Below are 72,089 nucleotides of genomic sequence, written 5' to 3'. Positions count from 1 at the left end.
ATGCAGACATGAAACACATGAAGGGCAGGGGAGACTTAAACACAGGGGGTGAAGACACAAGGGGAATCTAATAAACAATGAACTATAACGGCATCCTAGGCTTAATAGATATGAATTTAGATAACCTAATGAACTTAAACATAAACCATAAACATCACATAAAGTCACAGATGCCTCAAATCATGTCCACAACAGATATACTCCAAATTTTGCTAAGGTAACATACATTCACTTCTGAAATCTGATGACATATTGGCCGGTTTTCAAAATGGTACCAGGAATAAATGACTTTGGAATAGCTCTAACATAGACTAACATGAACTGCACTTGAAGCCAGTGTGGACATGCCTTAAACCTGCATTCTGAAGGCCACCAGATGGTGATAGTTGCAGTTTGCAAAAAGATTTCCAGTGCTGTAGATGTGTCTGGGACTTTCTGCCTTGACACAAAAACTTTGCTGCTTTGACATTCACCGTGGCACTAACAAGGAGATGAAAACTGGGTAAAATTGAGCAGAGACTGGCAGTAATTTATCCTGGGTTTTAAATGGGACCCATAGCGACAGATCAACCAAATTTGCACTGTGTCCACAAGGCTAGTGAGATGAACAATGAATAAACCTCACAACAATACTGCCTGTAACCCAATCAGAGCCACCAATGATTCAATACTGATTCTACAGTGAGATTTCTAGGACCAAACATATAAGAGATCAAACTGTGACAACCTGTGTTGGTGTCGCTACACAAGACAAGCACTGCATTACACATTATTCTCATCATTGTCCTTAACAGTAATATAGTACATTACATCATTAAAGATAAAGATTCCTTTTATTCTTTATCTTTGTGTATGTAGAAATGTGTATGTGCAACATGTTACACCCAACATTGGTGACAATTGATAGCTAACGCTTGTTGAATAACACAACAGGAAAACATTAAAGATGTTGACTCTGATTTATTCACTATTGCTGAAGGGGAGAGAAGAGTGACACCTTGGTGAGTTAGCAGATGATTCACAATCCTCTGTGTGCAGAATATCAAAAAAACAAGTGGGAGGTAAACTAGCATATATCTAGTGAGTCAAAAAGGGCTCTTATACGTATAAACATATTGTTCTGTTTCTGACAGAAATAAACGCACAAGGTTTCAGAGAAAGTCATTTGATTGAAGGGTGTTTTTTATGTTTTGTTTTGAATTGCTTTGTTTGTTAGTTTTTGTAACATTGAGAAATTGTTTAGCATTAGCTCATAAGATTATCTTCAGGATTTAATTTGTTTGATAAGGACTTGTTTTCATTGTCAGCAATGAAATGTTGCTGCTTTGGCATGGAAACACTAATGATAAAGGTGCATAATCATGTGCATTGTTCTAACTGGAGAGGAAATATTGCCCTGTCATAGAGTTATATTTTAATCTCCTTATGGTCTGGCCTTCTAATTTTCATTGTCTATTACCATGCCACTAATGACTTTGACCTTCTCCATTGTTAAACACCAAACCAGCAGTGGAGAAGGCACGATGTGAAGCTCTCGAAAAAGCGAGCAAAAAAAGAGAAGTACAGGATGACAGAGACAAGAAGGAGAACAGATTTTTTTAGGGCGTCTGGCATTCACTAAATCCATAAATCTGGGGTTTATGGTGAAATGATGGCAGATAATGTAAGTAAAGGTCAGTGCAGCATGTCAGCCAACAATAGATCAGCGGGACGGATGATTGTGGTCACACAGTGCTTTCCTGAATCCTGCGCACTTGTATTATGCACATCTTATTCCACTCAGCATGCCTTTTCTTCTTTTTTCTGTCTTATCTTATTTGGGGATTTCAGATCTCACATATTGTAACACAGTACCAGAATGTATTATTGTTTTTGATAACAGTTCAGCAGAATGTGTCAACATTGTATTTCACAGTATCATTTCCACGACTGTGGTAACTCAGCCATGAAAATCCTGTATATATTTTTTCAATTGGTTGTTTATTCCTGTAAATAAGGGTGATGATTGGATAATAATTCAGTAATTACAGATCTTGACATGTTTGCATTACATCTGCTATGCCAGACAATGGAAATTGTCATTCCTGCTGCGTACCTGAACTCTAAATTGATTTTCACACTTTTCTGTGTCTTTTAAAATTCAATACCAACTCTTTTAAATCCTTCAGATTTCTCACATAATCCTTGTATGCCAAAGTGTCCCCGAGAGCTTTTATTATTTTTGTCTTTTATATATCATTTATATATTACTGAATAATATTCTATATTAAAAATATATATATTATATGACTGACATTCAGCTACTGTGGCTCTTGAGGATTTTTTTTAATAAACTGGGCACATCAATTTCTTATTGATTTTCTGGGTTTGAGGCTCATACAATTGCACTGATGTCAAGGCCATCACATAGACAAATGCAGTCATTCTCACATTTATATTGTCAGATCTTAACTGCTGTAATTGAAGTCACAGGATGCAGTGTTAGCACAGTGACTAACTCAGGCTTTGTTTCATATAGTCATTGCACATGCAGCCATAACTGACAATTAGCAAATGTCACAAAGAGAATAAAAAGCAGATTTTGAATGGATGGTGAAAAAGTTCACTTACAATAATGCAAAGCCCTTAGCTATCTCAAGATGCTCTATTTTTTGCCTAAATTATGACAATTGTCGAACAAATAACTGTAATTGACAGTAGTTCATGTTCGGTCTGCTTGTGCTCATTCACTCACCTCCTGATGCAACTGCTTTGTGTTAGACTCGGTGCACCAGAAATAATTGTACCTGTTGAATTGCAAGTGACAATTTCTTCCTTTATTGCGCACTCCACATATTTTTATGAAGCCACAAATTAGCAGGTGGCATTACCTGTCATTGAGAGCAGGTTAAAATGATTGTTATAGTGGAAAAAAAATAAAATAGGAGAGAGGCCGGACCTCTAAAAAGACTTTAATGGTTGTTCTGTTGCTAAGACATTTTAAAAGTTTGAATTTTACCCTCCTCTAGGAGCCAGTATGATTTCATATTGATCTACTGTTACATTGATCCACCTACCCACCTATATCTTGAGCATATCCTGAGGTCCAAATGCAGACGAAATTGAGGTGAAGATGAACTTCAATTATACTATTTGGCTTTACATTCATTACCTTTACCAATAAATCAGGATTAACAGATTTACAAGACATATTTTTTCTTTCTTTCTTTTTTGCCTCTATACACCCAAACCAACCAATTCAATATTAGCTGAGCAAATTGCAAGAGTATAAAACTTGTCTCATTACCAATTCACAGGCTTGTCTTATCATGTATAGCCAGACAAGCTGCTTGTTGACTCAACCTTGGCTTCCTCAGAGGCAACATTTTGAAGGGAAAATTATCATTTTGATGGGAATAATGTCTCGGTATGCTGCCGAAGTCACTCTGTCGTCTCCAGTAGATTAAAAAAAACTTTAGTCAGACGCCATCTCTCCTGAGATTGAAAAGGTATGCAGTGATAAAAACATGAGAGGCCTTCTTTGTGTATCTTAAATAATTAATTTATTTACTGAAGAAAAAAAAGGCTAGATAGAAACTCCTCTGCCAAGGCCAATATCCTACTTCACAATCTTAAAAGTGCAAGCCTCACCAAATTGTTATGAATTCAGACTTTACTCATACTACACCATTATGCCAATCTTATGGTATGGCTCAGTAAATTTGTGTGATCTTGCTGGCAGACAAACTGCTGGTTTAGATTTTAAAACATGGAAATCTTTATTAAAATTGGAATACTTTCATTATCTCAGATGATTCTCAGTTTCAATTCTTGGTGGTTTAAAATTCTGTCTCTTGTTAAAATAGGGTTTTGTTTTGTTTTTCAACTTACATGTAATTATCATTGTTATGATTTATCATTGTTTATCTTGATTGATTCTACTGTATATACAGTACTGTGCAAAAGTTTTAAGAAGGTGACCAAAATGCTGTAAACAAAGAACGCTTTCAGAAATATAAATGATTGTTTTTTGGCCCCAAATGTGTTCTGCACCAGGACAACGACCCCAAACATACAGGCAAAGTCATTAAGAACTATCTTCAGTGTAAAGAAGAACAAGAAGTAATGAAGTGATAGTATGGCCCCCACAGAGCCCTGATCTCGACATCATCAAGTGTGTCTGGGATTACATGAAGAGACAGAAGGATGTGAGGAAGCCTGCATAAAAAGATCTGTGGTTAGTTCTTCAAGATGTTTGGAACAACCTACCAGCCGAGTTTCTTCAAAAACTGTGTGCAAATGAACCTAAAAGAACTGATGCTGTTTTGAAAGCAAAGGGTGGTCACACCAAATATTGATTTGATTTAGATTTCTCCTTTGTTCATTCACTGCATTTTGTTGATTGATGATAATAAATAATTAACACTTCCATTTTTGAAAGCATTCTTTGTTTGCAGCATTTTTTCCTCATCTGCCTAAAACTTTTGCACAGTACTGTACTTCTGTGTACTAAGTCATCTCTTGCTTTGTCTTATTTGCATTAATATCAAAAGGTGTTTTTGTAATTAGTTTTTTTTTTCCTTTTAATTTTTCATCAGAGTTGGTTTGCCTTAAAACAACTGAAGTCATGGTTTTCATTTTCGAAGGTGGTAAGCAGAAGTTTCCAAAACTGCAATAACTATTAGGTATATCTTAATATGTCAAATGTCTAACGGCCCCATTTGGGATTGTGCTGACATTTTTAAAAGTTGTAGAAAACTAATTGATGATCATTTCCTCTAATAATGGCACACAGAACGCTATTGATTGGACTCAAAAGAGAGACAGTATATTGATTTTGTTATCTGCTGAAGGTAAGTGCCTACATTGCTGTTTTCTTATGTTGCCACCAGCAGGAACACTTGAGACTATCCATTACTTGTTTTTCTCCTTCTTCTGTGGTTTTATTTCTTTCATTTCTTTCATTCTCATCTTTTTTTTTTTTCTTTTTTTTTTAAATGACATCAGAAACAGCAGTATGCGACATTACGTGATGGCAGAGCTTCAGTTCATCCTTTGTCATTTTTTTTTTTTTTTTTTTTTTTAATAAATAGGACAGGGGGAATGAATGAGAGAAAGAGGGGGAGAGAAAGAAAGAAAACCAAAGGGGAGAAGAGATGGTGAGAAGGGGGGGGAAGAGAGAGAGAAAAAAAAAAAAAGAACTCCTGGGTCACCTGTATGGAGAAAAAAAAAACAAACAAACAAAAAAAACAAACAGAGGAGACAGCAAACAACAAAGAGTAACATAATAATAGAGAAAACAAAGCACCATCACAATAAACTAGCTAGTCATAGATATCAATATTTACTAAATAATAAACGATATTGTGCAGCACGCAAGATAGACAGCGCACAGTGTGCTTTGAGGCAGCAGCCAAGAAAGCTTTAGTCCGCGTCTGTGAATACCCATGTGTGCATACCTGTGTGGATCAGCATGCTTGCATTCCAAAGGTTTCTCCATGTAATGATCTGCTAGGGAGTGTGGGGGGGCCACAGCCCCGTCCTCCAGGGTGTGAAGCGGGTATGGAGGAGATCAAAACTCCAGACATCCAGAGGCCCCCAGAACACAAGAGACCATGGAAGACCAACAGAGGGGCAGCCGCGCCACTGTTCCAGTAAGAGCTGAGGAGAGTCCCAGATGAGGGCTCGCCCAGCAGCCGCGGAGCAGAAGTCAGGGGGAGTTGCAGTGACACGCCCGTGAGCTCCGCCGGCCCCCAGCTGTGCCTGAGTGACCGAGCCCCAGGCCGAGAGGCCGGGGGCACCCCACCTCCAAAGGGGCCCGAGCGAGCCCCAGGCCCCGACAAGCGGCCGCCAAGGAGTGAGCCGGTGTGTACCCGGACGCCCACCCCCAGACACAAAGAACCACCACCAGGGGAAGTGGTGGTGGGTGGAGATAGGCCTCCAAACCTTGGAGGGCCTGAGGTGTCCCCAGAGAGGTGGCGTCTGATACCCAACCTGACATATAGACACAGACATACAGGCACACACAGACACAAACATCCATTCCCACCCTCATGCTCTCATATGCACTCACTCCACACTCAACCAACGTGGAGACAGACATAAAGAGACGCTGTACACACAATCACACTCCCCAAGCGTACTCTACAAACCGGGTCTAGGTACCCTTGCCCCTGGAGGGGGGAATTGCACCCAGACCCAGGTGGTGTTACCCTTTTCCCTGCAGTGGGGAGAGGCAGACCACCCCGACTCCGCAGCAGCAGGGAGGCCCCACACCCCAGACCGCAGTCGGACGGCCAACTCCTCCTACTAGCCCTCCCGCTCCAGCAGGCCGCAGAGAATGGGGGTGGGAGAAGACTCCAAACCTCCCTCCACCCGCTCATTGTAGTGTTGATGCATATGTGTTCTAAGGTGCAATTAAAACCCAGGAGGGCATGGAGCTACCTGCCAAGGAGCAGCAGGTAAGCGCATAGTCCCTCCTGCTAGCCCTCAATGACTAAGTGTATTTAAAATTGAGAGGTGGGCAACGACGTCAGGGGTGAGGTATACACCCTGATGGTGATTTGGACTCCGTGATTGTGCCCACCCCCAAGATCCTATATGTATGTGTAATGAGAGTGTGAATAATGTGAATGTCTAAGTTGTGGGATAAAATTGAGGCAGAGGCAGCCAGAAGGGGACAGGGTAGCCTCCTCTGCACCCTGGTGACATACCCCCACTCCAAGGCCCTGCATGTGTGGGTGGTTGTGGAGGAGCGGGAAGAGGGAGGCAGCTGGAGATGGGGAGGGAAGGAAGGGAGGGGCAGGTAACCCCTCCCTGGGGCCAGCTCCCCCGCTGACCCCAGTAGGCACTCCCACCCTCCGCGACCCGCCAGGGAAGGGGGGCCCAGGCCCATCAGACCGGGGCCCAGTGCAGTAGCGCCCCCCGGCTCCACAGAGCCCTGGACAGTCCACCCAACCCCACCACAGAGAAAACTGCACCCACCCCACCATCCACACATCTTCCAGACTACATAAGACGGTAAACGCCCAGGTTGAGATCTTCCTCCACCTCTCCTGTATCTCCCCCTCCTGCAGAGAGTTCCTGAAGAGAAGAAAGCTCCTGCAAGATGTGACCATCCCCCCCACCAGTTGAAGAGCCCCCCAGGCGGCTCGACGCACCGGCGGCACCCTGCTCCAGGGCCGGGCCCCCATGCACCCACCCGCCCACAACCCCGGCAACACACCAACCAGGACCCAAGCCCCCGAGGCCCGGCCCGGGCCCCAGCCCAGAGACGGAGCGCCCCCAGAACCTCACGCCCATCCCGGACCCACCCAGGGGCAGCCAGGTTGCCAGGTCAGTAACCCACGTCCGTCAGCACAGACCCTCCCCTAGCCCCGCTGCACGCAGCCGCGAGGAAACAGTCACCTGAGAGCCAACAGAGCCCCCAACCGGACATGACCGCTACCCCGGGTTGAGCTCCCCAAGGAAGATGCCTCCGGGGAACCCCCCGACGCCCTAAGCCTGTCCCTACCCCCTCACCAATCACAACAGTGAAGGCGGGACCAAACTATGACCCCCCACCCCCACTAGGTGATGGAGCTGATAAAAGGGGCCCAGAGCAATTGATCTAATGTGGTGGCAGAGGCTGTGTCAAGACTAATGTAATCTAATAGATAATTTCTATATTGGTTAGAATTAAGATTATTTTTATTTTTCCAGTTCATGAGGACTGTTTTCTTGGCTATGCATAGGGCAGTGAAGATCATATGGGCTATATTCTTTTCTGAAGTGACATTATCTAAGCTGCCCAGTAGACACACTAAGGGGGAAGTTGGGATGTTACATTTCAGACACTTTGATAAGTCTTCACATATCTCGCGCCAAAACTTTTGCACTGGTGGACAGAACCAAAGAGCGTGGATGTAATTGTCTGGTGTATTGCCTTGACAGTGTGAGCAGTTGTTGGAAGATGTAAAGCCCATCTTGAACATCCGATGACCTGTATAGTGCACTCTATGAAGTATTTTGTATTGTATTAATTGCAGACTGGGATTTTTAATTAATTTAAAAGTTTTTAAGCAAATCTGAGACCAGAAGTTTTGGTCTAGGTTGACTGATAAATCTGCTTCCCACTTTGCAGTAGGAAGGGATATTGATTCATCTAATTTAGAAAGTGTTCTGTATATTTTAGATAATAATTTGGGGGATTTAAGAGTAAGGAAATGTGCCGCACTTAGTGGTGTTTGTAATTCAACTTGACTGAGGTTAAATTTCTTTTTTACTATGGATTTAATTTGTTGATATTCTAAAAACCTTGTCTTGTTGATCCCATATTGTTCAACTAGTCTGTCAAATGGAATAAATTCTGTTCCCTCTAATATATGTTCTAAGTATTTAATTCCTTTACAACTCCATTCTGGGAAATTAATCATATTATTGTTTTGTAATATGTCAGGGTTATTCCAGATAGGTGTGCGTTTGCATGGGATTAATGAAGACTCCGTTATTTTTAGAAACTCCCACCATGCTGTTAGAGAAAAGCTGATGTTGATACTTTTAAAGCATTCATGTCTTTTGATGTTTGAGCTAATAAATGGTAGGTCTGAAATCTCTAGATCCTTGCATAGTGCCTGTTCAACATCTAGCCAGGGCTCAACTAAGAAGGTATGTTTTAACCATTCTGAGATGAACTGAAGCCTGTTGGCTAAGAAGTATTGGTGAAAATTAGGCAGATCTAATCCTCCTCTATCCTTGGTTCTTTGTAGCGTTTTTAAGCTAATACGCGGGGATTTATCTTTCCAAAGGAATTTGGAAATATATGAATCCAGAGATCTGAACCAATCTTGTGATGGTTTGTTAGGGATCATCAAAAATAAGTAATTTATTTTTGGCAAGATCATCATTTTTATAGTGGCGACCATGAGTGATATGGGTAAAGATTTCCATCTAGTCAGATCGCCTTCTACTTTCTTTAGAAGTGGGATGTGGTTTAGTTTAGTTAAGTCTGAAAGCTTAGGAGAGACATTAATACCTAAATATTTAATATTTCCGGATTGCAGTGGGGCAGAGGAAGAATTATGGAAGGAGCAGTTAATGGGGAGAACTGTAGATTTTGGCCAGTTAATTGAATAATCTGAAACTCTTGAAAACCAGTTTATTAAAGTAATTACCTCAGAGAGGTTGGTTTGTGTGTTTTGCAGAAAAAGCAACACATCATCCGCATAGAGACTGATTTTATGTTCTATGTTCTTACATTTTATGCCCTTAATTGTTGTAGCCTGTCTAAATGCTGCTGCTAGAGGTTCGATAAAAATTGCAAAAAGTGAAGGGGAGAGTGGGCATCCCTGTCTGGTGCCCCTCAGGAGACAGAAGCTGGAGGATGTCTGGTCATTTGTTCTGATACGAGCCGTTGGGGAATTGTATAATATTCTTATCCAGTTTATGAAAGAGTTTCCAAAACCAAATTTGTGTAAAGTTGCGAATAAAAATTTCCAATTAACTCTGTCAAATGCTTTTTCTGCATCTAGAGATAATATTATGGTTTCGATGTTTTTATCGTATGAGTAGTCTATTAAATTAAGTAATCTACGAGTGTTTGTTGAGGAGTGCCGACCTTTTATGAAACCAGTTTGGTCAGGATGAATTAAGAGGGGGGTCATTTTCTCTAATCTCTTTGAGAGAGCTTTGCAGATTATTTTAAGGTCTACATTTAAAAGAGAAATTGGACGATAGCTTGAGGGAAATAAAGGGTCTTTGCCTGGTTTTAGCAGGAGACTAATGTTGGCAGAATTCATATTTGGTGGTAGTCTGCCCTTTTCCTCGATTTCCTGCAACATGCTGTGGAATACTGGTGCCAAAATTGTCCAGAATTCTTTGTAGAATTCTGCAGGGAAGCCGTCTGGACCTGGAGCCTTATTATTGGGCATACTTATCAGGGCTTCCTGGAGTTCACTTGGCATCAGTGGCGAATCCAGTTCCATTGCTTGACTGTCTAGTAATTTTGGAAGAGTTACGTTGTCAAGAAACAGATCAATTTCATTTTTAGATGGGTTTATTTGTGGTGAGTATAAAGTTTCATAGAAATCCCTAAAAATGTTGTTTATTCTTCCAGGATCATATATTGTGTTCCCCGATAAATCTTTAGCAGCACATATAGTTATTTTTTCTTTATTTATTTTTAGCTGGTTAGCTAGAAATCGACCTGATTTGTTACTGTGTTCAAAATTCTGCAAGCGAAGTCTTTGTATAAGGAATTGTGTTTTTTTATTAATAGTTTCATTTAATTCTAGTTTTGTTTTGCATATTTTGTTCAATGTTTCCTGATCTTGGTGGGACGCGTAGGCTTCTTCTAGTGATTTGATGTTTTTTTCTAATTCCTGAATATTTTTGTTTTCTTCTTTCTTTTTGTGTGATGAGAAAGAAATTATTTTACCTCTCATCACAGCTTTCCCTGCTTCCCATAGAACAGAAGCAGATATTCCGGGAGTGTCATTAAAGTCTAAATATGAAGTCCATTCCTTTTTAAAGTATTTAATAAAGTCTTCATCTTTAAGTAGTGATATATTAAATCTCCAGTTTTTACTTGGCGTAGTATTATTCTTGTGCATTAGTGTTAAAGATACAGGAGCATGATCGCTGACAGCTATAGGGTGAATCTCAGTGTCTGAAATGTCACACAGCAGTGAGCTGCTGACCAAAAAATAATCCAGACGAGAGTAAGAGTGATGAACATGCAAGAAAAAAGTATATTCCTTACTGGTGGGGTGAAGAGAGCGCCATGCATCGCAAAGACCAAAGTCGTTCATATACTGTTTGATTATATTTGTGGACTGCCAATTACGCTGAGTTCCTGTTGTGTTGAGCCTATCCATTTCTTCATTTAGTCCAAGGTTGAGGTCACCGCCAAGAATGAGTGTGCAATCAAGGTGTTCAGAGAGTGCACTAAAAAAACCGTGGAAGAATGAGGGTTCATCAACATTTGGACCATATATACTAACAATACATAGTTTTTTGTTCAATATTGATAGTTTAATAATTAGAAATCTACCCTCTGGATCTATAACTGTATCGAGTACTGTAAAATTAACATTTTTATGTATTAAAATTGCTACTCCCCGTTGTCTAGAATTATAACCGGCTGCAAACACGTTAGGAAACTCAGGTGTTTTAAGTTCATTTAAACCTGTGACAGGTTTGTGAGTTTCTTGTAATAAAACAACATCTGCCTGTAGTTTTTTAAGCTGGTTAAATATTTTTAACCTCTTTCCTCTGGTGCCAGCTCCATTTACATTCCATGTGACAAACCTCAGCATGCCCTTAATTGTGCGTGTATGTCTAATGATGTATGCTGGGTGTTTCGTTTAGACAGGTGGAGAGAATATGGAAACATCCCTTGTTTGTAAATAGAAAGAGAAAAAGAAGTGTGGTGAGAGACTCCATAAGTCTGACTATGTGTGTGAATATTCACTAATATGAACAAGCGTGGCTTGCTTATGTGTCCTGCAAGTCTGTGCGTGCTGTGAGGCTGTTGTGAATGTGCTGCCGTTGAGCTGATGTGTTTGCGTGATCGTGTTGTGAAAATATGGAGAAATAGAGGGTTTCATTCTCATCTTACCATTTTCTCCCTTATGAATTTCACTTCTGTTGCTGAGTTGGTGGACTGAGATGGAACAAGCTCATATCTCCCTAAGTCTCTCTCATACCCTCTGGGTTTATACCCACCTGTCTTATTGTGCTGCTCTGGTTACTTCTGCTGCATATGAAGTTTGTGTCTTTGTGTGCACGTACAATATGAGCACATTTGGAATTTGGCTGAATACGTGTGTGTGAAATCTTTGTGTTTGCTCCTGCATGGACACCTGTACTAATTTGTTATTGTACATACAAACGTGTGATACTGAGTGTGCATTTACATATGTCTACTGAGTATGCCTTGATTACTTTGAGCATGGACGCATACAAGCCTCCATGCGTGCAGCAGTAGGTGCGTGTGCACGTGCATGTGTCTGCATTACCTTGTATCAGCTTCTGTGTTGGAATCTCCCAGAGACTATCTTCCCCCAGGTGTCACGGTATCATGATAAATGAGCTCGGCACCACTGAGACAACCACAATACCCCACAGCAATATATTTCCATAACTTCTCACTGCTTAAAGTAATATATGCAATTTCTTGATAATACAGGGGCACCATTATAAGACATTATGGGATAGACCTTTGGCTTCAAACCTTATAAAGATGGCTAGCTAAGTTTGGAACTACCTTCTGAGATATCAAAAAGCTGCTGATATGAAAAAAGAGCCACCAAAAAAATATTACGGCATAGCTCTGTTCAAATAACTGTTCAAATAGCTACTGTGAGGGCCGAGGGGCCACCTTTGGTTTGCTGTAAAATAATATTCATTGCACCAAAACAAAAACAAAATAAGATGTTCACTATGATACCTTGTTAAGTTAGTAAGTAAGTAATGTCTCTTCTAGTTTTTAGCTTTTTATACTGATATGATTTGAAATGTTATTAATGGTTTTATGATTCAAACCTCAGTGGTAACCTTCGAAAATCAAAACAAACCCATTGTCAGATCCCACAAGGTTGCTTGTGTCAGCTTTTTCATGACATCTATCATTTCCACACTTTTCCTTTGAATGTATTTTGAATGTAATTTATGTAGTCTAAAGCACTGATCATTTAAAAAGCCAACACTTAGCACACAGGCCCCTTTGTTTTAACTGTAAGCAGAATACTTAAAGTCCCTTGCAAGTGCTGATGACATCACATTTCTTAATCTTGGCTGTATTTGTAAAGCGGGAGCAGCTGTAATCAATTGGCAGGTTGATAAAAACGTATAATGAGGACACAGAGAAAGATGCTTCTAGTGCAACCTCATTATCTCCAAGTTTATGTTTATCTGCCAAGGTGGACTTGCCAAGTTTGCTGGATTTTTTCCAAGCCTTTCTCTTGGGAAAGACAAAGTCACAATCCAGTACATTTGTAAATAAAATTAGGAAGTTATGCAACATTCACAGCTGGGAGCTAAGTATAGGAGTGGGCAGTATGCCAAACTGATCTTAACTTGCACATGAAACAAAACCACTTTCCACATCAGCTGATGAGCCATTTGCTCCCACAGGTTACTTACAGCAACTTTTTTGGTAGCCTGTCTGTCAGGTTCAATGAGAGTGGCAATTTCAGATAAAATATCAAATAGAAAGGTGCTTATTCTTTTATTCAGGATGAGTGGAGTATCTGAACCAACCGCAAAGGAACTGGAGAAAAATCTCTGCTGATAGTGGCTTGTATGTTTTGAAATCAAAGGCTAAACATCACCTTTGGTAGCCTAAAATGAAAGTGGGATACTGTATAGACTTCAGAGATTTTACTTACAAAAGTAGTAATGCCAATATTTAGAAGGCTACACAAAATCCCTTTTTGGCTTTTTATTTACAGATATCCCAAATAATGGGACACTTTGATTTTTAAAGTCTAAAATAAAAAAGGAAGAAGAATTATTTTATAGTTGCTCTTTGCAGTTCTTTGATGTAATATCCAAAGCTTAAAAGCTAAAAACTAGAATCTGTCCTGTGCAGATTTTTAAGCAATTTAATAGGTGGGCAACTATGACAAGTGTCACAGATTAAAAATCAATCAAGTGTGAAAAATTGTCACAATCTCCTCTTCTGTCTTCTGAGTAATGGATTTTAATAATGGTCAAAAAAGTGTTTTGCTGAACATTTCAATGAGACATTGGCATTGATATTTGACCTTTTGAGAGCTTAACTCATCAAATGCTTTAGATATTTGATATTTTTGTGAAATTCTGACATAATTAGCACATACTACTTTCTTGAGTTATGGCCAAAATGAGCTCACACTGAGCTTGACCTTTGACCACTAAAATCCAGCCAGTTTCTCCTTGAGTCCACGTGAATCTCTGAGCAGGACTGAACAAATTCTCTCAGAGCATATAAGAGATCCTGTGTTCAAGAAAGATGGATGCACAACCTGAAAATGTCTGCACAAGCATTAAAAATACTACTTTTGCAGACTTTTTAGGTCATTTCATCTACCACTAAGCCATACTGCATGCTCTTTAACATTAAATTCCCTATTTTCCAGTCAAGAAAGAAAAGCACTATAGTTTCAACTGAAATAACTCTTTTTTTCTGCTTCCCTTCCATGTTGAAAAAAGGACATATTACATAACTGCAATGATATTTTAATCTCAAATATGATGGTCTGCTTCAAATCCACCTTAAAAGTCTCCATTTGATAAGTGAAAGTTGAAAAGTGCAAGCACAATAAAATGATTTGATAATGTCTTGGCTTTCAATGTAGTAGTGAGCCATCATGGATGAACTTTCTTGAACTTTCATACACACAAACACAAAACAACACTTGTTTTTAGGCTAAAGCAACAACTACTGAAACATATTGCCTGAAGTCCTGTAAATGTTGCATCACATATAATGTCTCGAAGGAGTCCACAGATGCATATCAAAATTAGTTACAGACCCACTCAAATGTCTCCAAAAAGACAAGGACAATTGCCCCAGAAATCAGAGCACATGAGGATGGTGGGAAACACAGAAGAAGAGATACCTCACCTCAAAGAGAATCAAGAGTTGGCAACAGAATCTGTGTATAACAAAAACCAATACTAATTTCTTAAAGAAGTGAGAAAATATAAGGAAAGTAATGTGTTTTTCATTGTTTCTTCTATACTCAGGTGATTTGAATTTGAAATGAAAAGTTGTCTATGAGCAAACAGTGCTGACTTTCAACTGTAAATATGTTTGCAACTAATCACATCTGTACTAGATAAACAACGCAGTACTCATATCACTTTTTGTGTAGTCCCTTCAAATTCGAGAGAGTGCATCACAATGCTATAAAAACAAGAGCACTCAAAAACTGTGTGTTGGTAAAGCTTTGAAATGTCGTGAAATTACCTTAATGAATTTTTACAGAAAGACTGTGTCTAATTGTGTTTGAGCTGTGAAGGGTTTTCAACTATTGTCACCCAAATATATGTAACACATTTTCTATCTCTTGGATTGTCTCATGAATCTGACAACTCTTCAGTCATTTTAAGGTATGATGATCAAACAGCGTCTTGAAGAAGTTTAACAGTTAAGGTTAACCAAGGTTAGGCTGCTCAGTAAAGAACAGGATGTTTTTCCTGACTGACTGGTGTGTGGTTCCTGGAGTTTGCTGGTAGTATACTGCCTGAGTGAAAACCTCCCTGTGATTGCTTTGGACACTAGAAGACTGCAATGGCTGCCTGTAGTTTGCATGGAAGAGACAAGCTTGTTTGCAAATACTACTCACCAAACTTTAATGAACTTAAGACAATTGCAACACTGGAAACTCTTTTGCTGTGACACTATTCACACTATTAACCAAAGCAATCACAAACAGGTATGTGTGGTTCCAGTACCCTCTGACACAAGTTTCATCTGGCAACAGCCAGCAACCACTGACCAACCTGCTGAGGAGTACATATTTTTCTGTAGTGACCAGACCACCAACCCATCTCTAGGCCTGTGTGACTGAGGTTTAAGACAGTTCATTTGACTAATCTGACCATCTTAAGTCAGGAAATAGAATTATCAGTGTAACCACAACCTATTCCTCTACACTTAATTGTAATCTTGGACAGATTAAAGTGGGAGTTAATCACAAGTTTGTGAATAACAACTACTCAAGGTTGAAAGTGAGCAGGAGCATCTTTATGCTTCCAAACAGACTTTTTAAAAGTGTTTTCCATCACTGCTGACATAAGCTGGAATAAGAACAACCCTGTCTAATTTTTTCTCACTTGGAGAGCAGGTGCTCTAATGACATATCAGTCTTATAACCATGAATACCTGGACTGTAAAATTGAAGAAAGCAAAGTCACATTTATTTCCCACAGTTTCTTATACAGGCTTCAAGCGTCTGTGTCCCACTGTAGTTAATTGCGGCTCTAAGCCGACGCCATGCCCTCCCTGTCTATTACGTCGCGCCTGGCTATGTCTGAATTGTCTGTGTTGATGTGAGTCACTCTAGGAGAGAAATTCAATTACCTCCCCTCTCTACCCAGTCATGGCTCTGCCCAGCCAAGCTGAAGTATGACTGATATCTGAAGGAGAGGAAATAGAGAGAAAAGGGAGGAACAAAAAGAAAGAAGTGTTGAACTGAATGTGTGTGTATTTGAGAGGAAAAAGAGGAAATAAAAAAAGGCAAATCAGAAAGAAATGGGTTAATGAAAATGACACGATAGAGTTAAAGTTTGAGTGAGAGGAGATAAATGAAGCAAAACAGGAGACTCAGAATATAAAGATGCACTTTCATGAAAACATAATCTGACATTCACCATTCGAGCTATTTGTCCTTGATGGAGGTCTGAAATATATTGGCATCACATCCAGGAAACATGATTATTGGAAGCTGTTTGGTTTTATGGGACATCAAATAAAATTCCAAACAAATAGATCTCCTCAGCATATAACACTGTACGATATTAATGTATAATGTTAAAGTGTATTTGACGCACCGTGTGTGTGTGTGTGTGTGTGTGTGTGTGTGTGTGTGTGTGTGTGTGTGTGTGTGTGTGTGTGTGTGTGTGTGTAATAATGGCCACTATCTACTGTCTGCTATAAAACTGTGTAGTGATAACAATGACACAAAGGTCTTGGGTATATGAACTAGTAGAGGAAGATGAGATACCTGAAGATAACAGTGGTGTCAAATACAACCCAGACCACACGGAGTCATTCTGAGATCATGCAGATGTATTTGGGGTGAAAAGAGGACACAGAAATGAAAAGATGATCTGGTCCCTTCACAGTATGGTAGTCAGGGCTACATGACAGCTTATAGTAAGATCAAGATGACCTGAGGGCCTGCAAAATTGGCATTTTCCAATAGTCAGGACATTGTTTTGTTTTTTTGTTTTTCTCTTTTCAGCCCACCACTGTGGAAAGTATGTAAAAGTTATGCCAACAGAATGCTGATACACTTGCGCACAATCAGTGTTTAGTACAGACATCCCATGATGGACTGAGAGCGGCACCCTTCGCCCAACCAGACACTCTATCCTACAATCTGTTAAACCAGACCTTCCCAAAGTGTGGGGCCCGCTCCCTAGGGGAGCGCAGAGCCATTGCAGGGCTCTGCGGGATGAAAAGGGGGGAAAATAAAACAAAACGCTTGGACACTGCTAGCATGGGGCGCCCACACAAACGCAAAGCAGGAGATGAAGCATCGCTGAATATGTTTCCAAACCAACTTCATTCTAAGACTAGAAAATATGGTGAAGCATATCTGCCCTTTGGTTTCACCTGCACAAGTGCCAAGGTAGGTCTCCCCTGCAGAATTGGTTTTCCCTGCGTCAGGAGCAGCGCTGGGCTGTTTAAGTCACGGACAAACAGAATTTTTTAGTTCACAAACACTTGTCGTAATGACTAACTACTCCTGACATTTTGGAGATGTTAGCTCTTTATACAAACTTTATGAAATAAAGGTTTATGAAATAAACCACAATGGAGCAAAATATGGGTGTGTTTGGTTGGAGGATGTGTTTGTGCATGAGCGCGTGCACGCGCCGGGGGGGACACGAACATTTTTCTTGTAAAACAAAGGGGGGCCCAGCAAAAAAAGTTTGGGAACCACTGTGTTAAACAAACCAATGATCCTTTTCATGTCCTAGAGACTAGAGGAGTCCAACTTTCTTTGATCTTCCAACTGTGAGCAGCAAGCAGCCTAAAACAACTCAATTCACAACAACTAATTTTCCCCTGCTATGGGATGTTTCTCTGACAACATACAGTGTTCCACAATAACAAGCTGATATGTTGGACTGTAAAAGACCAATTGAGTCTGCCAAACAGTAAATATGCTATTTTTTTCCTCATCACCCCATGCCCCAGTATGTGCACAGTTTCAGAAAAAGACCTAGAAACATCCTCCTACTCAGCAGAGAAGGGGCAAATGACCCAGGAGAGACAAAATGCAGCCGTATATGACAAGAGGAACTGCGAAATCAGCCATTTGTCTTTACTGTTGCAGCTAACAACAGAGGCAAGGAACATCATGTTACATTCAGTGCCATGCATTTTCATATATACAAACACAATACAATTCATGTTACATACAATTCACAATCCATTATTTCTAAAGCATCAGTAAAGAGCAACGCAAGGACTCTTTCAGTCTAAAGCACCTATTGCTGAAGCACATTGCCTGGAGTACTGTAAGTGAATCATTGCATCACATATGCCTCAACAAAGTTAACAGGCCCTTGTCAGTAATGGTTCAAGTTCCAGTCAGACAAAAGACAAAAATGTGAGTTCACTAAAATGGCAAGAAACTGGAGGAAAGTTAGATAGACCCCACTTCAGAGATCCAAACCAAGGGTTGGCAGTGGGATCTATGTAGAGGAAAGGCCAAGACTAATTTCTTAAAGAAGTCGCAAAATACAAGGAAAGTAATGTTTTTCATTGTTTAGTCTATACCCAGGTGCTTTGGATTTGAAATGAAAAAATGTCTATGAGCTGAAAGTGCTAACTTTCAGTTCTAAATATGTTTGAGGCTAATTGCATCTATAATGGGGGAACAATGTAACACTTACATAAATTCAGGACAGTGCAGCATATGCTTGTGATCAGCAGAGTAGCTTGAAGCCTTCTATTTTTCTGATTTCAAAAATGCAGAAAAAAGACCAGTGACACCCTTGTGAGTCATGATTTTCTATATGTGAAGTGTTTATGTTGATGAGTCAGTGTTTAAAGCCAAAAATAGCATTGGCAGTACTTGATGGCATCTAAAACAATCAAACACTTGTTAAATATTTACAACAAGTGAAGGTTCTGGGCTGTTTTAGAGGCGGTGCAGAGAAAAGCAACAAGCAACATTGCACTGCTTTTTGCAGTCTGATAAAGTGTTAATCTATTTATCTAGAGCTCAAAAATCACAACTTCACACTCACTTCTGTGATAAGGTTTTGATAAGGTCATATTGACAAGAGTGAGAGAAGTCGTTACTGGACAAATGCACAACAGTTACATCTCCTGTGGCTGCCAAAGGGATGTCGCTTGATAGTTTTCATCATATTTCAGAGCTCTTTAGTGGTGAATTTAGATAATCAAAATGGCAGACTGCCAGCTTGTCAAAAGCTTGTCTTGGAGCAGCTTGTCTTTTGCTTTGGCATTTTTATTCATAAGCATTCCCACTAAGTGCTTTTTGTTGTATGACAAAGCTAAGCTGAGGCCTATTTTCACCCTGCTGAGAGAGCAGTTACTGGAATCAAAGCTAGATCACAGTTGTCACAATGCCATTTCATTGTGTATTACCATAGCATACCACCAGCTCCAACAACCACTGCTATGTCAATGAAAAGGGAACAACAGAAGGCACACAATCAACACAAGTGAAGTGATCCATTCGTTTAAGTGGAAGTATGGAAAATCGCCAGGTATGTTTGTATTTTTCTAAAATCTGAGAACGTCCTCTCTTACATAAAAGGGGTTCATAAATTCTGATCGGGTGTGATAATTACACTTTTTATCCCATTCAAATCAGTAGGTTTATACTATCAGGTGTGTTACAGCTGAAGCCTTTGACTTATTAGACTAAGAGCCTCAGTACTCCCTCTAACACATTTCATTAGCATGGAAAATCCACTAGGGATATGAGATTACATTATTAAATGGAAGCTGTGCAAGTGATTGCTGTTGCCATTATGACTATGCAAAGAATCCAATAATTTTTGATATGTCCAGAGTTTGCTGTACAGTAATAGAAAGGGCACAGAGCAGAGAATACAACCTTACAGTCTGGATGTGGTAACCTGCAGTTGTAAGTAATTGCTGGCTACATCACAGGCTACATGTAGATTAAGCTACCACCCCTCTATGGTCATCATTATGAAAATAGTATTAAGAGCTTGTCTGTTATGTAACTCTGTGTGAGTTCAACTCAGCAATAAGCCCCAGAGAATATGGCCTGCTGGATTATTAAAGTCTGGTTCTGTCTATATTGATTGGTCCTGATGCCCTTGAGGGAGGCAGGCTGTTTAGTGGTGTGACGGGCACAGTGAGTCATAAACACAGCGACAGGATGTCAATGAGCCATAAACACTTCTATAAAAACTATCTCTCCCTGGTGCTGCTGAAATTTGTTTCACATCACATAAACATAGAGGTGAATTGACAAGGCGTTTCAGTGCGTGTGTTTTTCCATCATCCCATTTGGCTGTAATAACCCTACTGTATATAGGAAGAGAACAGAAGAATAGAGGATGTTTTTAATGTAACAACATAAATGAGTTGTGAAGTAAAAAATAAAATAATATTAAAATAATAACTACACCATTTTATTTATACTACCCAGCCTTCACAGCAATCAAACATGCTCTGTTACAGTGAAGGACTTCAAGAAAACAAATGTTAAAAAAAGATCTAAAGATGTGCAAATCATGCTTTACCCAGGAGGCCCACTTAGCACAACCAGCTTTTATTCATACAGGTTATCTCATTGCATTTCAGTAATGTAAAAGGGCAATCCATAACGTTACAAATGATTTTACATTATATGGTATAGATGTACATTTCTGAAACTCACAAGTAAAATGCACAAGTAACATATCCCTGTGCACTGTGCTGCAAACTCATGTGCCTAACATGAGGCGCACCATTAATATGTTTAAAATTATAGCTCTTTCTGCTGTTGGGCTGAAGTAATAAAGCATTTTTAGTTTTCACACACAGCACTGGCATATTATAATAGGTAAAGGCATAATGGTATTTGACATTTGAATGTGAAAAGTGTCAAAAACCTGTGAAAATACAGCAGCATCTCCAAAACTGATGATCTTATACCATTTGACACATGCTGCTGGGAAAACATTAGCTACATTTTAGTCTTAGTTTCTATGGCACATTTAGAGCTGTGAAGTGTATTACATACTTTAATTACATTTTCAGATGCTATTTCAAGTTAAAACGTTAGCATAAACATTATACAAACATTGTTTATACAAGGGCATATGCTCCATTTTTGTGGAGCTGACGAAGCCTATGCTACTATATATATGACAAGTAGAACTATACCCAGCAACAGAAGCATGTAGACAAACCAATGGAAGTCACTATGGCAATGCCTACCCATCCATAAATATGATTAGTTATGTTCTTTGAAGCATGTAACCTGCCAAGATGCCCTGTGTATGCAGCAGCAGTAGCAGTAAATTAAACATATATTATGCACAGTATCGCATAAATAAATGACTACAGATTTCAATCAGCACTGTACATCCACTTTAAGTAAAACAATAGGCATTATATTTTTGTAGTTAGGTTCATGTGAGTTGTGTTGGTTGTTGACCACTAAACTACCATTCTTTAATGTTTTACCTCCTACTGTACATGTTTAAGAAAGTAAATAATTATATTTTCACTTTTGATATTGGGTGTTTTATGTCAAGTAAGGCTTGAAAATACTTGTCCACATGCATCAGTTAAAGTAGAGTGTACACACACACAAGCAAAAATGTTAACAAGGACAGGACTTTGAAAGAGAAACTACACAAACGTGCCTTACATCTGAACAAACAGTGTCTTCATTTGTAATCAGTGTGCATGCAAAAGTGGAGCCAAGCATCATGCTGAGGGAGCTCCCATAAGGAGAAGGTCTTGGCAGACACAATATACTGGCAGAAGGTGTCCCAGACCTCTGTCTTCTGTAACCCACAAGCCCCCCAAGCCCGCTCTACCCCCTAACCAACCAATCTCTTTCTGACTCAGAGACTAACAGACAAGAGACAAAAGACAATGTCTGTCATTGCTAACGGCGAGGATTGTGTCATGAATGAATATCATGTGGGTGACGAGGGATTTTGGTTCAAACTCTATGGCTAAGACTATAAAAATCTCTGAATACATAATCTATTATTGCTCAACAATAGTGGCAATCATGAGTCACAAAACAGATCAAGTACTGACTAGGGACATTCATTAAAGGATCATCAGGCAGTACAGTAACTAGTACAGACCCAATTCTCAAGAATATCAATTTTTGCACTCATATCTTTTTGACAGAAATCCTGCTGTTTCTAGATTAAGTACAAAAAAGTTGTGAAGCAATCTCTGTAAACAATTATCTGCATAGAAATATAAACTCTGTACACAAGAGGCAAGCAGAGACTGTATCCATCAGATAGATACCCGAGTCATTCCTTAGTACTACTCTTCTAAGTTAGTTGCTTTGCTGTCTTATGACTCTTATGTCTTATAACAAAGGAATTTCTCAATCTTTGTTTCAAATCTATGTGCTTCTAGCTAGATCGGATATAAGCAGTGCAAGTAGTGAACTTCTATGTATGTAGAAAGCATATGTTAACCAAGTGATAAGCTGAACCTTGGTAGTTTACTACTGCTGGATGATATAACTGTTACCATGTAAACCATGAAATTATTGTGAAATATTTTGAAAAAGATAAAAGTACATATCCTCACTGAGCTGATCTGAGAAAGTTAAAAAACAATTTTCTAAGATAGAAGTGAAAAACAAAGGCCAGGTCAGAAAATCAAGCTGCCCTGTCCCACAATGATAGCTGCATATCAAAGGTACTCTGACAGCATTAGAATGGACACTGAAAAAGACACAAGCATAGAACAAAGCAGGAGAGACATAATGAGGCAAAAAGGTGGGACACTAGCCAGAGCACCCGTGTCATCTGCTGGCTGTGATCACTGCATGAAACACTGAAAAAAGAGAGGACAAAAAGAGGCAGTCTGTAATAATAGGGATGCCATAATATTGAAAACCCAAATAAGCTGGCTATTGCTGTCTAAACCATTCAGATACCAAGCTTTTTATTATATCTATAAGACATTTCTTAATTCCTTAAAGAAAAACGCTGGAAGAGTAATAACTTTGAACTATGTCTGCAAAATTTAACAGAAATTTTAAGAAATGTAAAAAAAATTATTAACAATTTCCTGCCTGTAGAAAGTGGCTAATCGAATGCAATGATGGAACTACATATTATGTATGCACTCTGTTTGTGTGTGTGTTGTCTATGATACAGCACAGTTTGCATTATAATAAGAGTATTTAAAGTGGGAGCATAAATGACTTGCATGATAATTTTCTATTTAGATGATAGAGCCATCGTGTTATTTGTCTTCTAATGAGCTCAATGGACTTCTAGGAATTCTGTTTGATTGGTAGCAAGATTGACAAAATGCACCTAGCTAGCTGCTTCAGCATTGCTATTAAGTTACTTGTAAGTTAGGTTAAGTAATGAAAGACTGAAATGACTTGTACAAATGAGTAGAATTGTAGATATGGCCCTTATGTATACACACCTGTCACGCTGAAATTGTATAAGTACATATACAGGCAAATAAGTTTATCATGATTTTTACTGCTTTTGTCTGAAAACACCATTCTGTCACGGAGCTTCTCATCTGTTTGTATCATTCTTCAAATTACTCCCATTTTGTGGAACGAGTTGGTTATTGTCTCTGGAAGCAGCCTTAACTTTTCTTGACTGCTCTTCAGTTAGAATCTATGGCACATGTTGTTTCAATGGGCATGTCGGTGTCACGTTAACAATGGCTGGAGCTGGACAAGATGAGAAGTCAACAGTTTTCTCTGCTTGTTTGCACATGCACAGTATCCAGGAGCTACAGTATCCAGAGTCATACGCAGTGAAGCTAAAGTATGTAAAAAGTATTTAAACTAAGCTCAACCTTATACATCAGTAGTGTTATTATATATATAATACTTTCCCACAGAATAATTACTTTTACTTTTAATATTTTAAGTACAATTTGCCATAATACAATTTAATATGTGGTGAAGTGTTCTAAAAATCCCAGTGAACATTGATGGTTACGACAAATATTCTGATACCTTTAGAAATGATACATTTTACATTTCTTCAGTCAGGAAGGAGTGCAGAAATGTGAAGGTGTCCAGGAGGAGTGCAACAAGATATGCAAGGCTTATATATTTAAAAAAACAAAACAAAAAAACAAGCTGCACTAAATCATTAAATATTTCTATAGTTTCTTCTTATCGTTCTGCAAAATCACTGCAGAGATTGTGCGTGTATGTGTTTTGTGAATGACAGTAATACATCCATACAGAAAGTTGTATTTGTGCATAAGCGTTGCACTTGCCCTCAGTGGGGGAGAAATGCTCCTTAATGGATCCCTGTAATGTTCCAGCCACAGTCATTAGGGACTCAGACAGGCAACATATATTCAGAGGAAATCTTTGAGTAATTAAAGGAACCGTCTGCTATTGTGAGAAGGGGGCTGGCTTTAATAGGAAGTTCTATTAGTCTGTCATGGTGAAGCCTAATGGCTGACCACAATACTATCATTAGAAACTCTATCTGTTTGTGTGTGTGTTGGCTAATCGCATAATTAAATGGACTATGATTCATCACAGACAAGTAATGGGAATACAAACCTTTCTCCTCGTTATCTGTCTCTGTCCTTTTGTGTTTCTATTTCATCTGAGCTTAGTTACAATTTGATTAACGTACTGAGTATCTTTCTTTAAAGCTTTTTGTTACTTAACGCAGAACTGTAATTCCTAATTTCTTTGTTTCTATTTTAGTTTTAAGCCATGTTTCCCTCACCCCTCTTTTATTCAGTGTCATTTTTGCTCCTCTTCTTTACTGTCTTGTCCTTTTCTATAACCTCCCATCATCATTATCCTAATGCTTTCATCTTTCCTTCTCTGTTTGGATTCATTCAATTTGTCTTTCCTGTCTCTGTCAGCGTTTTCTCTTTTCCCATCACTCCGACTCCAATTTCCCTTTCTCCTTTTTCAGGCGCTCTCTTTTCATTATTATGTTACAGTAAAGCTATAGTATTTGCCAAGAGTGCTGCTTTCTGTTAGCATATGGTGAAGTATCTTGTCTCCGCAGAAGTCATCAGTATTTGCACTGCCCCGTCAATCCTGTAAAATCTAAGCAGATGGTTTCTTACTATTAACTGCTGATGAAAGTGTTCTTGCTCGAATGGAGGATCATAATGCGTTAGATAGATTTAACTCTTTTCTTCCTGGAAACAACAAAACAGAACATCTTATTTTTAGCTTTGAGGGGGTTTTGTCAGGTGCTGCGTTTTCACAACTGTTTCTCCTAAACAACACTCCCACAATATTTTTCTGGTTTGTTTTGCAAACTACATATATTCCAGGATGTGTGACCTCCCTGTGCTGCTCACAAGCTGTGGATGAGTGTGAAGCAAAAAGGAAAAATCTTTCAGTTAAATAGATTTGTGTATGTTTCTTTACTTGGCGAAGCACTGCTATAAATTTATCAAATTTATCATATTTGAGCTGCTATTTAAGCTGATATTGCAAGAATGAAATGCGTTGGGAAAAAATTACCTGATGCCATCACGTTAGCCAAATATACAGCTTAAAAATCTGCAGTGCTTTTATTTCATTTCATTTTAATTTATAATTTTACACATCGTGTTTTGTTTTATAGAGCCAGTTTCACACAAAAGTAAAAGTTAGGCACAATTAAGCCAAAATTTTGAGATCCATGATTTAATAGGATCCTGTCAGCATCCTTCCCTTGAGAGTGTTCAGTATCATCCCACAGCCATCTTGTAAGATCTATCTGAGCAGATGGTCGCTCCTCATGAAACTCTGATGACAGCACAGTAATCTGACTCAACAGAGAAAAAGGCTGTTGGATTAACACTAACTCCAGTCAAGTGGAATACCTACACAGGTGCTCAGCGCTGAGCTGGAATGTCCTACCCATGACAGTTACTGGGTAAAACAACGGCTGTCTAGAACTACACCTCTCAGTGATTTTCGAAATTAAAAACCCTTTATTTTACATCTAATTTATTTTTATGTATTTGGTTTGCCAGTGAAGACACTGAAGTTGCCAGTGTAGAGGTCTGAAACTTTGTTAGTGACCAAGAACATGCATCGGCCTATGCAAACATGTTCATCTGGCTGAAATGACTGGCTGATTGGTCTGCTGACAAATCGGTTGCCATGGATGTTATGAGATCACTGGGCAGAGGTGATTGGGTCACAGTTTCTGTAGTGACTGTGGTCGAGAGTTACACTGAGGGGCCAGATGGGGCAGCAGCAGGGTGTGATAGCTGCTATCCTCAGTACTTCATCACCTTAAAACTAGAACAGAGAAACAATGTGATGATGTGAAATGAGCTCAGTAAAACCATTTTTACAGGTTGTGGAGATAACAAAAAATTCTAAATATCACATTTACTTACTTGTATTTGTCGTTTTGTGTTGTGTAACCATCTAACTGACAATTGTGTGCTATTTTACTCTTGCCATTTTGATGTAAGTATAGGGACAATGCCAATCCTTGGATTGAAGGCAAACATCTTAAAGCTCAGACGTTGAAATGGTATCATGTTAATCTAAAGGCTGGGGCATTTACATATTTTCTTGTCAACAGTGGAGCAAGATCTATGGTAAAAACTGACAATTAATAATAACTCGTTTGATTATTTCCTCGAGCATTTACTTATCTTTAAAATTTTGCCAAAATTTCATACAATTTGAAATTTCTTCTGCACTGCAAACCTCACTGTTACCGAGGGCTGCAGAGAGCCATGTGTTACTTCCACAAATGTAACATTATGTCGGCATCCGCTTTTTCCCACCAGACAGCCTGTTCCACCACTCACTCCACGGATGACTCAACCAACCAGTTGGGTTAATTTAGAAATAGCAAAGCTTCCCCTTCTTTGAGTATCGCATCTTATGTCACAGGAGTTCTAAAACAACAATATGCAATAAAAGCTCAAATACATAAATGTACATGAAAAAGTAGAAATATAAATGAGGCCCCTCACACACAAGTTAACCAATAGTCTGTTGTTTTAACTGTTTTAATAGTGAGTTGTTGCCTCTTTGTCACTACAATACCAAAATAACTCCATTTACACAACAGTGTAAATGGACTGTACAATTGAGAATAGTACACTCAGTCAGTTGTACACAACCAAGCCTAAAAGAGGTATTGTGAACTTTTTCCTAATGATAAAATGATTTTGCAGTCTCTTTTTAAATCACAGCTTACACTTTAGCACAGGTTTTAAACAGTTAATCATTCCTAAAATAAAACTAAAAAATAAATGGATATATACAGTTTTTTTTAAGTCAAGAGAAATCACTCTTTACAGGTGATGCTTAAGAGGCATGTAAAAAGTGTATAATAAACTGTATAATGTTAAAGTGTATTTGACGCGCCGTGTGTGTGTTTCTGTGTGTGTGCGCGTGTATTTCAGCATGTGAGACTGTCCCAGTGTGTCCTCAGCAGGCCTGTCAGTCCAAGTCATCTTTACCTGAATGATGCCACCATGACTCCATCTGTCACCAGAAGCCCAGGCCAGAAGATAAAAAATGAAAAAGATATTCAGAGTGAACACGGAGAACGAAAACAATGGTGTGATGAGATCGAAGGCGAAGGCATAAATACCTGGGATTCTAGATAAAATTAATAAAACTAAAAGGATGTAGAAAGAAATCCGGATTGTGAACACACAAAGACAAAAATGAATATCACAAAGGAAAAGGATTTACAAACAAGCAGACATATTAAAAGAAAGGCATGAGAGACAAAAGAAGAAATGTACACAGACAAAACCATTGTCTACTCATACAAAGAGAAATATTAAATTTTGCTGCAATATCATCCATAGGCATGAGTTGTTTATTGACATATATCTATAAAGTGTCTTTGAACTCTATTCTAAGGCAGAGAGACCGATTTCAAAGGATATAATTTCGGATATTGAAACGGCAATGAACAGATCTCTGGATATACCTGAGGAAAAATACTTTTGAAATTTTCTTGTCATACTATCTGCTTTTGATGTTTTTAACTTCATACCAGTGAATAGGTATGCCCTGCCTTCTAACATCTTGCACCCTGTGGTTAAGCCTGGTTCTGCTGGAGGTTTCTTCCTGTTAAAAGGGAGTTTTTCCTTCCCACTATCGCCAAAGTGCTTTATAGGGTGTTATGACCCAGGGTCATTATTTGCAGTACGGTGTTGTTATTGTTTGTATTTGTATTCAGTGTTGCTTGTTTCCAGGTGGAGGCCACCCATTGGTGGAGGAAGGAAAGAGGCCAGCTACAAAAGGGGTTGGACTGGGTCGGCGAGCAGACTTCCTGGTTTCCCGTGAGCTGTGTGTCTGGGGACCGTCGTGGTGTGTGACTGCACGGGGCTGCAATATTAATGCTGAAAAAGGGGTTGTACCTGGGCTTGGTAGCTGTAGGGGTGGGAAGCCGTTTTCTTTTATTCCCCTCTTTTCTCCTGTTTCGGGTAGGGAGACAGGTTAGAGAATTGTATTTTGTTTTGGGATCGTGGGAGGTAAGTTAGCTCTGTTTTTCTTTCTAGTGTGTTTTGTTTGTTGTTTTGGCATCGCCCACCCTGAAGCTCGCTACCTGTTCAGTAAATAAATTAACCAACTCTCGTCATTCTGCCGTGGTGTGATTTTTTTTTGTCGTTATTATGTATCGGGTTTATCTTTTTGTTGTGTTGCACCCCGGCTTCGGGCCGGTGTGTAACATAAATGGGGGCTCGTCCGTTTGAGGGATTTCGGGGTCGTTTGTGTGTAGTGGGGTTCGTGTGGGTGTGTGGGGTTTTTTTTGTGTTTTTGGGGGTTGTTTGTGTGGGTGGCCGCGGATGGAGTTTGATGTGGATAAGTTTGCCGAGGCGCCTTCCTTGCAGCAGTTGAGTCGGTGTCGGAGGGAGGATTTGCTGCTTATTGCGGGCCGTTTTGATGTGCGAGCGCCGGCGGGGATGAAAAAGGATGATTTGCGACAGCTTGTCACGGTGGCTTTGAGCGAGCGGGGTTTGCTGTCGAGCGTGCCGCTTGTTGGTGGGACGGGCGGGGCGGCTATGGAGCCGTTGGCTCCGTTGTCTGTTCCTCCTGTGGCCGCCCCCTCTGTGGCTCCTCCTGCTCCGGTGGTGGGGTCGTCGGCGGAGGAGCTCCAGTTGTTGCTCCGCATTAAGGAGGTGGAGTTGAGTAGTCACCGGTTGGAGGTAGAAGCGATGCATTTGAGGGTGAGGGCGTTGGAGTTGGAGCGCGGACCTCCACCGCGTGCCCCTGACTCTACGCCGCCCACGCCTGCGCCCTCTGTGCTCCCTGCGCCGCCGGCGCCTGGTCCCGCCCCGGCTCTCCGTCAGGATTTTGATGTTGGGAGGCACATTAAATTGGTGCCGCCCTTTTGTGAATCAGAGGTGGAGTCGTTTTTTCCTGCTTTTGAGCGTGTGGCTGCCGCGTTAAAGTGGCCGGAGGAGGTCTGGGTTTTGCTGTTGCAGTGTCGGCTGGTGGGTACGGCTCAGGAGGTGTGGGCTAGCCTGTCAGCATCTGAGAGCTTAGATTATGGTGTGGTTAAGGCTGCCGTATTGCGTGCTTTTGAGTTGGTGCCTGAAGCGTACCGTCAGAAGTTTCGGCAGTGTGTGAGGGGGGGGGATCAGACTTATGTGGAGTTTGCGCGCGAGAAGGGTTTGCTCTTTGATCGGTGGTGCCAGGCTAGTGAGGTTAAGGAGTTTGCACAGTTGAAGGAGTTGATGTTATTGGAGGATTTCAAGGGGTGTCTGCCGGAGCGGGTGGTTGTTTATTTGAACGAGCAGAAGGTCGTTTCCCTCGCGAAAGCGGCGGTTCTGGCAGATGAGTTTGCTTTGACGCACAAGAGGGGTTTTTCCCCTCCGTTACGTCGGGGTTCTAGAGTTTTGCCGGAGGTGGGGGGGGGGGCGTTCTCCCCCGCTCTCGCGGCGTAGCCCTACGGTGGCCGCTGGGGACCGCCGATGTTTTTTTTGTCATGAGCTCGGTCATCTCGTTGCTTCTTGTCCCGTGCTGAGGGCGAGGGAGGGGGCGCGGGCCGACATTTCGGGGGGGGCCGTGCAGTGTTGCTCCGCGGTAACCCGCCCTAGCTTAATGCCGGTTGGCGTCGTTCCGCGGGGGATAGATGAGGTGTTTCGACCGTTTGTTTCGACGGGGTTTTTATCGTTGTCTGGTGATGCGGGGGACCGGGTTCCGATCACCATCTTGAGGGATACAGGGGCGAAGCATTCGGTGGCGCGACATGGAGTCGTGCCTTTCTCTCAGCAGTCGTACTGTGGTTCTGATTTGCTGGTGTGGGGTATCAAGGTGAGTCTTTTACGCATGCCTCTCCATACGGTTACTTTGACCTCGTCCTTCGTATCGGGCGCTGTGCGGGTGGGGGTTCGAGATCAGCTGCCAATTGAAGGCATTGATCTTGTTTTGGGAAATGACTTGGCCGGGGGAAAAGTGTTTCCGGCTATGCCGGAAGTTATTGAGTGTCCTACTTCGGATCGGTTATGCCAATTCCCGTCGGAGCTGGGTGACCCCACAGTTTATCCGGCATGTGTGGTTACTCGTGCTCAAGCTCGTCGCTTGGGTGGTGAGGTGGACATATCCGAAATGTTTCCGGACGGCTCTGAGCCGCATGATAGTTCTGTTCCGGGGGTAGATGGTGGGACGGCGAAGGTTTTTAGTATGGTGTCGGAGAAGGAGGCAGCAGGTATCCGCAGGTTTGTGTGTGGTCAACTCCGTGACGAGGCAGACCTGAGCACGCTGACCTTGGGAATTTTAAAAAAGAGATATCAGACACACAACAAATGTGACTCATTAAGGCCAGAAGTAAAAACTTTCATGAAACAGGTGGTGCAAGAGGAACTGATGAAAATGCAGGATAATGATGAAAGTGAAAGTGACTCAGAGACTAAGAAGCTCCAGAACACAAGGAAAAGAGAAAATGGAAATGACGAGGTCATGAGTGAGAGTGAAGATGAATCCTGGGCAAAGAAATCACAAAATAATCATTCAAGCTCATCATCAGAATCTGAGGTTCAAGAGGACAACAAAACAGAAAGTAAAGAAAGCAGCAATGATGAAGAAAATGCCAAATCTCAAGCTGATGGTGAAGAGCCAGAGGTGAAAAAATCACAACAAAAGAGAAATGAAAATCGTCAAATTGACAGTGACGAGTCTTCTGATGAGGAACTCAGTGAGGAAAGCAACTGCAGTGACAGTCCAAAGAAAATGGTGAGAATGAACGTCGAGACAGTAACCAGCAGTAAAGATGAAGGAAGGAGAACACCACTGAGTGATGCAGGAAACGAATCAGATGGAGACTGCAAGTCAGAAACGAGTGACAAAATTAGGAGCGACGAGTCTTCTGACAGTGAAAAAGAAGATACAAAAGTGGAAGAGAAAACCAGTGACCCAGACTCAGTTTCATCACTACCTTCTTTGGAAGATGAAAAAGAAAATAAGACTGTTAAAACAAATGATAAAAAGATGAAGAAGAGTGTGAAGAAAGATGAGAGCACCAGAAAACCAAAGTCTGATGACAAATCGGTGGCGAGGCTTGAACGTTATATTGCCCTCTGCGGCGTGAGGAGAAATTACAAGAAGCTGCTGGAGGACTGCCGCTCCCAGGTGGCTGTTCTGAAGAAGGAGCTTGAAGAGCTTGGTGTACATGGTCAGCCAACTATTCAGAAATGGAAAAAGGTCAGAATGAAGAGAGAGCAAGCTCAAGAACTGGCTGCTCTTGATGTCAACAACATCATTACCACACAAGGTCGACCTACACGCAGGGGTGCCTCAGCAAGTCAGAAACAACAGGACTGTCCGTCCTCTGAATATCAGCGCACTCTAAACTCGGAATCAGACAGTGATCAGGAAAACAATACCCACAGAGGTCGCAGGAAAATGTCCGAATGGGCCAACCTGCAGGGGATCATCAGTGATGACACAGACAGTGACTGATGAGTCTGGTTTCCCCCTAGGAAGTGTTCGATTTGTTTGTTTGTTTTAATGTTTTTGATACTAGGTCTAGCATCTCTCTAATGAGATGCTTGATTTTAGGTGGGGGGGGTGTTATGACCCAGGGTCATTATTTGCAGTACGGTGTTGTTATTGTTTGTATTTGTATTCAGTGTTGCTTGTTTCCAGGTGGAGGCCACCCATTGGTGGAGGAAGGAAAGAGGCCAGCTACAAAAGGGGTTGGACTGGGTCGGCGAGCAGACTTCCTGGTTTCCCGTGAGCTGTGTGTCTGGGGACCGTCGTGGTGTGTGACTGCACGGGGCTGCAATATTAATGCTGAAAAAGGGGTTGTACCTGGGCTTGGTAGCTGTAGGGGTGGGAAGCCGTTTTCTTTTATTCCCCTCTTTTCTCCTGTTTCGGGTAGGGAGACAGGTTAGAGAATTGTATTTTGTTTTGGGATCGTGGGAGGTAAGTTAGCTCTGTTTTTCTTTCTAGTGTGTTTTGTTTGTTGTTTTGGCATCGCCCACCCTGAAGCTCGCTACCTGTTCAGTAAATAAATTAACCAACTCTCGTCATTCTGCCGTGGTGTGATTTTTTTTGTCGTTATTATGTATCGGGTTTATCTTTTTGTTGTGTTGCACCCCGGCTTCGGGCCGGTGTGTAACATAGGGGTCATATGATTGTTGGGCTTTTCTCTGTATATATTATTGTAGGGTCTACCTTACAATATAATATAGGCCCCATCTTATCTTAATGACCTTGTAGTACCATATCACCCTATTAGAGCACTTCGCTCTCACTCTGCAGGCCTACTTGTTGTTCCTAGAGTATTTAAAAGTAGAATGGGAGGGAGAGCCTTCAGTTTTCAGGCCCCTCTTCTGTGGAACCAGCTTCCAGTTTGGATTCAGGAGACAGACACTATCTCTACTTTCAAGATTAGGCTTAAAACTTTCCTTTTTGCTAAAGCATATAGTTAGGGCTGGACCAGATGACCCTGAATCCTCCCTTAGTTATGCTGCAATAGACATAGGCTGCTGGGGGATTCCCATGATGCATTGAGTTTTTCCTTTCCAGTCACCTTTCTCACTCACTATGTGTTAATATACCTCTCTGCATTGAATCATATCTGTTATTAACCTCTGTCTCTCTTCCACAGCATGTCTTTTATCCTGTCTTCCTTCTCTCACCCCAACCGGTCGCAGCAGATGGCCCCGCCCCTCCCTGAGCCTGGTTCTGCCGGAGGTTTCTTCCTGTTAAAAGGGAGTTTTTCCTTCCCACTGTTGCCAAAGTGCTTGCTCATAGGGGGTCATATGATTGTTGGGTTTTTCTCTGTATCTATGAAGCGCCTTGAGGCGACTTATGTTGTGATTTGGCGCTATATAAATAAAATTGAATTGAATTGAATTGAATATAAAACACCTTGAGGCGACTCTTGCTGTGGTTTGGCGCTGAATAAATAAAATTGGATTACTTGAATTGTTTTATCATGGATAGTGCTTCTGACACTCACTAGTCATTGGCCTCCTTCCTTGCACTTAGCACAAGGGCTCAGGGTGCTGGTGTCAGAGATGTGAAAGTAGGACCCAAATGCAAGACATCCTGTGTAGAATACAGTGGGTTTTATTTACAGTGAAACAATGACAAGTGCAAACAATCCTGTGTGTGTGTGATTTTCTTCATGTGCTCACTCCCTGCTCCCGTGCTGTGACTTCTCCAGTGTCTGTGGTGATTATTCTTATCCTTTCGGTGCCTATGTACAAAACACGCTCCACTCCCTCCACTCGTTTCCCCAACACTCTGGAAACAATGTCAAGCTGCAGTTAGTGTACACAGTTGACTCAAACCAAGACATTGTCACACACAAGCTGGAAATTGACTGATTTCTCACAACAATCCAGCTTTGACTGAAGCTCAGCTCCTCTGTTAAGTGGCTCTTCTGATGTAGCTGATCAATCAGCAACAGGTGAGTGTGATTAACCTTCAGGTGTGGCTGGCTTAACGGTGGGGAACTCTCTGGGCCTGACATCTCTGGAAACCCCAGACACTGCCACACACACACACACACAGGCAGAAACAAGGTACGGAGAGAAAACACAACAAACATGCATGGCAGGTCTCCTGGCAGGGACTGTGGACAGTTGGACTTGGGGTAAGGAACTTCCTTGTCTTGATTTCAGTGTAGGTGTTGATTTCCCAGATCTTCTGGCTCCTCAGGACTTGCCTATCTCTCTGCAGGTATTTGGAACTTTCTGCTTTCCTAGCGGCCTCTTCATAGTTCCCATTTGCTTGTTAGATTCCTAGGTACTTGTAGCTGACCTATTTATATGTAATTTTGCCTTTTGGTAGCGCAATCTCAGTTCTGACTGCCTATTCTGTCCTTGTTACTATCTGACAACACCACTTGGAACATTTGGACATACACCTTACAATATAAAGTGCCTTGAGGCGACTGTTGTTGTGATTTAGCGCTGTATAAATAAAAGTGAATTGAATTCTGAAATCACTGATGTAGATCTTAGTGACATGGATCAGTGAATCAATGTCTCATTCACGCATGACATACAACATGATGTCATCTATGTAGAGGAGGTGGCTAATGATCGCTTCCATAGTCAGTATCCGTAGCCAGTCTTGTTAATGATCTGGCTGAGGGGGTTCAGGCGTATGCAGAACAGCGGCGGGGACAGAACATCTCCTTGGTAAATCCCACGCTTGATGGCAACTAGCGCTATTGGCTTGGAGTGCGTTGTCCACGGCAACTAGGTGACAAGAGACAGGTGAAAACATTCAGGGATAAAACGACAGGGGGAGTTAAACTCTAAAAAATGCACAGAAGAAACAGAGCTGCCAAAATAAAACAGTAAAGCATTCACTACACACAAAGACAAGACCCTAATAAGCTTGACACAGAGGGACATAAGATGGAAAGCTACGAAAATAACAAGCAACTATAAAAAATAAACCCTACATCAACAGGAACTGAACCAAAGAATTATAGTGAAAATCAAATGTAAACAAACAAACCATCAAATAAGAACTGAAAGTCCTAAAACTCTGGGTTTAGGGGCCATGACCACAAGAGCAATTGCTCCTCTAACATTGCTGATGCTTTTCCTCATTTGGAATGTTTTAACACACATCTGAGTGCACCAGACCAACAGATTTGTAAGACCTGATGACATAATTTAAAAACCTGCGGACCAGATGATTTTTCAATACATCCTGGCATGTAAAACTTTAAAACTGGGTGTACCTTCCTTCTCATATGACTGTATCTCCACAAAAGTTCACATGATAATGTGACCTCACTAGTGATCCTGAGTGAGTCCCTTAGTTCTTAGAAGCTTTGCACACACAGACCCAGATTTTCTGTGCTGCCTAAATCCTGCCTAGGCTCTCAGTCTGTAGGTCTTAGCATTTCAAGGATCTGGCTGTGAAGCTCAAAAGCTGAGCTTGCTGATGTGAATCAGCACCATCTGGATAATGTGGGTCACAGCATTTTCAGGAGACACAATGTTTCTCTAGTCGGTAATGTAGTCAGGTCAAATCTGACTGTGTCAAGTGTCAGTGTCTATGTAAATAAAACATTTACTTATGCATTTATGCTGCATGTGCAAAAATTCCCTGAGCTACTTCCCATAATGTAGAGCAGAACATTTCCAAAAAAAAAAATCCCTTTTCACATTCACACTCTCCATCAAACGCACACATACATTACTTAGGTTGTAATTTGCCCATACTTCTACTACCATTTTCAAGATAGTCATGGTTTTTATTCACAAGCTTTTTTAGGAGAGCGCAAAAATGATATAGCTGGGTTATTGACAGAAAGAGCTGAGAGGTCATTTGACCTCAGCAGATTTTCCCTCATTCTCAGCATCAATGACAGTTAGTAATGAGAGAAGGGAAAAAATGTCACCGCTACAACTAGAACCTGAAAAAAAGGAAAAGAGGTAAAAACATAGGGGTATATGCACAGCAGCAGAAAAATGAGCATTTGTATCATTGTTTGTGTCCTTTCTGCATTGGTCAACCTCCAGTCTTGAAGTCAGCTTAGTTTTGTTCAAAGAATAAAGACTCAAACTGTCAATCACTGGCCCACAGACTGAATAATATTCAGTTCATAAAAGATGCAATAACTATTAGAAACACAGAATAATTAGAGGAGCAATTGTGTCAATCATTGAGCGAAGTCTGTCTTGCGCCATCTCAAAGCTGTAAATGGCACCATTTTCTTGATAACACCACTTAAAATGAAAGGGAACAGAAAGGTCAGCGTCATTTTCTGTGTCGTTCATCCATCCTTCTTTTCTCTTCTTGCTGCCTCATAAACAGAAAACAAGTCTAACACTTGATAAAAGAGGAGCTGAATAGAATACCAGTAAGTTTCTAAACACCACAAAGACAACTGATATGAGTAATGAGTGTGTGTGTTTGTTTTTTTTTAAGGGACAGTTTGCTCCAAAATCAAATTCTTTTTTTATTCTCCTGGTTTGTAGTTCTATTTATCGATTTGTGGTGACCTGACATGTCTGACTTATTTGGACTCAAAGGAATCAAAGTAACTAAAAACTACTGAGAAACTGTCTTTTTCTACAAACTTTGGCATGTGGTTACTCAAAAAAAAAAAAAAAAATCAGAAATACTGAATATCGGAAGCACATAATGTGCCGATTTTTACCCCAAATAAGGTAAAGTTGTTTCTGTTGACAAACAGATTTACGGCATCTCTCACTATTGTCTATATCTTTAGTACAGTTGATTACATTTGCAATGGTCTGGTTGATTTTCTAAAGAATAATTTTCTGGTTTGTTTTGAAATCTCAACCACATCATATTCCCTTTGTTTTATTGAGACTTCCATTCGGAGGTCTGCTTCCTCACAAAAGACACTTTCAGAAGAAATAGTGGGTAAACACAGGTTATATGGATCACCATAATTAAGGTTCCCCATATAAATTCGAGCAGAAGCTTCATTCATGTTGTTAGAAGACCAGGACATATGTCAGAATATGTATTTGAGTCAGCTTTTGTTCAAGTTGCATGTTTTAGGATTAAGTAATGGTAAATGCAGTAATGAGAACAGGAAGTGTTTAAGTTTATAGACTTTGTAAACTGATTTGAAAAAAAACTGCACATAGGCATCATTTTCTTTTCTTCAGATCACTTCCTGACTGCAAAAATATGTCTCCTGACATCAGTTCAGTGGTGTTTTTCAAAAGAAAAATTTAGTAAATGTTCTGTTTACACTGCAAATTAAAATTTTCAGACATTAAAACTTTATTCCAAATCATTCTTAAATAAGCATTCCTGAAAATGCCATTTTTAGATTTTTAACACAGACTATTGTGTTTAAAAAGCTATTATTCTATGTTGTGTATATGTGTATGTATGTATGTGTGTGTGTGTATGTATATATATATATATATATATATATATATATATATATATATATATATATATATATATATATATATATATCAATCATGTCAAAGTATAACTCGGTTTAGACTTATTACAGTGTGTGTTATTTGTCCTCCAGAAAACTGTGATGTCAAAGTGACGTCTCTTTTTAAACATTTGACACTGATGCTGAAATATATTAATCAATCATTTTAAATATATTCAATATATTAACTGATAATGAGATCATTATAGGCGTAGTTACTGCAAAAGCAGTTCAACTACTCCTCCACAATTTCGTTCATGTACTCTCAGTGTGCTAGTCTCCACTTTCAGGTCCAAAAGGGTTTCTCTCTCACACTTGTTTCCCTCTCTCATAGCTACTGTATAGATCACAATAATGTTAGTGGTGACACTCCCTTCCATGGTCATTCATCTGAAACAGAATTACATAAGCCATTTACCACCCGGTCTCCATGATGGATGGCAGGGCCTCCAGCCAAAGCACCCAGGCCTGATCACTCCGCTTTTCTCAGTGACAAATGTCACGAAAAAGACATATGACACCTCTCGATTTCCTGCAGTTTTAAATGAGAATATGTTTGTGATAGGAAAAAGGAGATAAAAAAAAAAACCAAACAAACAAAAAAAAACCAAATGGGGTTTTGTCATACAAAGAATTGCAAGAAGCAATATAGCAGTATCTTTTGTTTTTTAGCTCCTATCTTATTCGTGGTCTGTGTTGAAGTAATTTTGCCAGTCCTCCAGAGATCTGTGCAATTATCACATTTTGATTGATTTATCATAGAGAGAGAGAGAGAGGCAGAGAGAGAGAGAATAAAGGCGAGTGCACAAATTGCATGAATCAAGTGCTTCTCGTATTTCAGCTTTTACATTCAATGCACACCCAGAAAAAAGTCAGCATGATGTCAATACAGTTGGTTTGTACAATACAGCTGCAAAGATGACAAGCAGTTCAGCAGGTTCTCAGTCATCATGGCAGCTTAACCTGGTCGTTTTAAAAGCAAGTCCATAACCATGGAAAGTCTCTTCGTGGTCAAATGATTGTTTCTGTTTTTGCTTGTTTGTTTTTTATAACCTCAGTGCCTATACACCAAGTTGCTAAGATTTTTTTAATATATGTCACAGTTTATGTATATGTGGAAATATTAAACATCCAGAGAAATATCATGTCGTATCAATTATTTTGTCATGACACACTTACATTTTCTGACATCCTCTCCCACAGTACTACCGGGCGACCGTGGCTCAGGGGGTTGGGAAGCGTATCTGTAACCGGAAGGTCGCCGGTTCGATCCCTGGGCTCTCTGTCCTGGTCGTTGTGTCCTTGGGCAAGACACTTTACCCTACTTGCCTACTGGTGCTGGCCAGAGGGGCCGATGGCGCGAAATGGCAGCCTCGCTTCTGTCAGTCTGCCCCAGGGCAGCTGTGGCTACAACCGTAGCTTGCCTCCACCAGTGTATGAATGCGAGAGTGAATGAATAGTGGCATTGTAAAGCGCTTTGGGTGCCTTGAAAAGCGCTATATATATATATATAAGATCTCAGCCTGGGCGTTTACTGTCTTATGTAGTCTGGAAGATGAGTGGATGGTGGGGTGGGTGCAGTTTTCTCTGTGGTGGGGTTGGGTGGACTGTCCCGGGCTCTGTGGGGCCGGGGGGCGCTGCTGCACTGGGCCCCGGTCTGGATGGGCCTGGGCCCCCTTTCCCTGGCGGGTCGCGGAGTATGGGAGTGCCTACTGGGGTCAGCGGGGGAGCTGGCCCCAGGGAGGGGTTACCTGCCCCTCCCTTCCTTCCCTCCCCATCTCCAGCTGCCTCCCTCTTCCCGCTCCACCACAACCACCCACATGCAGGGCCTTGGAGTAGGGGTATGTCACCAGGGTGCAGAGGAGGCTACCCCCCCCCCCCCCCCCCTGTCCCCTTCTAGCTGCCTCTGCCTCAATTTTATCCCACAACTTAGACATTCACATTATTCACACTCTCATTACACATACATATAGGATCTTGGGGGTGGGCACAATCACGGAGTCCAAATTACCATCAGGGTGTACACCTCACCCCTGGCGTCGTTGCCCACCTCTCAATTTTAAATACACTTAGACATTGAGGGCTAGCAGGAGGGACTATGCGCTTACCTGCTGCTCCTTGGCAGGTAGCTCCATGCCCTCCTGGGTTTTAATTGCACCTTAGAACACACATGCATCAACACTACAATGAGCGGGTGGAGTGAGGTTTTGAGTCTTCTCCCACCCCCGTTCTCTGCGGCCTGCTGGAGCGGGAGGGCTAGGAGGAGTTGGCCGTCCGACTGCGGTCTGGGGTGTGGGGCCTCCCTGCTGCTACGGAGTCGGGGTGGTCTGCCTCTCCCCACCGCAGGGAAAAGGGTAACACCACCTTGGTCTGGGTGCAGTTTCCCCCTCCAGGGGCAAGGGTACCTAGACCCGGTTTGTAGAGTACGCTTGGGGAGTGTGATCGTGTGTACAGCGTCTCTTTATGTCTGTCTCCACGTTGGTTGAGTGTGGAGTGAGTGCATATGAGAGCATTGGGGGGGGGAATGGATGTTTGTGTCTGTGTGTGCCTGTATGTCTGTGTCTATATGTCAGGTTGGGTATCAGACGCCACCTCTCTGGGGACACCTCAGGCCCACCACCACTTCCCCTGCCAGTGGCGGACTCCCTCAGGTGTCGGTGCGTTGGTGGTTCTTTGTGTCTGGGGGTGGGCGTCCAGGTACACACCGGCTCACTCCTTGGCGGTCGCTTATCGGGGCCTGGAGCCTAGGGCTCGCTTGGGCCCCTTCGGAGGTTGGGTGCCCCCGGCCTCTCGGCCTGGGGCTCGGTCACTCAGGCACAGCTGGGGGCCGGCGGAGCTCATGGGCGCGTCACTGCAACTCCCCCTGGCTTCTGCTCCGCGGCTGCTGAGTGAGCCCTCATCTGGGACTCTCCTCAGCTCTTACTGGAACAGTGGCGCGGCTGCCCCTCTGTTGGTCTTCCATGGTCTCTTGTGTTCTGGGGGCCTCTGGATGTCTGGAGTTTTGATCTCCTCCATACCCGCTTCACACCCCGGAGGACGGGGCTGTGGCCCCCCCACACACTCCCTAGCAGATCATTACATGGAGAAACCTTTGGAATGCAAGCGCGCGGATCCACACAGGTATGCACACGGGTGTTCACTGCTCGTAGACCCAAATTACACCTTTCTTGGCTGCTACTTCGAAGCACATCTGTCCTGCGTGCTGCACAACAACATTGAATATTTAGTATTTACTGCTGTTTACACTTAGCTAGATTAATGCGATGGTGTTGTGTTTAGTATGTTGCTTTGTTTTTTTTTTCTGCTTGTTTTCTATTCTTCTCTCAACAGGTGATCCAGGAGATTTTTATTTTTTTTCTCCCCCCCTTTCTCACTGTCCCTCTCCCCTTCTGTTTTTCCTTTCCTTCCTCTTTCTTTCTCCCTTTCCTATCCCTCATTCATGTCTGTCCCGTCTGTAACATCTGAAAATAAAATATAATAAATAATAAAAACAAAGATCGACCAAATGGACCAATACGGCAATGCCACGATGATCCATTTGGCAAAGTAAATCCATTGGGTATCCTTGTTGGTCTTCAGACAACAATTCTGATGGCTAAAGAACCAAATGGGACAGGCAAAAAAAAAAAAAAAAAAGCGCTATATAAATCCAATCCATTATTATTATTATTATTATTATTATTATTATTATTATTATTATTATTACCCAACCCGATATCACGGCCAAGTGTGTAATAGACACATTGGTCCACTGTGACCACTGGAAATGGACACACATGCAGAAATTGTATCATCAGAAAGGGGACATGATTTAGTTAAAGCCAAGAAGTCAGTAGTTAGCAAAAAAGGTATGAATTACATCGCCAGAAACACTTAAGTTAATCTGCACATATAATTGTGGTAAAAATGTCTGTTTAAACATTTTCCCATGATTACTTTCAAATTGTATTGAATTAAAATATTGTCGTCTGCTGTTACTGCAGCTTACTGCAACTTCTGCATGCGTGTCCATTTCACACTCTGGAGAGGCAAAGCGTGAAATGGACACTTTGGATGGGCGTGTCTATTACACGTTTTACTGTGATAGTGGGTTGCATTACCATTTACACTGTAGGGTTGTAGCTACTGGAGGATTCAGTGACAGGAAAACATGAAGACCGTAGAAAAAAATGTAGCTTGTAATATAAAATGGTTTGTTTGGATCAATGTGACAAGGATGCAGAGACAAAAGGTACTTTTTTTTTTCTTATATAGCACTCACAAATTTTAACTATGATAAGCAAGAAATCAAGCTCATAGGGTGCTTTAATTCAGAGGCATGTCAGGAATCCATTGACAACTTGTCATAAAAAAAAGTTTACATCGTGCAGCACATGTTCCAAAAGCTGCTTGCCCAAAAACATGTTGACATTACATGAAAACTGATGAGAAGAATATTAGACTGTGTCCAATCAAAGCACCCAGTTTAGGTCTAAAGGAGAATAAAACGCAAAAGAAGAAACTGTGTGTAAAGCTGTGGGTGTACACAGTTTTTGTGCTGGGCACTACTGATTTACTATTTACTGCAATGGTCTCTATTATGCACATCACAACAACCCTCACCCCTCATAAAATCATAGAACAACGTAATAATTAAAACTCTCCTCCAAGACAAAGGAATGAGTATGTAATGTGAGCAAGTAATGATGACTGCTGATATTCTGTGAAAAAATAATCCACACAATAGGCTATTGCTCATCTACAGATATTGATCACTGACAGACACCTCAAATCTTTATATTCACTTTTGTTCTTTTCTTACCAGATCCCTGTTTTTGGCAAAATAACTATGCTATTTGACAAACGGCACAATGTGCTATGTGTCACTTTTTTGTGCAGTCACAAGTCAGCCTCTATCGCAATTAAAATGTTATGCTTGGGGTGTTAAACAGATGATTGGTCAGAAATTGTCTGGAGGGGTTTCAAGAGGAGAGGGAAGTTTTAATTATGTTCTGACATTTCATCAAACTCAGTGAAATATTTGTCCAAAGTGTCCTCAGGACAATCCAGAAGTTTTCAACATCCATGATGATTTTTAACTCCACAGCTGAAGACTGTGTAGAATACCAAGTTTCATCCCAGTAGTCTGTCCATAACATCCTAAACATTTATTTTGGTTGCTTTTATGGCATCCTGCGAAAGATTTAATGTCTACATCAACTGATGTTTGGATTTTAATGGGTTAGAAAGAAGGACCTCTGTGCCTCTCCTGTTGGTGCTTAGAGTAAAAATACAATCTTCACTTCCATCATTAAGTCTGTTGGTTTCTTGTCAGTTAGATGTGTCTACTAGCTGAAGAATATGTACTTTTTAAACCCAAAACTACTGTTGAGTCTTATTTTTTGGTGCTACATGAAAGTAACAACAAAAAGAAGAATGAATATATTGCTGCTACCCAGTACAATGGAAATCAAAAAAATACAGCAGTGTATGTCTCCAATGCCTCCAAGCACAACAGAAGAAAACAGTTAAGTCAAGTCATAAAAGGGAAATGAATGTGTGGCACGTTTTTGACCTGGTCAGGACAAGGCCCCATCATATAAAAGTCTGTGAATTTTGTTATACCCCCTATTGTGCCAAATGCTTAACAGCCACTATTCTGCAGCTTTGTGCCTGCTTAAAAATGGAGCCCTCCGTTTATGTGTTTATGAGAGGGAATTTGTCAGGTTAGTAGTTGCAGTATTGTTGGCAGATCCATCCATATATATAAATATATATATAAATATATATATATATGCGAGTGTGTGCGTGTGGCTTTGGGGACAAATTTGAGTGCATGTATGGATGGCAGATAGAATTTAGACCAGTCTGACACATGATTTATAGGAGCAATTTTACCCAGCTGTCATTGCACTTTATTCAGTTTGACATGATGTTTGTGTGTGTGTGTGTGTGTGTGTGTGTGTGTGTGTGTGTGTGTGTGTGTGTGTGTGTGTGTGTGTGTGTGTGTGTGCACGAGCATGCGACCGTGCCAGAGTGCATGCGTGGACACGCGTGTGTGTTTCCGTGCATGCATGTCACCTAAGCGAGCTAGCAGAAAAGTGATATGAGCAGAAGAACATTTACTAAACTGATCACTGCTTTATTTTAATGGACAGAAACGACTTGTGTCACGTAGAGCAGATCTCTATTAAATCATACATCACACTTTATCCATTTTTCTTCCACACTGTGTAACCATTCTTGTCATGAAAATCTCATTCACCTCACTTAATGTGGTGCTGTTACGTACAATTTCAATTCTCATCACCCGTTTTTGCTTTCTCGCTAACTGTTAATGACCGTGAATAGACAGAGCCTGGAGACAGCAAAGTAAATTAGTAGGATAAATTAAATAAGGTCATTTATTAAATCATAAATACTTGCTGGTTACACATGTTTCCATAAAAATATAAAGTTGCAACTGTTTTGTAAATATATTTGGAGAAATAAAAATGTAGTAATTCTAATGTAGAAATGTAAGTGCAACAAAGCTTCTGCAAAAGAGATGTCAATGTAAGGGAAAAATAACAAGAATAAAGTAAAAGACACATTTCCTTATTGTAAAAGACAAAGAGATTAATGAGGTGCTGCCTCACTTTCACCATTTTTAACATGAGAACCTTTGAAGGTGAAGCATTACTGCATGTTGTGTTCCTTCTTTACTGAACTGATCATGTCTTAAGCTTACTCTCAAACAAGAACCAGATACTAATGCTTTTGCTGAATATATAAATACCTTTGAATTATTGAATCATATATTGCCGTTGGCATATACTCAACTGTTTCTCATCTTTGAGACATTCTCTGATGAGGAAGGAAATCATCTTATTTTGTATTCACATTACATATGTAGGCAGTATTTAACTATAATAGACCAACTCTAGGCCTGTCTGTTTCTTTCTTTCTGTGCAAACTCTTCCTGCACAATCAAGAGTTGTGCAACCAAATGGCACAGGCAGACATCTTATCCGGTTGTTAAGAGATGGCGTATGAACCCTGCTTCCAGGTCCAAACTACTCTGTGTTTATTAAGGCTGCTTTGCTTTTAACATGTTTTAATGCTTTGTATCTTGTTCTGTTTAATCTGAACAAGCCCCTAAAAACAGTCAGTGATCACTATCGGCCTCTATCGGTTTTTATTACCGCTATTCATCAGCAGCATGTTTTAAAGCTCAGTTTTAAAACCTTATGATGTAACTACAGCCCAGACCATGCAGCAGTAAATTAATGACTAGCCTCATATTTTGGATGGATTATCTCAGTTGTTCTCCTGACTGAAGTTTGGTCCATTTACAGCATCCTGCCATGCAATTGCATTTGTCCCCAACCATCGGGAACACTTGTGTTAACTTTTATTGAGTGGAAAAACGTTAGCATTCCTCTTCCAGCTTCACTGTGCAAACGTGTTTATATTATGCTAACCATAGCTGTGTAGCTAGCCACATTGTTATATACTAGCTAGTCCAACTTCAGTGACCCTACAAACATTACTACTGATTAGTTTTCTGTCTTCATTTATGCAGGAAGTGTTGGCAGAGCTGTACGTTAAACTCAATTGTTACCCCTGGTAGAGCAGCCACACTGATCATTTTTTTTAAAGATGAAAGAATTTAGACAGTTTGTAACTCTCGGTAATGCCACAGTGTTTGTTTGACTCTGGGACCTGAAGCGGAGTTTGGACCTGGACTTACATTACGTCGGACTTAAAGACCGGATACCCCCTAAAGGTTTATATCTATATTAGATATTGTGTTGTCATCATGTTGCCTAGCAACCACCAAGGGCTAAAATGATACGTTTTAAACATTTATGCACCTATAGCACCTTAACAAAAAAACATTATATAATGTTCAATACATGGCAATAACATCTAATTTATGCTGATACAACTTTGGTAATAAAAGATATATTATAACATCATCAGGTTGCCTGGCAACCACCTACCAAAAGACTAACAAGAGACATTTTTGGCAATTATGAACCTACAACAATATATGAAAGCCATGTATCATTTTCATCCCTTGGCAACAATACTGTAAAATGCACACATATTAGTATGTAGAAATGTCACAGCACTCTTAGTGTTACACAACAGTGCTGTGACACTCCTGACTGTCACAGCACTCAGGAAATTGTGCAGTCGTTATCACTTAGGTAAAAAGCAAACATTTATTAGTGCAAAATATGTGTTGTTTCACAGAATAACTGAGTTGTTCCACCTCACCATTTTCCACTGTATTCTAAAATTTACAGTTTGTAACAAACTAAATTAATCCTGTTAATAAAGTACTCTGATTCTGATGATTCCAGTACTGACTAAGTAGATTATCTAAATAATAAGAATACACTTTTTTTTCCTGTTAAGACTTATGTACACTGCATTTTGACCTGCACTTTCTGGTTTGTACACAGATGCTCTTACATCCACTCTGCACAATATTCACAGTTTTTCTGAAGTTACTCCTTCTTTTTCTTGGTAGTTTGCTTTGAACGTTGTCATGGTGAAATATAAACCTTCACCTGAGATGCTCCACAGGGAAGTATTCACCACAATAGGAGTATTCACTTCTATTGTACTTCTAGGTGCTGACTAATATTAGCCTTGTTCACTTCTTTAAGACAATGACTGTATGAGATGGCAGCAGTGCTTGATCATCGAGTTGTGTAAGATTGTATTTTGCACTGTCTTTAAAGACAGAGTGATGAAGAATAATCTACAGTTCGGACAGAAAAGAGAAATAAAACAATAAACAACATAAAATAATAAATAAAAAACATTAGCATCAGCTATCAGCCAGACTCTTCTATTGCACAGTAGTGGCTCAGAATATCAAGACAGTGCATCTCTATGCTTTATATTTAACACTGAAAATTCAACCCTATAGGTGCAACCTTTATCCAATAAAACTGAATACACGTGTCACCAGTGCAACAAAAGTCTGAACCTGAACAAGTAAAAACTAGACAAACATAAAGATCAAAGGGTACAAGAGTCTTAGTGAGCTTTTGAACATAAGCTGAAACATTTGGAGCAGTGTTGAGGATGCTCCAATGAGATACAATGCTAACAATTTAAATAAATAAATGGAACTAGAGATGTGGAGCTTGTTCGTTTTGTATGTAAGAACTATGGAAGAAATATAGTATCATCAGAATTCAAGTATTTTTAGACATTGAATTTATGACACTGAATTTTTATCCTCCAAATTTCCCTGCAAAAATATTCACCTGCAAAAATTCACCTGCAAAAATTCACCTGCAAAAAATTCACCTGCAAAAATTCACCTGCAAAAAATTCACCTGCAAAAATTCACCTGCAAAAAATTCACCTGCAAAAATTCACCTGCAAAAAATTCACCTGCAAAAATTCACCTGAAAAAAATTCACCTGCAAAAATTCAACTGCAAAAGTGATGAACTTTAATGACCCAAGCCAGAGCAATCAGCACCAGATCGAGTCGAGTGGCTCTCAGCCAATTAAATTACGCTGTTTGATCACATGACACGGTTAGCCAGCAGTGTGTCTCCTAAAAGAGAGCTGTTTAAAGGTGAGTGATTAAGTTTTTCTCCTAAATAGAGATCATTACAGAACGCCTAGTCCTACTTAAAATCCCATTTATTATTATAATTTTTTATCATCTACTCGAACTAAGGAAAACGTTTGACTAACTCAAAGACAATTTCCACGCCTCCCCTGCCTGACTGCAGAGGCAGTTTTGAATTTAGGAGCGCCAAGATGGCAGCGGCAAACCCTGGCGGCTCTCCGGTGAGTATATATATTTTTTTATCTTCAAGTTTGTCTTTTGAAACCTTAATTTTATTTAAATCCGTTGCTCACGTATAAAGTACACAGACGGGGTCTTTGCTCAACTCGTCTGAGGCGTGTCTCACTAAGCGCTACATGCTAGCATCCTGCTAACCGAGCTACCCTTTACATGCTGTGCTTTAGAAAATGGGATACTCGTTAAAAAAAATACTCCGCAGATATTGATAGATAGACGAACACTGCAAATATAATGTTGGAAACGAGAACGGCCTTTGGTGAAGGGGTAAAATACACCATGAATAGAGCCATAGAGTGAATGGCTGCCATGGTTGCAGAACAGCCTGATTTAATGACAAGAATGGGGAAGAGTGAGGTGAAGTGAACCAAAGCCACAAAACACGGTCAGACAAGGCGGCAAAAGGGCAGTGATCTGTCCGTCAGTATGAAGTTGGTGTGTGCTTTGGTGAACAAAAACTCCAGACCGGTAGCAGGAAGATGGGAGACTCGTGTTTCACTGGAATAGTGGTGAATTAAAACATCCTTTGTTGGGGACATTTCGGTGTAAATGCATCCATACAGGCAAGACAGAGGCAGACTAGACAGTGAAGAAAACAAGGCAAACATTAGAAATATAAAAACGGAAATATAGGATGAGTCGGGGATGAGTTCCTGCCCCAAGTGGAGGAGTTCAAGTATCTCGGGGTCTTGTTCGCGAGTGATGGGAGAAGGGAGCCGGAGATCGACAGACGGATTGGGGCTGCAGTAATGCGGACGCTGCACCGGTCCGTCGTGGTGAAGAGGGAGCTGAGTGTAAAAGTGAAGCTCTCAATTTACCGGTCGATCTACGTCCCTACCCTCACCTATGGCCACGAGCTGTGGGTAGTGACCAAAAGAACGAGATCGCGGATACAAGCGGCAGAAATGAGCTTCCTCCGAAGGGTGGCTGGCCTCTCCCTTAGAGATAGGGTGAGAAGGTCGGCCATCCGGGAGGGGCTCAGAGTAGAGCAGCTGCTGCTCCACATCGAAAGGAGCCAGCTGAGGTGGTTCGGGCATCTGACAAGGATGCCCCCTGGGCGCCTCCTGGGTGAGGTGTTCCAGGCATGTCCCACCGGGAGGAGGCCCCGGGGCAGACCCAGGACACGCTGGAGAGATTATATCTCTCGGCTGGCCTGGGAACGCCTTGGTATTCCCCCGGATAAGCTGGAGGAGGTGGCTGGGCAGAGGGAGGTCTGGGCCCCCGTGACCCGGCCTCGGATAAAGCGGATGAAGATGGATGGATGGAAATATAGGATTAATATAACATACAATTAGGGAAAATGTAAGGAACACAATGTAAATGATATTGTAAAGTCATTAAAACGGCATACTCTGATTAAAAGAAACGCATAATTGGGTAGGATAATAACAATAATAATGTTAAAAAACATGTACAAGATGGGTATGTATACTTGTAGCCAGAATACTATAAAGTTGTAGCATGCCAGACCATCTTGATTGAATGTAACTTCGCTCCACACAAGTTTTATGGTAGACATATTCATATTGGTATCTAATAAATGATTAATTCTTAGATTTTATCGAACGTTAATTTATAAATTGTTTCTGTCTTTATGTGTTTGTTTCAGATTATGCAAGATGAAATTATTCAGTCAGCAAGACACTTGCTGCAGTTGCTGACATCATCCAACTGAACTGCTGCTGTGATGAATCAGAATACAAGGTTTACTTTAGCAAGACTTATGAGTTAATGCTACATTTAACTAAATTGTTATATATTTTTTGTGTCCAATATTGTCTCCATATGATTTTGTTTTTTGCAACATCTTGCAGAGAACAGAGTCAAGGTACCAGCTTGGTCAACCCTAAAAGACCATCTGTTCAATGACCAGGTGAAAAAGTCATAAACTAAACACTCTGCATGAGCATGGAATTTAGGATGCAACTTTATATCTTACCTGCTCTACACTCAGGGCTTGAATTACAACAACAGTCAATCACATAAAAAAAATATACTTTTGGTAGTTCTGTGTCTGTCTCTCTCCTCCAAACCCAGATGGCTGCTGGTACTGAACCGGGTTCTGGTTCTGCTGGAGGTTTCTTCTTGTTAAAGGGGAGTTTTTCCTCTGCACTGTCACTTCATGCTGCTCAGTGTGAGGGATTGTTGAGGTTGAGTCCATATGTCCTGCGAACAACTGCTGGGCAATGACACCATGCAATCTTCTGGGATTCCTTGGATAAAAAACCTGTGAACTGCACTTGTCCTTGGTCTTCACAGCTCACCTTTTTACTGTTTATTGAATCAAAATGCTCCAGTGACATGGATTCTACATTGTAACTGATGTGATGTTCTATAAAGTGGTTTTAATAAAAAAAGGCAAAAATTAGTTTGTTTCTTTATTCAATTTTTGAACAGTGATACTCATTCAGTAAATGCAAATTATTTACATGGCAGTGCACTATAGGCATAAATCTAGACCCCTAGATAAAACATGATGGCATTATAGCAGTGACAACTCCTCCACAGTAGCAGGTGGGATTTCTTTTTTGAGGACGGCTCCTTTTACCTGTCACTACAGATGGTCTGTTTATGTTTTGATCAAGAGCCTTTTTTGGGCAGCTGAAGAGGAGAAGTCTATCTTATGGCCAACCTCTGACTGTATCTTGGTCACATTACCCAGCAAAACCCAGTATGCAGGTTCACCTGTAACAGTCCTTGTGCCACAGATCAACACTGTTGCTTCTACATTAAACAGAAGAGCAGTGACGTGGGTGCAGGTCTCCGTGACTCCGGCCTTACAGCTGCAGTGGGCGGCTTCAACCTTCCCTGTGATGCTCACAGTGACCCATGGCTGCAATGCTGGTTCATTCAGTCTTTGAGAGTGCAGTACCTGAAACACACACACAAAGTTCTTGTCTTTAAATGAACTATGAGCCAAGGCTGACATAAATGTTTTATCTACTTAATCATTAATGTAACAGTGTTTAGAAAGTTAGCACATACATGTAATTTTTCATTTCTTTATGTGTCCATCTATAGAACGCTGCATGTTATATTCTAAATCTGCCTGTTCTGTCAGAAACCTGCCTGCAGAAAATGAACCTAAAGGATGTAATCACTTTCAAGATGGAGAAAGCATAAAGTGACAATTATGAATCACTTAATATGATAAGGAGATTCTGCAGGTCATTAATCAATGTATAAAATTAAAATAAAATGCATTTTTAGTGACACAAGATACAAATATGGAAGCAAGATGTATAATCGCTCATTTTGGGGAAATTGTGGGTAGCCTGCAAGAGCCTCAACTTCTCCATACCCACAATGTGCAACAAATGGGCACAGCTGATCTTCAACAGTGGAACATCGGCCAGTTACTTCCAACTTTAACGCAGCTTGTAGTCTTGGAGAGCAGCACACCAAAACTGCATGCACAACTTCTGCTAACAGTGGAAACAGATTAAGAAATCCATGCAAACAGATTCATAAACCGAAAGAATATTATTTTACAGGATTAATGATCATATCAGCCGCTGGCTGATCACAAACCCTGAGGGTGTATACGAGAAGCAGAAGAAGCAGAGGGAATATCCCGTTTAAGTTTAGATAGTATTTGTAAAGATATTGACCATATCCTTTTCTGAAAGTGTGGATATAATGGATGGGGTAAGGTACTGACATGCTACAACTTTATAGTTGTTAAATTCTGGCTACAAGTATACATACCCATCTTGTACATGTTTTTTTTTTTAGTTTTTTTTAATTATTATTATTGTTATTATTATTATTATTATCCTACCCAATTATGTGTTTCTTTTAATCAGAGTATGCCGTTTTAATGACTTTACAATATCATTTACATTGTGTTCCTTACATTTTCCCTAATTGTATGTTATATTAATCCTATATTTCCATCCATCCATCTTCATCCGCTTTATCCGAGGCCGGGTCGCGGGGGCCCAGACCTCCCTCTGCCCAGCCACCTCCTCCAGCTTATCCGGGGGAATACCAAGGCGTTCCCAGGCCAGCCGAGAGATATAATCTCTCCAGCGTGTCCTGGGTCTGCCCCGGGGCCTCCTCCCGGTGGGACATGCCTGGAACACCTCACCCAGGAGGCGCCCAGGGGGCATCCTTGTCAGATGCCCGAACCACCTCAGCTGGCTCCTTTCGATGTGGAGCAGCAGCTGCTCTACTCTGAGCCCCTCCCGGATGGCCGACCTTCTCACCCTATCTCTAAGGGAGAGGCCAGCCACCCTTCGGAGGAAGCTCATTTCTGCCGCTTGTATCCGCGATCTCGTTCTTTTGGTCACTACCCACAGCTCGTGGCCATAGGTGAGGGTAGGGACGTAGATCGACCGGTAAATTGAGAGCTTCACTTTTACACTCAGCTCCCTCTTCACCACGACGGACCGGTGCAGCGTCCGCATTACTGCAGCCCCAATCCGTCTGTCGATCTCCGGCTCCCTTCTCCCATCACTCGCGAACAAGACCCCGAGATACTTGAACTCCTCCACTTGGGGCAGGAACTCATCCCCGACTCATCCTATATTTCCGTTTTTATATTTCTAATGTTTGCCTTGTTTTCTTCACTGTCTAGTCTGCCTCTGTCTTGCCTGTATGGATGCATTTACACCGAAATGTCCCCAACAAAGGATGTTTTAATTCACCACTATTCCAGTGAAACACGAGTCTCCCATCTTCCTGCTACCGGTCTGGAGTTTTTGTTCACCAAAGCACACACCAACTTCATACTGACGGACAGATCACTGCCCTTTTGCCGCCTTGTCTGACCGTGTTTTGTGGCTTTGGTTCACTTCACCTCACTCTTCCCCATTCTTGTCATTAAATCAGGCTGTTCTGCAACCATGGCAGCCATTCACTCTATGGCTCTATTCATGGTGTATTTTACCCCTTCACCAAAGGCCGTTCTCGTTTCCAACATTATATTTGCAGTGTTCGTCTATCTATCAATATCTGCGGAGTATTTTTTTTAACGAGTATCCCATTTTCTAAAGCACAGCATGTAAAGGGTAGCTCGGTTAGCAGGATGCTAGCATGTAGCGCTTAGTGAGACACGCCTCAGACGAGTTGAGCAAAGACCCCGTCTGTGTACTTTATACGTGAGCAACGGATTTAAATAAAATTAAGGTTTCAAAAGACAAACTTGAAGATAAAAAAATATATATACTCACCGGAGAGCCGCCAGGGTTTGCCGCTGCCATCTTGGCGCTCCTAAATTCAAAACTGCCTCTGCAGTCAGGCAGGGGAGGCGTGGAAATTGTCTTTGAGTTAGTCAAACGTTTTCCTTAGTTCGAGTAGATGATAAAAAATTATAATAATAAATGGGATTTTAAGTAGGACTAGGCGTTCTGTAATGATCTCTATTTAGGAGAAAAACTTAATCACTCACCTTTAAACAGCTCTCTTTTAGGAGACACACTGCTGGCTAACCGTGTCATGTGATCAAACAGCGTAATTTAATTGGCTGAGAGCCACTCGACTCGATCTGGTGCTGATTGCTCTGGCTTGGGTCATTAAAGTTCATCACTTTTGCAGTTGAATTTTTGCAGGTGAATTTTTGCAGGTGAATTTTTTGCAGGTGAATTTTTGCAGGTGAATTTTTTTCAGGTGAATTTTTTTCAGGTGAATTTTTTGCAGGTGAATTTTTGCAGGTGAATTTTTGCAGGTGAATATTTTTGCAGGGAAATTTGGAGGATAAAAATTCAGTGTCATAAATTCGATGTCTAAAAATACTTGAATTCTGATGATACTATATTTCTTCCATAAAGAACGGGCAAATAAATGTCATCTTATTTTCTTTCAACCACTGGAGATTGTCATGGTTGCCTAGTTTGAATATTCCTTTGTACTAATCCCCATGGCCAAGGCTGGACTGGGACAAAAAATCGGCCCGGGCATTTTGACTAGAGACCGGCCCACCAGGATAAATGTGACGTCATTCAGGGGTAAAACCGCAAAGGATTCTGGGAACTTGTGGCAAGCAGTAGTAGCGCACGCAGGCTTTCAATTGAACTCAGTTACACAGCGATAAAAAGAAACCCAAAAAATGGCAAGAAGCTGTTGTATTATTAACTGCAATAGCCGGTCGCATGACAGCCACGGGAAGCCGACGGGTAAAGAGATCGTTTTTTTTTTTTTTATCGGATTATGTCGTTGAAGAGAAATTTTTTAAGCCATGTTTCCGAAGTAAGAGCCGACGGATGGTCTGGATATACCAAATATAACGTCTCAGAACACTGCAGCTCACATGTTAGTCTGCTCCAAGCATTCCCACAAAGGTCAGAGTTTTGTAGTAGTTAATACGTCATTTTTCTTAACATAATTGGTGATATAGGTTACAAGCAAGTCTGGCGCTGAACAGAAATTGTCGCGCTATGCTCCTTTATTTATTGTGTTTATTGTGCATAAATAGTGAATTGTCCTGACACAATATTGCGTTTCGCTTCTGTTATTATGGTACATTGACAAAAACATATACTTTTATTCACAGGATAAAACAGTTGTTTTGTATCACTAATTGCCCAGTGCGATTACAGCATACAATATTATTGTCACTGCTACATTTCTGTAACGCTACCAGAAATTATTTCCACTACTAATTAATTACCGTTGAGCTCAAAGGTTATATTAATAAACGGTTAACGAATGTGTATCTATGACGACGATTTGTGAGACTGGTAAACTTACCTTTGTTCGTACGATGGTCTTTACTTTCTACACGGTGCATTTTAAGGTCCTGCACCCATCCGGCGGTAAACTGTACCTGGGCTTGTTGCAGTGACCTGAAGTTACTAAACTTCACGAGTGTATGCACTCACTCCAAGAACCGTATAATTATAAATCTGAGCATGGTGAAAGTTGGGCAGCACGCTGACGTCTTTTGTCCACTCATAAGGGTCTAACCCTTTCACTCCTTTGATTTTTTTTCCTCGTATCTTTTCTTTGTCTTTTCGTCGAGTCTGTCTTTGTACGGACCGGCATTGTTCTCCTTTTGTTTTGTACATTCCTTTTTTGTGCGGCAAAGAAAAACAAGAAGGCATTGGAACCGGAGAATGAACGTTTTGCGGTGCTGCAAATGCTTGCATTTGATGCGGTACTTGGATTGTTTTGCCACGAGTTCCCGGCATGCAATGCGCGAAAGTCACGTGATTGCTAAACAAGGGGGAGGGTGCATCCAGCCTCCTCGGCTGTAATTGGTCCAGCCCAGAGTCGATCATGACCAATTGGCCAATCCAACACCTTTCATTATATATACCTTTCCTAAAGAAAAAAAAATCCATCGGCCCATAAAAACAAAAAATCGCCAGCGGCCCACCGGGCAAATGCCCGGTACGCCCGATGGCCAGTCCAACTATGCCCATGGCCTTGTCATAACAGTCTTTTCATTTACAGAGAAACCCAAACACATCCAGTGAGCAGCAGTTCTTTAGACTGACTATCTTATTGGCGTGGAAGGTCAGATGAGAAGGTTCAGGCTGGTTTAGAATTACTTTGATAGCTATTCTTTATAACTGTGTTGACCATAAGAGCATCTTAGACTGAACAAAGTGCTGAATCTAAATTTTAGCTGAGGCATTCAGATGGCAGGCTCGTTTGGTGTCAGGAGCTTAAATAATAATAATAATGATAAGTCTAGGCTGGTGGTAGTGCAGTGTCACTAAGAATGTTTTCTTAGTGAACACTGGGCCATTTTTCAGTAACAATCAGAACACTGAAGCCTAGATGACACCTTTCTTCTATCTTCTATTGGCTACGTCAAGCATAAGGACACACAATGTCTCAAAGCAAAAGTTATTCAATACAGTTTAAACTTCACGAGCAGAACTGCTGTATATTTGTCATATTATGTTTCAAGTCACTGCGGCTGCACATAAAATCAGAATTGTAGCAGATTTTCACAAGTTATTTTTGTTCTGTGTCTACAGTACCGGATGGTCAGTCTTTATCCTGAAGTACAGTGAAGCTTTGACAAATCTTTGGCAAGAGCAAGGGCAACAATCCTCACAAGAGGTTTGAAAACCTTGAAAAAAAGGTCTTTGTTTACTTGAGTGTTTCTCGGTTTCTGCCTCTTTCTACAGGCGGACAGACCCGACCAACACCCCACACATACAAACACACAAATGTGCACTGCTATAGGACAGTAATCTCTGTGAAGCCCAGCTGGTGAAACTGATGTGGCTGTAGGCAAGGACATAAACACAAGCCTAGCAAATGGTGATGGGCAAGAGGTCCCTTTGTGTGTGTGTGTGTGTGTGTGTGTGTGTGTGTGTGTGTGTGTGTGTGTGTGTGTGTGTTACTTGGGGTGTGTATGTCATGTGGTATACATTGCAGTTCTTTTTTTTTTTTTTTTTTGCAAATTATTTTAATTATTTGTTCAGTTTTACATTTTAAAAAGAACACAATGTTTCTCTAAACGAGATAGATAGATAGATAGATAGATAGATAGATAGATAGATAGATAGATAGATAGATAGATAGATAGATAGATAGATAGATTCCACCTTCATTCACTGTTTCTTTACAGCAATGATCATGGAGCATCATACAATATAATATCAGCACACATGAATTAAATTTATTTGTGCATTAAAACACGTTTGTGAACACTCCACCAATGAAAATCATAAATGCACATGAATCAGCAAAACAGCTACGTATATTTTTTATACAGGGCTATAAATAGAGTCACGGCATATTTGAGAAGTCCTAAAATAATTTTTAGGGCCTTGTGGTCCTTTTGACTGTTACTACCTCTCTCTCAGCACAGGAAGATTCATCCTGAAGACTCACTGCATTGACCTCGAGATGTATCCAGTTTTTCAAGATGTGCCCACTTTCTTTATTTAATGATCAAAACATTTTTTTCCCATTGGTCTGGTCTTTATTACAAGAAGAAAATTTTGGTGCAAAATTTGGTTGAAATTTGGTGCATTTATTTGAGTGCTTTGCGTATTTATTGTTGTTTTTTAATCCATAGCTAAGATTTTTTTCTTAAGCTCTCTGTACATGTACACTCCTTTTCTCTGTGTGATTGGAGCATCCCCATGCAGCACAACAGAAGAGCCTGTGTACAAGAATAATAGTGAGGAAAGGACACAAACTGTGTGACATGTTATTGATTTTTCATAGTTTATTACAGATTAACATCATGAATTTATTGTGGTAATGAAATGCAAGGTTGCAAGGTAAAAGATAAAGCATAAATAAGAAATGTGTTTATATGTCTTTAATTGTGAAAAAACATAAATATGTTAAACATGTAAATAATACCACTAGCAAGCATCTTATAAAACGTAGTGAAAACATGCCTTGTGACACATGATACACAGTAAGATGAGCTTTACTGCAACCTGCTAATGTGTTCTAAAGCCAGATTTCTCTAAATGCATGTAACACAGAAAGTGAACAATGGTAACACATTTATGTATTGAGCAATACATTTCCTAAGCAGGACACTCAACTCATGCTAATATGCTGTTAGCTGACAGCTTCACTATATTGTTAGTAACCCCACAGTCTCCTTCTGTCCTATCTGAAAGACTTCAAAGTAATTTGTCATTAAGATTAGTGTCAGGTATCTTGGATTACTGAAATCACAATGAGAAAAAAAACAAGCTGAAATTAAATATTTACTCTATTTCTTCAAAATATACAAAGCAATTATTAAATAAGCATACAATTTTAAAAAACAAATTAGCCACAGCAGCGTGGTCTGACTTTGTAATGTAAGGTTACAATGGGTCACGAAAGCAGGTAAGGCTTGCTAACATTTGCAGTTAACACAAATCCTTGAATGTTTTACTTATATATATATATACACGTGCGCACGCACACACACACACACACACACACACACACACAAAGATTAAACTACATGGACTTCACTGTGGTTTAAATGCTTTTGTACATCAATGTAAATATTGAATATTAATTAGCAAAAATGAAAGCAGAGCTCTGTCTGTCTATGGACACAATTACCCACTAAACACTTCTGGGAACAAGATGAAGTATATATGAGCCAGGGGATGATGTCATATCCTGGACCGGTTGAGGGCTCTGGCCACTGCATACCTGTGTTACATTTGAGCGGGGTGGGGTTATTTTGTTTGTTTTTTGTTTTTTTCTAAACAGTCTTTTCTGTCCTGACGTGTCATTTCATAACGGTGTGCTTTGCCTGAATCAGCAGCAAACCATTCATGCGCATTTCAGAGCACAGCAGTACCATTGTTGCATTCACTGTGAAGGGCCCTTCTGGTACAATTCAAACAGTGTCTTGAGTGCAGTCAATCAACTCTAGCAGTCGATTTGGAGTCACAAAACGATGTAGATGTACTGTATCTATTTAAGCCCTTAGAATTTCACTCTATTTGGCTCCGGGTATCTGAACATATTGCTGTCTAGAATAAGATATTAAATGTTTACATTCCAGCATGCCTTGTCCAGAGCAGTACAATATACTTTATCATAGCTGAAATCAAAATATTTAAGTTTAATGTCAGCTGCATAGGGATCTTCAACTTTACCTTTACTTGATTAACTCTGAAAACTATTACACCCACAAAGAAGAGTTGTAGCGATGATGCATCAGTTATTTATTTGAATGATACTTAAAGTTCACCAGCAGCTGCTGTTTTCTGTAAGAATGTTTTGGTGAGATGCCTCAAGCCCTTAAATACTTCTCCGTTTTCAGACAGCTTCAAAGAAACAAATTAGTTAACAGAATGAGTCTTTCGATTTGAGGTCTTGCAGGCAAAATTAGGGAGCTGAACCAATATGTCTTTACTTCTGCCTCTGTGTGTGTGTGTGTGTGTGTGTGTGTGTGTGTGTGTGGGGGGGGGTTGGTGCATGTGTGTGCATGCACATGTCTGAGAATGGATGTGCCCTTTGAGCTCAGCTCTGCTGGTTGAGTGGACATTGTCCAGGATGATGAATTGAAAGTTCAGAAAAATATCTGTTAGAATTTAAAAGCCATCAAAGTAGAAAATTGGCAATATTGTCTACGGCAGAATCCTCCACGCCCTCCATTTATCATTTAGAGATAAAAGGTTAGCGCGGTAGCTATGGCCTGTTTGTGTGTGCATGTGTGAGGCGGGTTACATTGGAAGTGGACAGACATTTGCTCATATCAGGTTATTCTAGGGTAATTTTTTTGCCTTGGCGGTGTATGTGCATATACAGCCTACAGTGTGTTTGTGTGCTTCTAAATCAAAATGAAATGCACTGATGTGTCAGTCGGCACCAAAAACAGAAACATTGTGTTATTACTGATCACAGCGGGGACACTGAAAAGCATTTGTTCTCCCGTTAGCCTTAGTTTATTTTGGGGGAAATTTGTGTTCAGCCTACTCTGCATGCATGTCAGGCTGTTTATGCAGACTGGGGTTTTCTATAGTGTGGAGGTCTTAAAATTCTCGCTGAGTATGAGTGTAATTTGTAGGGAGTGGGATTTGTGTGTGAGTGGGGACACTGTTTGTGCGTGTACAATATGAGTACACAGCATTTCTGGCCCACTTCATTCAGCGACATAGTCTCACAGCAGGTGGTTCATTACACGGCCTGTAATTAGGTGGACTTGACTTTCTTCTGCTCCTGATTACAGATACATATTGGTTCCAGTGGAGCATGGAAACACAACTTTTTAATTATTTTTATTTCAGTAAATTATTTGGTGCTTTAGTCTACTGGGGTGCGTTTGTGAGTTGAGTCTGCAGTGTTGTGTTTTGTATGAGTCTACTGTGATTATAGTTCACTGAGCCAGAGGTGTGTCAAAATATTATTTTAAAGGTTTTCTGAAATTTGTATGCTAATGCAGATATATGCAGAGTGCGCCTTTCTGTTCTGCTCCTTTTGTATTAAAGACAAAAGTATATGCTTCCGAATGCCCCTTTTTTTATTATATGGCTTATGATTAGATCATTTAGAAACTGATTTAAGACAAATATCCCTGCTTCTCACTGCTGAACTGTAAAGTGTTCTTCTGTGTCTGTGTTAACTTCCCACAAACAACAATATTAATTCTGTGTCAACTGTTATTAGCCTTAACAAGCTGTATATACTGTATTATTAAAGGCTCTGAAGAGTTTCTAAGTCTCATGTGGTTTAACATTAGTCAGAAAATGTTGACATGATAAATGTGTCTTGCAACAGCCAAAGTAAAGAAAAAAGAGGGGTTTCCTTTCAGTTCGTCCATGATTCAGATTTTTATTTGCCTTTTGCGCATAGGACCAGCAGTCCATGCACATTGGAATTTCAGGTGAAGTTACATTTTTGAGAGGTATAAAGACAAAGAAAAATAAAGCAGAGAATGCAGCAATCTACTAATAATACTTACTATATGAAAACACTGTCCAGAGAGAGTTATATTACACTCTGGAAAGAATCTAAATGACATTCCAGGTATTGCACACATAGTATTGCACATTTCGACATTTAGAATATTGTACCTAATGTCTGCTTCGCAAATCTGTTTCAGTAAGTATATTGGACACTAAACAGACAGTGATCCACATATATGCTTTTCCATGTTTCTCCGTGAAAAGCCAAGAAGAGTGAATTTAAATCATAACCGTTGATATAAAATTACTAAAATATTATGCATGCAGTAATGAACTAGTACATTTAAATGTGGCTTCTAACTGAAAATCCATCTGGCTCCTGAGTTTTCCAAATAAGTTAATATTTCTCTTGAGCATGACTTTCTCCCATCAGCTCTGATTTTTCCATGTGATGGGTTGAGGGGAATGAGGATGGTGATCAGGTAACCTTTCTCCTCTGGCAATCACAGTCACGAGGTGACTCACTAAGTGCCGCCTGACCTAGATACAGTTATAGGCAAGAGCAGCTGGAGATAGAACAGTGAAGCGGATTAAGGGTATTTTGTGGAGAAGCTACACAAACTAATTTAGTAATGTGTGTGTTTTACTAGTAAAAAACAGTGTTGGATATACTCGTACAAATTTCAAAAATACAAATAAAAATACAATGTGACCAGATCTAGCTGAACCCACACTTTTGATTTGTGGCTGGAATTGATTTAATCAGCAGTGAAACTGGAAGCGTTCAGCACCTTGGACAGCGACATCACCCACCAACACCCACACGCTCAGACTGTTTCTCTCTAAGGACAGAGTCCCTGGGACAATTGTTCTCTCTGCAATTATCCTAGACTAGATCTATGATTACACAACAGTTCTCTTTCACCTTTTACCTTTGTTTGCATTTTTTTAAACCCCATCACACCTAAAAATTTTAATTACCCAAACTTTAGTTCTATTACATTACATGCACCTATTACATTACCTGTATCTCAGCCTTTGACTTAAACTGAGTGGTGTTTCAGGATTTGGTTGCTGAGTACAAGATGAAGAAACTGAGCTCTGAAGGAATCACACAGGGTTGTGCAAAACTCTTGAGCCACTGATTTATTGAAATGTGCAAATATACATGGAAATATTTTATATAAGCTAAAAACAGTGTACAGTTCTAACAAGCTTTAAAGTCCATATTTAGTATGACCAGCTTTAGTCTTCAACACAGTCTGAACTCTCTTAGACGAGCTTTCTTGTCATTTGTTTAAGTAGTCTCCAGGAATAGTTCTCCAGGCTTCTTGAAGAAAATTCAAAGGTTTTCTTTGGATATTTGCTGCCTTTTGTTCCATTCTCTGTCAAGATGATCCTACACTGATACAAGAATGTTGGAGTCTGGTCTCTGGAGAGGCCAATCTGACTGATAATTCTGTCCAGGTATGCTTTTGTTGCATTTGCAGTGTGCTGTGTTTGAAGCTATAGCCAATCAGACACTTTCCAGATGGTATTGCATGGTGGATTACCTTCCTGCATTCATAATTCCATCAATTTTGACAAGACCTGTGTCATGGTTTGAGGCTGTTGAAATAACCGGCACCATGTTTTTGGCTGAAGACACTCACTGTGTCACATGATCATATTTTTTAACTTCAATTTGAAGCAAAAATGCCAAATTTAGATCCATCACTCCATAAGACTTGTTGCCACTTTTAGTGCAGTTCTTGTGTAATTTTACAAACCCGAGCCTTCTCTCGGTGATTGTCTTCCTTAAAATGAGTTGATAGCCATTCTTCCACTGAGACCATTTCTGAGATCTGTGCCAGATCCTTGACAAATCTTTTCCAATTTTTTAAGGACATGATGTTCAGATACTGTTCATCTGCTGTAAATTGTTTTTCTAGACTTGCCTCTTCTTTTGTCCTCAGCTTGCCAGTTTCCCCAAATTAAAAACGCTATGCTGGTCACTATGCGGAAATGCACACATTTTCAGCTAAAAGCTCTTTGAGAATCAAGTCTCCAATCAGTTTTACCAAGCAAATGCTCAAAGTTTTGGAACAACGGAGACTAAGCTAAGAAGAAACATTGTTAAAATTCCCTTTTAATTAAAAATAGTTTTGCTTTTTCATGTTTGAACCTTGCCACACAGAGAGAGATGTGTGTGTGTGTGAAGTTTTTGCTCACCCAAAAAACAGAGCTTAAGTTTTGTCTGTGGGTAGGATTTATTTACATCCAGCTATAATTTGGAAGCCAGTCCTGATTTTATACATAAACTTTCTAAATGTGGAAACTTTAAGCAATCAAGAATGGTATTTTCAGCAAGAGTCATCTTTTGTTGAGTGGTAGAATTTTCAAAATTAAAGATTTTTGTATATTCAGAGTCTCGATTTTAAAGGTCACTTTAGGAATTTCAACAAGGTTTCAGAAACACATTGTTTCTGACTGTCTTATATGTTTTATACATCCTCTAACATACCAGGAGGGAATCTTAAAGTGGAAAGTGAGTTTTTATAACTATACAAAGGTATACTTGACACCAAGAATCTTACATGTTATTTCAAAAGAGAGTGGAAGGGTTTAGAAGAAAAATGCCACTGAAATTGTTAAAGCTGAATGACTGAGAAAACAGTGATGAAACAAGGCATAGCAGCATGGCAATATATTATATATATTTTTCATGTTTCTTTAGGGCTGATTTTACCTCTTGCTTGCTTTGGAGATTACTTCATTCAATTACGTGTAACTGATTAATTTGCTGCTGCTGTAAATATTTACATGACATACAAATATAAAAATGAAAATCAATATGAATCCAGTTATTTAAAAGTTATTTAATATGGTATTTTGAAAAGTACTGAACAATTTTCACACTGATTTTAAAACATTATAGGTTACGCTTACTCCTATATGCACAAAAGCAGCACCCTGTTCTCTTTAGGTTGCTGTTTTTCTCCATTTACTCTCACTGCAGTTTTTCCACAGTCTTGACATTTAAGGCATTGGGCACATAAGGCACATAAGGCTGATTATGTACTTGCAGCATTTTGCTTAAACCGTGGCCTTTAATGATTTTGTTTCCTCTTACCGGTCGATGAAGCTCAGAAAAAAAGCAGGCATATTGTGGATTAGTGGCTAGACAGACGGGGGGGGGGGGGGGGGGGGGGGGGAGAGAGAGAGAGAGAGAGAATAAGGCAGACCAAAAAAAGATTGAGTGACAGAGAAAGGAGTGTGAGTCAGAAGCAGTGAATCAGGAATTTAATGATACCAGATAATGCTGGGATGAGATATTCTGGGAACCGTAGCATAGATACCCACGAGAAACATCCACATTATAACAGTGAGAAGGGAGGAAGTCTGATTTGGCCAAAAATATGCTCTAACAGAATGATAAAAACTTTGTATGCAGTGAGTAAACTAGAATTAACTTAGTGAATTAAAATAAAGTGAATTTTAAAAAAAGAACCTTTTCCTAATCTGTCTATATATTTTTTTCCTCATTTACAAGGTGTAAGGACTAACTTTGTTGACATTTCTCAGAAAGACATCTCAACTGCTTTTTCTCCAAGTGTGACAAAAAGATGGCATTTCTGGATATTAGATTGTATGCTTAATATGCAGTCTGGATAATATTCACAGTTCTTTTGTGTTGCATTTTTTAAAACCAACCATTACAACCATTGCTCCCTACTTTGTTGAAGATCTTTTGGCAGCAATTACAGTCTCAAGTCTTTTGGAGTATGATGGTTTAAGCTTGGTACACCTATTTTCGGGCGGTTTCTCCCATTGTGTTTTGTGTTTGGTAACTTCTCAAGCCCCATCAAGTTGGATGGGAAGCGCCGGTACACGGTACAGATCTCTGCAGAGGTATTTACTTGGATTCAAGTCTGCGCTCTTGCTGGGTCACTTGAAGACAAAGCAGTCTCAAAGTCAGTCCTTCTTAATTTTGGCTGTGTGTTTAGGGTCATTGTCCTGTTGGAAGATAAACCTCTATCCCAGTCTAAGGTCCAGACTGCTCTTGAGGAGGTTATCATCAAGGTACATTATCGATTTCATCTTTCCCTCAACCCTGACTACTCTCCCAGGTCCTGCTACTAAAAAACGTCCTCACAGCATGATACTACCAACAACATGGCACCCCTCGTTGGGGGCATTTCACATCGGGGACAAATGGTTAACCTTAATTTTCAGTGAAAGCCTAACAAAAGCCCGTCAAGATTTCTCTTTACAGCCAAACTTATAATTCACGACACTGGAATTTTAAACTATGAGTTACTCAGTGTATCTGCTTCTCTTTCGTTCTCTTCTTCAAAAGCCTCCTGTCCCCTGAAAAGACACCAGCACTTACAAAAGGAAACACCTACGGACATGAAAAATGTTACCCCTGAAAGTGAGAAACATAAAACCTGAATTTAAAGAAAAGGGAAGGAGATGAGGCCAGAGGAGGCATGTGAACACAAACACACGCACACATAAACATGCACGCAGGGGGGAGAAAGCAGAGATAGTGTTGCATGATATCACAGAGAATCATCCACTCATATGCGTCTTTTCTATCTTCACTCTGACTATGCCACAACTCAAGCTGATTTTCATGGTGGACAGGATTTGATTTTCCCTAACCAATCACTGGAGACCAAAGTGTCTGCCTGAATGTAAATTACTTTTCAGATCAACACTGATGCTTAGCCATGCAAACATGATGGTTTTGCTGGGGATTTGGGAGCAGAGTAAAGTCAAAACAAGCTACAAGTTCGGGGCAATAGTCAGGATACAGGTTGGCCATGTTTTGATTTCCAAAAAAGAGGACTCTTGGCCCACTCATGAAGAACTTTAATAATACTGTTTGCTTAAAGAAAATGTTAACATATTTAAACGATGCCTTCTCTGTGCGGTTAATGAATGGTGAAATAAAAAAAAAATGTGATATAGGCTTTTACAAGTCAACAAGGGCAAAAAAATAACTTAAAAACCTCTGGAATTAAATAATGGTACAGAAATAAGGCCTCATCTGTATAAGAAAAATTCCCAGTTCGGGACGGTACGAGGGACTTTTTTTTTTGCAGTTTGTTTGAAAAGCTGCAGTTGCGCTTTGGCATCTTTTAAACATCACTAGGCGCTGCTGCGCGCTGTTTGTCCCGTCTATGAGCGCAGAACAACCGCTCACAAAGCAGCTGCTCAGGGATGAAGTCACACATATGGGTCCTCTGTAGAAAAATCCGGACATTTTCATTAATCTCGAAAATCCCCCCCCCCCCGGATGCCCCGGACAGAATGTGAAAAGTGGACATGTCCGGGGAAAAGAGGATGGTTGGTCACCCTACCCTGCGCATATACTGTAGTCCACATTGTTTTTGCTCTTTTGTGATATGAACAGCTTAACAACACTTGGCAACAGCTTGAAGGTGCTGTTAGTTCCACCCATCCTGCTGATTGGCTAATTATTAGGCCTCCTGTGGAGCTTATTGGACAGATTTCCAACAAAGACAGTGCTAGTTTATGTTTAGATGCCCCACAAATCAGTCACTGGATGGAGGGAACGGATTCAAAGGTCTGGCCCCGTGGCATGAGATGGTGGCTGTAAATGTGTCTTCCAGCATAAAATGCCACCAAATACAATGAGCTCTCTCTAGATGAGCAGTGTCAAAGGTTCCACTCCACTGAAGAAATGTACAATGCATTCAAAGCTTGGAACAGTACTCAACCATTATCAAGAGCCGCAGCACAATATGAACTCCGTATATCAGCACACCTCGTTAAGCTGTCATAAGCATGAGTTATAACAGTGCAGCAGACATGACAGAGGTCGTAAAGCTGTCTGCTAGTATAACTAGTATGTCATAAACTGTACTAGCCACTTAAGCTTGGCTGCTTCAATAGTAACATACGTCAGGGTAGCTGTACCACAAAATGTCAAGTGTGGGTAATGACCTCCCTCACAGTATAAAACAGGATTTAGCCTTTAAAATTGCAAGAATCAGTCAGCAGTTTTCTGATTTGTTCTCTGTAGCAGCTAATATTAGATCCAAGATCCAAAATCACAATGTTTCATTTATATTTGTGTATAATTTGAACGATATTTCAATTTAAAAACTGCGGTTCTGTTTGTTTGTATAGCTGCTGCGCCACGATTTGTTGAAAAGATCAGTGTAACAGTCTGCAGATATCACACCAGACTAGCACACAGCAGAAATGTGTTGTTGGTTTTAATTGAATTTGCCTTCATTTTAATGACTCAGCAGATGTTTCACTGCAGGTGAAATAGACAGTGTTATGTTGATTTAGAGACACACTGTGACAGGCTAACCTGACAAGTGAATGCAATACACGGGGGGGGGGGGGGGGGGGAAACGTGGCTTTTTCACAAAACATTGATTTTTTTTACATTTTTTACATTCCAATGTCCTTGGAAAAAAATCAGTGTTAGTTTTAAAATATTTCTTAAAGGAGGTATAAAAAGTAATACCACAGATTTTTGGGAGGATTACCTGAAGTGCTTTTGTCTTGTTCTTTAATTTTGCTGTTTGAAATTTGAAGTTTCTGACTGAGCTGATGTACTGAAAAACTTCAAACTTCATTCCCTTTTTGAACTTCAAAATCTCAGTGTGAGTCCAGGGTACAATTACAGGTGATCAAATATCATTTTAATAATTAGCTTTAGTCAATACCTTTTTGATTGTTCATGCTCAAATGGCTTTTTTTTGGTTAAAGGTTAAGTGTGCGCCAGTTTGACTTTTGTATTGATATGCATGAGCTACTTAATGATAACAGTCCAGTTCAAACATGAGAGCCTACTTCTGCTCATTGAGAAATCGTAGCAAAGTATGTGTTGTTCCTTGCTGCAGTCTTTTTCTAGTCTGCTTGAACTGCACCCGAATCTAGCCAGAGGTAGGCTAATGCATAATGTTTAAAAATGTCCAATTATTTTTTTGTCTGACTGTCACTGCATCAGCAACACTTCTCTGAGCAGAAAGACCCCCTCTAACAGCCAGCAGGAGGGTGTAAGTGACAAACAGCAGCGTAGGGGGTCCAGTATCACTCATGGCCAAGATCATGATTTTTGCATTGAATCACAACATGAGCACAACAGTTCAGAATGGCCTGTGTGTGAAGCATCTCATCATGTTCGCCTGCTATTGCTGGACTTGTGTGTAGAGTGACTTTCTACAGAGTAAAAACCTCCCAGTTGAAACTGTGAAAAAGTTGATCTTGGCTGTGTGTCTCAAAAGTTGTACGGCTTTGTTGTCTTTAATTGTGTTTCTGTAGTGATGGCTGGAAATATCACTCTTGGGCTTCTATTAAAAAACTGACACCGGCTGGTCATTTGGTAAGAGCTTCTGTTATTTTTACAGACCATGAGATGTCTCTGGATGTTTTCTAACTCTGCTCTAATGTTAGTGCTGTTAAGGTGTTTGTTCAGTTTCCCCCTGCTTGCATTTGCAAACTCCTTAAAATCCCCTGCTGCTCTGATATTTACCATAGCTTATCAGCATTCTGTGTCTAAAAAAAAAACCATTTTTCACAAATTAAGGTCCAGTAAGCTATAAGACAACAGACTTTTATTTCTATTGATTTTCATAACAAATTCAAGTAGCAGTTCTAACAATTGATACAATTCTGCTTTTGCTGATGGCAGAAAACCTAAGACGGTAAGACTAGTTTGGATATGAATCATTACATAATTTTATCATGTCTTACTTCATTAAGTAACAGTCGCGTTTCAAAACAATTGGTGTTTATTCGATTCCAGCTGTTGCTAAGACACATCGAATGCACAATTATGGTCTGTCTCCTCACCATTAACAGAGATTTCCATATGCTTGCTCCAGATGCCCAGTGTCTCTACTTCTCGCTCATTATCTGCTCTCTGTTTACAAGCTGGCAGAGAGGAACTCATATCTCATTCCAAGTGCAGCTGGAAACATTTTGATATTCAGCTGTCCATTTATTTTAAGTGTATGCTTTGCTCATTACAAACACCTCTTATTCTTTCATTATAGGTAATAAGATGTTATCAGATATTATCTGTGCAGAATACCAATGTACTCAATAAATGGATATCTGTTTCTCAGAGTTCTTCCATATTTCCATGTCAAACAGCAGCAATAATGAATAGGAAATAGGAAAAATTTACACTTAAATCACCCTTCGGATCGGCAGGAACAAAATATCCAAGTTGTAAATCTTTACAGATATACACTCTGTAATTTATTAAAGGAAAATGGCATAACAACAGTCACTGGAAACCAAAATCACCAAACCTTTGAAGGCCGGATTGAAAAACACACCAAAAATCAAAGCTGAAAACAGAATAAATTTCATAGTGTGGCTCAGTAATGTGTATGGCCTCCATTTGCACTTCCGACAGCATTTGGGCTTGCTCCTAATGTGATGGTATCGTGGAGGATCTCCTAGGCCTGGGTCAGTGCTAGGGATATTTCAATCTGATATTTGGATCAGCCATCAGTCAGATACTGACTCAAAAAGCTGCATTAAATATAAATATGACAACAAGCCAATCCACAGTCTGACACGTTCTCCATGGTTCTGTATACCTCTCGGTTTACTTTGAGCTACACCAGCATCAAGTGGCAGATGATCAGTTGATGCTAACAGCATGAAGCTAACAGCAATAATACAGCAGGGTGGGGGCTGTATTATTGCTGTTTAAACAGCTTCCATTTGTATGTTTTTGTGCAGGTTTTTTACTTACCTGCAACTTGTGGTCAAAGTGAGCGAACCAGAGTGAAAAGAACTGACAACAATGATGCTTTCTCTCACTCACTAGCTTGCATTAGCGCATTACTGCAAACAAGTTTAATGAAAAACACCAGTACATGTTTTATTTTTTAACTGCATTAATTCTTCCCTTTTTTTCATATATTATTTAACAAATACATATGAAAAAATTAAATATAATTCGATGTAGTTATTTATTACATTTTATTTTGTAAGTTAGAAACGTCATTTCAGGTGGAGTGTCAAGTTTCCTTACACATAAAATTATTAAATTAATAAATATAAAATTATTATTACTTGCGGCAACTAGTAAAATTTGGAATGGGATGTCCCTCGTTGGTGCTTCAGTGAGCTCCTGGACAGTCTGAACAATCAGCAGATGTACAAATCCATAACACAGCCGAGGTTATCAGGGTGGGTGAGTGCCATCAATATCTTTGTCATCCGGAAACTGCCAACAGACTTTGGCAACCGAGAACCCACTGCACCAGGTGTGACAGTGGGTCTGAGGATTTCATCCGTATACCTAAAAGCAATCATGGTTTTACGAGCTAGCACATGGAGACCTGTGTGGCCTTGAAGGATATGCCCCCGAGGCTTTTGCTGACCCACTGCCAAACTGGCCATGTTGGTTGCCACAGTGTCTCTAGAGTCGTTCAGGTCTTTAACATGCTTTCCTTCTGAACCTGCATTTATCTGTGGAAAGAACATGGGACCAGTGGTAGACATGCCAGTTCTGTGTTCTTGGACAAACACTGATCAAGCCATTCCTGGTGCTAGGCTGTGACCACAGATTCCAATAAATGATCGGTTACACACACCATACTCAATCTATTTCTGATAGTCTGGTCAGAAACAGATGCCATAAGTACTCTGCTGGAGGTCCTTTTGTAGGGTTCTGGTTGTGGCTGTTCTCCCTTGCACAAAGGAGCAGATAGTGTTCGTGTTGCAGGGTTCATGCCCTTCTGCTGGCCTGCATGTGTTAGGTAGTCATGTGATGGCAGATGACTGCCTGCCAGTACTGACAAAGATCCCAACAAAAACCAAAAACTAGAGAAAAATAAACTACTACCTCTTTTACGCTATGTCCACACCTACACGGGTATTTTTGAAAACGCAGCTTTTTCTATGGGTTTGGACATTTCGTTCACACGTAAACGGCATTTCGAATCACTGAAAACAGAGATTTTTTTAAAAACTCCTGTCAGGTTGGAGATTTTCAAAAACTCAGTTTACATGTGGACGAGGAATACGGAGCCTTTTTTCACGTCACGCTCTAAAGAGCTAACATCTGCAAAATGTCAGGAGTAGTTAGTCATTGTAAGAAGTGTTTGTAAACTAAAAATTAAAAATGTGGGATACTGTTTGTGCATGATTTTTTTTCTTATTCATACCACTGTGTGAAATTTGCTGAAAATTTGTAGTTGGAAGAAAAAGCCTATCAAACCTGCGAGAACTGGAGCTGAAGTTTGGTCAAGAGCAGTAAGAATACCTGCAGAGGTGCAGCCATCCCATTGATACATTCCAAATGTGATAACAGTGGATTATGATTATTCTAATAACTACTTAGATTTAACTTATTCAAGAGACCTATTTTTCCGTCATGACAAACCTGTTGGTTCAGCAAACAAAGGTGTTGATTTATTGTGCATAGTGAAAAGAACTTGGTTTACTGAGGAAGGCTAGTGCGTGCACACACACACACACGCACATGCAAAGGAAATTTTATCAATTAATTTGCAAGTTGAGGGGACTCTGACTAAAACATTTCATTAGATAATGATGGAACAACAATTAATATCTGCTGAATGTTTTTATTCTTTTCCCAAAATATTTTTTCCAATTACAGCCTGGAAACAGATTGGCATCTTTATCTACTTTAAAAAGTAACTGCGGAAAGTAAATTTATTAAAAGTTATGTTGTTGCTGAAGTTTAGATTTGTGACGAACAAATACAAATAAAATAAAAAAATCAGCGGGCAATTTTAAAGACTATCAAATTCTGGAGCTTCTCAGTTTTTTACCCTAAATAACCATGGACACAAAGCAACATTCATCAAACTGTCATTTTACAGTTACCTGCAATTTAATACATTTAAACCAATAAGACACCAAAGAAAAAATATAATCATTGTGTTTTAAAATTAATTCATGACATTTCTGCATGCATATTTTACAAATTTGTCATATTTGAAGCAATTGGACCTGTTTTTCATAATGGCTCCATTCTTCTTCCTTTTTTGTAAAAGCCTGCAAAGCCCATCATCAGTCCATTGCTTTTAAAGAGCATGTGACCAATAACAGGTCTGAGCTCTCTCTCTTTCTCCAAGCAAGGTGGATAAGTTTGACACTGCTGTGAGCGAAATTAAAGGCCAGGGCTGTTAGTTTCCACTGCATTCGCTTCTTCATTGTATCCTTTGTTCGTGCATCCTTTTCTGCAGTAAGGAAAAGGATGCAGTATGCATTGCCTCGTTTCCCTCTATTTTTTATGCCTTTATCATTACTTTTTCTGCTCTTGTGCTTTATTTCATACTCTTCCATCCCTCCATCTCCCCTCCTCTTGCTTTTTTACCACTGCCTTTGTTTTGTTTTGCCTTTGAAATTTGCGCCTTAGAGTGTGATAATAAGCTGTCTGTCTAAGGGTGCAATGGCACCCAAGAGTCACTTTCGGTGCTTGTGCGCCTGTATGTGTGAGCTTGGGTATGTGCGACAAAAAAAGACAGCTGAGTATTTGTACGAAAGTGCCACAGTCCCTTTCTGTTTGTGCGTGTGAGTGTTTGTGTGAATGCAGACATATAATTGTCTGCAAATGTGTGTTGTGTGTGGACGTGAAGGAAAGTGACAATCAGCAAGTGTGAGCGTGTGTGTGTTTGCGTGGCATCTGTCAGTTTCCCTCAGACTGTGAAGGCAACCCACAGAGCAGGAAGCAGGGAAAGCTTCACACCCCCCGCTGGAGAAATAGAGAATGAGCAGGGCAGATAATGCCCTCTTATCTTCCCCACCAACCCCCTCACCTCCCTTTTCTCACTCTAACCCACCTCCCCCAACTCCCCAATACAGACACACACAGACACACACAAACTCCCCCTTCCTCTCCCAGCACACTCTCAGCAGGGGGAAAAGCTTTAAGTTGGATTTGGTAGTGGCAACGGGAAGAGGAGGGGTACTCACGTTGCAAAGACGCCAACCTCATAACTCACACAAACAAGCATTCACATTTTAGCCAATTTGCACAAGAAATAAACCCGAGTGTACAGAAACATGCACACCATCTCAAATTTTAACTTGTGATAAAACTGCCTGTAGGAATCTTTATGTTTAATTTAAGCAGGCAACTTAATTAAGTGTAAAGACTGTGTTTGTGTGTGTTCAGTTTGCATTCACTTAGCATTCATTTGTGTCAGTCAGGATTGACAGAATCTGAGGAATGTGCAGAAATTTGTCAGGATGATAGCAGACGTGGCACGAGGATTCATTCAGAATCTACGCAGGCAACACGAAAATCTGTAGGGATCTCGGTTGCATCTTCCACTAAATGAGCAACTTGTTACAGATTTGAGAATTTGTTTGTGCTCGTCAGAAAGTTTTTTGTTTTCTGCATCTGAGGTTGTCATGGTAACAGTATGTACATAGTAATAGCGCTAACCATGCCCAAATGATCAAACTTGAGTCTTATGCAACTGTAAGCAATCACTGACATTGGTGATATCAGATTTAAAGCCTGGGGTTGGATTTTTTTGTGTTTAATTTGTTCAAAATTGATTAGATGATTGTTAGTATCACAAAAGTTTATTTTCCTTTTGTGATACTCCTCCTTTCTTTTTATGTCCATACATGTCTTCCTTTGACCACAAGGATCCATATGCATTAAGATAGCTGTCTATTAGCCTTGGCTTTCTGAACACATTCAGATTGTTCCATCACTCACACTGGCTGATGCACTCACGCTTGCCTTATTTTACTTTGGGTTTCTATCTTAGACCTCCACTGGCTTTCAGATACCTAGACCCAGACCAAGTACCGGTATGTGGGTTT

The 72,089-nt window shown here is 40.4% G+C and overlaps 1 protein-coding gene and 2 long non-coding RNA genes across 3 annotated transcripts; 2 read left to right on the top strand and 1 right to left on the bottom strand.

Annotated features, from left to right (window-relative positions):
* Positions 1-30,217: 30,217 nt before the first annotated feature.
* On the top strand, positions 30,218-31,766 carry LOC308404655 (uncharacterized protein; the record flags this gene model as incomplete). Its single annotated transcript, XM_080894805.1, has 1 exon — positions 30,218-31,766. Exon 1 carries the CDS (start codon positions 30,276-30,278, stop codon positions 31,764-31,766), a length of 1,491 nt encoding a protein of 496 aa, XP_080750931.1. The 5' UTR covers positions 30,218-30,275.
* A 14,972-nt stretch (positions 31,767-46,738) lies between these two features.
* Positions 46,739-49,300, top strand: LOC308404641. The gene is made up of 5 exons (XR_013973164.1): positions 46,739-46,779; positions 46,885-46,997; positions 48,623-48,717; positions 48,828-48,886; positions 49,051-49,300. It is a non-coding gene; the product is annotated as an uncharacterized lncRNA (long non-coding RNA).
* A 78-nt stretch (positions 49,301-49,378) lies between these two features.
* Positions 49,379-52,446, bottom strand: LOC308404643. Its single transcript, XR_013973165.1, has 3 exons — positions 52,406-52,446; positions 52,188-52,300; positions 49,379-49,885 (listed from the first exon to the last, which is right to left on the bottom strand). It is a non-coding gene; the product is annotated as an uncharacterized lncRNA (long non-coding RNA).
* Positions 52,447-72,089: the final 19,643 nt, after the last annotated feature.

Source organism: Rhamphochromis sp. 'chilingali' (genome assembly GCF_963969265.1).
Source record: "Rhamphochromis sp. 'chilingali' genome assembly, chromosome: 10".
Classification (NCBI taxonomy): domain Eukaryota; kingdom Metazoa; phylum Chordata; class Actinopteri; order Cichliformes; family Cichlidae; genus Rhamphochromis; species Rhamphochromis sp. 'chilingali'.
Note: the sequence above shows the minus strand (reverse complement) of the source record. Positions and strands in the feature narration are given on the sequence as shown.